Below are 72,089 nucleotides of genomic sequence, written 5' to 3'. Positions count from 1 at the left end.
ATATATAGTCAAGATTTAGTTAATTGTTATACTATTTGTCTTTTTTTAAAATTATTGTTTTAACATTGGGTATCGTTTAATGTCCACTTTGAAATTTTGGCAAAATTAGTAATGATTATTTGTATTAATTTAAAAAAAAAGTAAACTATATTTCATTTGCTCCGTAGACCGTCATGTTTGAAAGGGAATTTAACTTTTTTTTTTACCTCTTTGGCGCTTGTAGAATTGTCTAGGTCTGACTAACACAATACTATCTAAAAAATAGAGGAGCTTACTTATATATATATATGGATTGGCATTATTTACAAAATGCATTCAACTTTTTGTAATCATGATAATCATAACAAAGACATTTTCAAATTGCTATAGCTGCTAGTCTCTTACTTTAAACGTAACAACTAACACATCACCGCTATCCCCATAGTCGTTGAATTGTTAAATGTTATACACTAGTAGACTGTAAGGCATGCTATGAATAATTTAATATTAAAAGGCCAAATTTATTCTCTCCTTTTTGTAAGTTAAAAAAAAATCATATGCAAGGGCAATAACTATACCAAATAAATGAAACAAATACGAATCGAAAAAAAGTGAAACAAAATACACCATAGTTATTAAATTTCTTCTTATTTAAACGTATAGTAATTTGTCTTACTAGCAAACATGATACTAATTTTAAATTTTAAGAAAATACAACTGGCATCTCATTTACACGTAGAAACCTGACACCTTAACTTTACTTTATTAATCATTATTTAAGAATTGTTAAATAATGCATGCCGTACTTTATTTCCTCGGTCCTGGTAATTTTAAAGAATGTTTGCCTCATTGTAATAACATAACTTTTCCGATTGCTGAACATTTGTATCATTTTAATTCTCTGTAACCCAAATTTATTTCAGCTCTACTTAAAAACCTAAATTCCACCCCCCCCCTCAGCCCATCACGCCAAGGAAAAAAAAATCCCTTGAATCATTATTTAATTACACATTTGCATTTTCAGGTAGGTTTATTTATTTTTTTTTTTTTTTATATTTAAACGTGTAAACCATCTTAAATGAATGAAAGTAGGCTACAAGTAAGGAATAAATATTACTATGGCAAATCTGTATCAGTCCTCACAAGCCGATGATGAAAACTGTAGTACTAAAGCGAACACGCTGTAAATTACATGTCTGAGGCGGAAAAAAAAAAGATCCCTTAAAAAGGGATTAAAATAAATTAACTGTGTGTTTCCATAGTCTAGTCCAGGGGTCGGCAACCTGCGGCTCGCTAGCCGCATGCGGCTATTTTGATGTCAAGATGCGGCTATGCAGCTCCATGCACACATATTAATAATTGTTTTAGTTTATATTCAAGACTCATAAAATTATTTTTCTGCAACACTCGGTAATAAACGATAAAATAATAAACATAAACAATAAACACTCGCTATTCTATTAGAAAATTTAGTTACGCCATATTTCAATGTACTTCCTATTAACTTGTCTATCCCAAATTGCAACATTCAACTTCATGGTGGAGATCACAAAGAATCTAAATCTATGGAAAGGAAAACCCAGCCTATGCCTTGCTTGACGAAAATCATTCTTTGGAAAAAAAATACTTCATTTTGTTGAAGACCCGGAAAAAAAATATAATGTAAAAACCAACACTACTATTAACATGAATCACTTCAGCATTACTGTAAATGAAGGATGGGTTTATTGATATATTTTAACAGTTCAAAAGAAATGCAAGTACTCTGACTTTCATAGTAGATTCTTTTAACACAAAAACAAAAGAGATTAACTTTGAGCTATTTGGAATTGATGCTGGTTCGCTTCAAATTAAATTGCTAGATTTGAAAACCAAACATTTGTGGAGCGGTAAGTTCACAGATCACAAGAGCAAGTTAGATGATTTGGAGGTCCAGTAAAAATATGCACGTTTCCCTGTACAACTGGACAGCTTTAAAAGAAATGCCGCGAATTGAGGCCATACTATGTGACGCATGGAATAGTCTTGCAGGATGCTACAGTAAGGAAAAAAAGTTGGCAGTTGGAGTGCTGACGATCTTCGGGTCAACATATTCATGCGAGAAAGCGTTTTCTTGCATGAATATAATAAAATGTTTTAAAACCAACTTACAAATAAAATTCTAGAGGCATGGTTGAGACTGAAAACAAGTTATGAGCCAGGTTTAAACAAACTTCCAAAAGGCATGCAAGGCGAAATTGTTGTAAATAGTATTTAATAATCAAAGTTATATATTTGATTACTGCTTATATTATTCTTGCAGAGCTAGATCTAGATAAAATACTTAAATACTTTTTTTCGCGAAACATGTGTGTTTTTATTTAAATAAATGTTACTTCATATATATATATATATATATATATATATATATATATATATATATATATATATATATATATATATATATATATATATATATATATATATATATATATATATATATATATATATATATAAATTCAAACAATTACAAAAGGTTTCATGTAATATGTTGTATGTGTTGTAAAATAACATTTGGACATGGCTGTCTCAACTTTAGATCCTGCGATTTATTGGGCAGATGAAGAAGAGTTTATGTTTTTTTACTTTGGTATAAGAAGTGAGGGTGTGGTCAGTACGTGTAGATTTAAAATCTTTTTTTGGTTTAACTGTTTCTTTAAAAAGAAATTTGTTATAGGGCTACCATTTTTAATAACGCTTTTTAAAAATACATCTTTTGTTCACTTATTTGATCCATTGTTGTAGTGATGTAAATGTTATACAATACATAAAACCTCGACACTCTCTATATACCAGATGTATGAGATGTTAAAACGGTTAACTAGAAGAAAAGCGCGAGGTTGGTATATTGTCCAGGTTTCTATATTGCCAATTTTATTTTATTATATACAAACATGTTTTGATTTTAAATTAGTAACTTTGTGTTTTGGTGTTGTAGTCTGGGTTGATGTCACAGTGTGCGGATATGACAATAAAGATCTTTCATTAACGTTTTTCTCTTAATAGCATTATGAAAAGTCATTATACGATGGTAATGCCTATACCGGTACACAACGTTTGTAGTAGCTCCTTTTAAATACTTGCTCCATTTATTAGTGATCCGAAATGTATTTTTTTTAATAATTGTGACCTAAATTTTATAGTATGCCCTTCAAATTTGAAGGTTAAGCCCTAATACAAAACAAATGAGTCATTTTTAAATTCATTTTAATTAACTACTGCTTACAAACATTTTTTGTTAAAGTATGGTCTCCTTTCCAACGAAGCTTTAGAGAAAAATGGAATGGTAAAAGCGAGTTACTTCTCGGAAGCGGTGACACAAAGGAATTACCTCCCTTGTAGATTTTATTTTATTTTCTTTGTTTGTTCATATCTGCAGGGGAAGCAATGTAACTAAAATGTCTTTTGTAAATTTTTTATTGTAATTTAAGAAAAAACGTTATCATGTTTCAACTTTTAAAAAAAAATTCTTAATAGATAAATTCATTTCAATACGAAAACAGTAGAATGTTACTTATTGTTTGTAAGTTTTGTTAAATACTTTCATTTTTAGAAATTTTGCACCCCAAAATTGTTTGAATTTAATTTTAGAATAAATATAAATTATTTTATTAAGATTGATTTTGGGTAATTAAATAAATGTATTTTAAATTTTGGATCCCTTCTGATTGGGGACACTTAAAAAATGAATTCGATTACTCTCTTGTTCATCAGTGGATGCAATGTGCGTGCTGTTAATATCTCCTTAACTATTTTTATTAAGAAAACACCTACTTAAGAGACATCTTAGTGAGGATATTCCGTCAGACACTCAAACTTCCAATAACGTCGACTAACTATATTCAACGTTTAACTCGACAAAAATTACTCGAAAACACTTTTCAAGTAATGTATACTATGCACCCGATACACTCAGCTCACGATTACTCATATCTCGATTACTAAAATAAAACGTATGACATCTAAGATATACGATTAACTCGATACTCTCAACTTACGATTACACGACTCTCAACTTACAATTACACTACCCTCTATTATTCAAGACTAGCCAACCTGTTAACACTACAATACCGCCTCACCTCTTCAAGTTCTACTCCCAACGAACAAAGTTTCACCGTAGCAAGTCACTACAAAACTGTAGCCAATCACTCTTCGATACCTTATCACCAAACTTGTTACACCATAACTACGACACCACCTCCGTATTACATCGTTGTTGTGATACCTTATCACCAAACTCGCTACACCATAACTACGACACCACCTCCGTATTACATCGTTGTTTGGATACCTTATCACCAAACTCGTTACACCATAACTACGACACCACCTCCGTATTACATCGTTGCTGTGATACCTTATCACCAACCTCGTTACACCATAACTACGACACCACCTCCGTATTACATCGTTGCTGTGATACCTTGTCACCAAACTCGTTACACCATTACTACGACACCACCTCCGTATTACATCGTTGCTGTGATACCTTATCACCAAACTCGTTACACCATAACTACGACACCACCTCCGTATTACATCGTTGTTGTGGACTGTCTGGTGTAACGCCAGAGAGCCAACAGCGGACTTTAAGAGTGGGCAAATAAATATCTTTATGAGATCATAAGCTACTGATTAGGTTTTAAGTGCACATATTAGTCGCGTGTGGTGTCGTCTTCATTAGTTTTAGATAAAAGATCAGTCAGAAAGTTATTTTTAGAGAAAAGTTTAGTCACTTGAGGTTTAGAGAGACAGTGATATACATATGTATAGTTCAGTATATTTGGGGTAACACAATGGGGTAACACCATGAACCATGGCACCCTGGGGATGGGATAACACCATGAACCATGGCACCCTGGGGATGGGGTAACACCATAAACCACGGCACCCTGGGGATGGGGTAACACCATGAACCATGGCACCCTGGTGATGGGATAACACCATGAACCATGGCACCCTGGGGATGGGGTAACACCATAAACCACGGCACCCTGGGGATAGGGTAACACCATAAACCACGGCACCCTGGGGATGGGGTAACACCATGAACCACGGCACCCTGGGGATGGGGTAACACCATGAACCACGGCACCCTGGGGATGGGGTAACATCATGAGTTAAACGTTGAATATAGTTATTCGACGTTACTGGAAGTTTGAGTGTCTGACGGAATACCCTCACTAAGATAACTCTTAAGTAGGCGTTGTCTTAATAAGGATAGTTAAGGAGGTGTTAATAGCACACACTTTGCATCGACTGATGAACAAGAAAGTAACCGAATTCATTTTTTTAAGTGTCCCCAATCAGTAGGGATCCAAAATTTTTAAAATATTGGCTTTAAATAATGACAAGACATTAAAGAATAATTACATTTTTCCTAAAATTAAACTCAAAACATTTTGGGGTGCATACTTTCTAAAAATGAAAATATTTAACAAAATTTACAAAAAATAAGCAAAATTTAACTATTTTCAGATTTATTTGAAATGATTTATTAATAATTTTTGTTGATATTGAAACTTAATAATGCTTTTTTTTTAAAAATTACAATAAAAAATTACAAAAGATATTTTAGTTATATTATTCCCCCTGCAGCTAAGAACAAACAAAGAAAAAATAAAATGTACATGGGAGGTAATATCGTTTTGTCACCGCCTCCGAGAAGTAACTCGCTTGTATCACCCCATTTTTCTCTAAAGCTTTGTTGGAAAGGAGACCACACTTAAAAAAATGTTTGTAAGCAGCAGTTAATTAAAATGTATTTTAAAATGACACATCTAATATATATATATATATATATATATATATATATATATATATATATATATATATATATATATATATATATATATATATATATATATATATATATATATATATATTTATATTTATATTTATATTTATATATATACATATATATATTTATATATATATATATACATTTATATATTTACATATATATATATATATATATATATATATATATATATATATAAAGATATATATATATATATATATATATATATATATATATATATATATATATATATATATATATATATATAAATATATATATATAGATATAGATATATATATAGATAGATATATATATATAGATATATATAATTATATATTTTATTACACAGAATAAAGAAACAAGAATCATTTACTTTATTTAAATTATAGTTATTCAAGAAAGTAACAACGATACATAACTACATGGCGATTCCTGGATTCATTAATGAAGGTACACAATTCTTAATTAAAGGGAAATAATTTAACAAAATAACTTAAAAAATAAAAAAAAGAATCGAAAAAACTCAGAACAAAATTCACCATATATTTTACTGTTTAACTTATTAAATGTATACATTTAAAAAGTTTTTTTTTTTCAAATGAGTATAATTTTATGATGACAAGTGCCTTAGCACCAAAAAACGTGCAGGCTACCTCCGTAGAGGGGAGAAGGTAGAGTGACCGGACTGTGGCGTCCCTACCCTACAGGTCACATGACTCAGGCTCCGACCACGTGACCGCAGTCTGAGGTCGAAGCCCTGTCAGCCTTACAATACCGCTGGACTCAGGTCCTGGTGTGTACCATTACCTGTGGGGTAGCAAGAAGGGGGGAGAAGTTGAGACACCATGATAGATATTTATAGCAAGAAGGGGGGAGAAGTGGAGACACCATGATAGATATGTATAGCAAGAAGGGGGGAGAAGTGGAGACACCATGATAGATATATATAGCAAGAAGGGGGGAGAAGTGGAGACACCATGATAGATATTTATAGCAAGAAGGGGGGAAAAGTGGAGACACCATGATAGATATGTATAGCAAGAAGTGGAGACACCATGATAGATATTTATAGCAAGAAGGGGGGAGAAGTGGAGACACCATGATAGATATGTATAGCAAGAAGGGGGGAGAAGTGGAGACACCATGATAGATATGTATAGCAAGAAGTGGAGACACCATGATAGATATTTATAGCAAGAAGGGGGGAGAAGTGGAGACACCATGATAGATATTTATAGCAAGAAGGGGGGAGAAGTGGAGACACCATGATAGATATATATAGCAAGAAGGGGGGAGAAGTGGAGACACCATGATAGATATTTATAGCAAGAAGGGGGGAAAAGTGGAGACACCATGATAGATATTTATAGCAAGAAGTGGAGACACCATGATAGATATGTATAGCAAGAAGGGGGGAGAAGTGGAGACACCATGATAGATATTTATAGCAAGAAGGGGGGAGAAGTGGAGACACCATGATAGATATGTATAGCAAGAAGGAGGGAGAAGTGGAGACACCATGATAGATATATATAGCAAGAAGGGGGGAGAAGTGGAGACACCATGATAGATATTTATAGCAAGAAGGGGGGAAAAGTGGAGACACCATGATAGATATTTATAGCAAGAAGTGGAGACACCATGATAGATATTTATAGCAAGAAGGGGGGAGAAGTGGAGACACCATGATAGATATTTATAGCAAGAAGGGGGGAGAAGTGGAGACACCATGATAGATATTTCGGTTCAACTACGTGACGGCTATTGGGGCAGATAATTTAGTTTTTAAACGATTTGAAACTAAGGGGAGATAATACGTTCTGCTTGATATTTTCATTCGTCTATAAACGGCTGCTTTCACTGGGCGGGGTGGGTCGGTATTGGGTGGGGGTGGGGAGGCAAGGGGGTGGGGTAGTGTAGCATTCACAAATAATGAATTGTTGATAAGTATAAAACAACTAGATAGCGGCGTATGCTACGTCGCGGGTTAGCTCGGTAAAGCTACATATTGTTTGATTGCTATAAAGATTACTCTATGTATATTTAAACTAATAAGTCACGTAAAAAGAAATATAATATTATAACTTTTGCATCAGTCCAGATATTAAAATAAATAAAACACACACGAACATTTTAACATGTAAATTGAACCATTTTTGCATTTTTCACAACACCTCGCTAGATCCGCCTCTCTGATGCCCTCTTAAATGTGACCTGTGCTTGTGACAACAATGGACCCAAGCGAGAATAGTTTCATAGGTATTCGAAAGGCCCGTTAAATAATTATAAAATCATGCGCGGTGTAATTAATATTAATATGGCTATAAAATATTGATTGCTTGGATTTTTTTTTTACTATAAAAAGACTGGATGTATTTGACTTTTTTATAAACATTTACTTTATTTAAAAAAAAAAAATTTCTTTAATTAAGAAAAAAAAAGATACATGACAAAACGACAATATATTTTTTTTTAATTTAATTCTGTATCCTTTACAGAAGGGGCACAATTTTTAAATGCAAGGGAAATAACTTTACATAATAACTAAAAATAAAAATAAATCTAACAACTCTTACCAAATACATCATTTCTATTACTCATTTAATAATACCATGTATTTAATTATTCATCAAGATAATAATTGTGTGCTAGTTGTAGATAAAAAGAAAATACAACTTATACCATACTTTCACTTAGAAATTAAGACACATTAGCTTTATTTTAAGAATTGTAATTTAAGAAGTATTAAAATTTGATTAACCGCTGTAACCTTAACAGTACAGTTATCTATTTCTGGATCCCTTAAAAAGGGACAAAAGTACCTGTTTTGATGCCAAGATTTGGCTCTCGAGTTCATATACGCAAATATTAATAACGAGCCGGCCCGCGGCATAACATACGCCGCTATTTAGTTGCTGTTTTTTTCTACTTTTCAGTAATTCATAATTTGTGAATTCGACAGTACCAACGCTGACACTGAACATATTTCTTTAAAACACTATAAGTAGCTCGTTAAGGACCATAACACAGAAGAGAATTATATTTATAGAAAATATTATTTTATTTACTAAACTCATATAAAATATTATTCTGAAACCATATAATAACGAACGATATAATAATAAATATAAACAATAAATACACGCTATTCTTTTAGAACATTTAGTTACTCCTTATTTCAATGTACTTACTATTAAAGTGCCCATCCAAAATTGAAAAAAATCAACATCATGGTGGCTATCATTTGCTGGAAAACGTAGATTGTTTCAAAAAAAAAAATACTTGTTTTTTGTTGAACACACGGACAAAATTTGAAAACTATTATCGTGAAGAAACCAAAGCAGAGTTTTTTCCAGGCATCTCGAACGAAATGAAATTTATATAATTAATATAGAAAATATATACTTTTAACAGTGCCCCCCCCCCCCCGAAGAAAACAGTCTGTAAGAAACACTGAAACAAAGCTACTGTTATAATGAATCACTTCAGCATTAATATCACAAAAAAAGAAGGACTTTTTCACTGAGAGATTTGACCATTTGAAAACAGATGGCGTTCATAGCAAATCCTCTCAACACAAAAAGAGATAAGCATTGAACCATTTGGAATTGATGTTTGTTCGCTTCAAATGCAATCGCTGGATTTGAAAACCAAATATTTTTGATGTATTGTTCTAATGAGAATGTGATCCAGACATATCACTGTGTCCACTTAATTGAAACGTACGTCAGTTATCATGTTTAAACACACATACCTACAGACACACGCACATACATAGGCCTACAGACACACACACACATGGGGCAAGAATGCACAACTGGGCCCTTTTGACTCATTAAAGTCTATCGTCAAACTTAGTTTCTTTTTTATTACCGCAAAAAGGTTGTTGTAAAATTCATAAAGAAGAAAGACACGAACAAATACCGTTTCTATAAGATAATGACAGAAAAAAGCTGAAGTCGACATTAATACCCATTATACACAAGTGTACCCTATGAACCCAATTGTTGTTATCTTAAACAACACTACCTGCCATACTATACATGTAAACAACATTTGTAGATTTTAAAAATATTTGATCATGCTTAATAAAATAACTATTATATAGCTGGTAGCTCTTAACTAATGGCATTCATGTGTTTTCCACATAAAATGGTGATAAAGTGGCTCCCTACAATAAAATGACTACAGATCGCCTCACAACAAACTTAGCGATACCGATTTATTTATTTTTTTTTACCTTTGTTTACAAAAATTTCTGGCTGAAGGCTAATACAAAACGTCTAAAAAGAAATAGAGTTGTCTTGGTGAAGCGTTAGCTGTCAACTTTTAGAGCAGTGGTTCCCAAACTTTTTTGAGTGGCGACCTTCTTTTTAAAAAAAAGTTAAGTGACCCGCGACCCCCCATACAATAAAAAAACATTAATTAGCAAGAACATTAATAAGCACTAAAATAAAACTTTCTAGTAGACTTTCAATATCAATTATTCTTTATAACTGTTTAAAAACGATGAGTAAAAGCGCATGCTATTAACTAAACATTTAATTATTTTTTTAATTATTTTTTTAATTGGAGTAGTGTTGAAAATCTATTCTCACAAAGACAGCCACACAAGGAACTAAAACTCGAAAGACAATTAATGTCACTTTTAGGCGTGAATGGTGCATAGTACACCAAAATTGTGTGCGTAGTTATTCATCTGACGCGGAATCATTCCGCAAATTAAATAACTCATGTTGTAATTCATCGGGAATGTGGGTAACATCGAGGGAAGCAGAGACTGGGTTACTTTTCAATGCAGATTCCTCTTCGTTCAGCTCAGGGAAAAAAATCGCTGCAGTTCGTTTTCAAGAGATGCAAGATGCCCAGAAATCTTCTTTCAATTTTTAAATTATTTCACACTCAGATTCATCTAAAATTTCAATATTTCCAAGATTTATTTTTCTTTAAAAAGAGATAATATTCGTTCATTTTCCCTGAAGCTTCGGGTTAAGCTTATGTTGATGTTCGAATTTATCTGCTAGGTAGGATGCTCTCTCCAACCACTCTTTGTCGTTAAAGTATATCAAAAGGACTTATTTCCTTTGCACTTACAAGAACAACTTGATTTCAGTTTTCAATTCTGACACACGATTCACAACATTTCATTTGAAAGTCAGCATACTGTAGTGTAGAAAAGCAGAACCTCGTCATTTTTATTAATGTCTTTGCGCAGTTCTTTAAGGGCTCCAGATTTAATATAATTTGCAACTATTACTAGCAATGGAGTCTTGATGGCGAGGGCATACCGGTGAGTCATGCAATGGATTCCCCCTTGGTTGGGGAGCTAAATATTTCACGTTTTTATGAAAGCCCGATTTTGACCGAAACATAGATGGCGCGCCATCAGTACAAGGCCCAGAGCCGTTTAAATCCTTTTTAATCATCTGGTTTCAAAAAACGTGTTTATTTTCTTCATGCTATCTTCACATAATATCAACTCTTCGTTGCTCTCATCTGAATGAATTTATTTCACAAAGACAAGCAACTGCGAACACGTACTCATGTCTGTTGATTCATCAACTTGAAAAGCAAACAATGGTGAAAGCTTGATTTCATTCAAAATGTATCCTTTGACATTTACAGACGACATGTCTGCTATGAGCCGCTGAATAGTATTATTAAACAGAGATATTTGTTGCATTTTTACTGCAATGGAAACCCTCAAGAACCCGTGTTTTAGAGTGTCTGCGAAGGTATAAGTTATGCGGTCTTTGTAGGGTCCTGCAACGATTCTGTATTATATTTCATTGTAGCTTTTATGGTTCTGGGGATGGTAGTGCTTTAGGTGCAGCTTGGTTTCTTTTTCTTGGGGGTGTTTTGAAACGCAGAAAACACATTTGAAGGCAATCACGTTTGAATGCTCTTGTGCATTGTGCATCTCTAATTCCGAGGAAATTACTTTAATTAGGTAATTACTGTTATTTTCCCTTGATAGAGGGAGTCAAAATATTACTAATAGACGCAAATTGACAAACATATTTTATATTTATAAATTACTATTAAAAACATTTATCTTAAAATAAAACTTAAGTGTTTTTTTAGATGTTTTATTTAAACTATCAAATATGTTTTTAAAACAAAATAATACTTAAATATACATGATTTAGTTCGCATTTATTTAAAACTTTATTCAATTGATATTTTTGTTTGGCAAATTATACTAATTATTTATTTATGTATTTTTAATTATCAAATGTGATAAGTTGTTTCCCTTGTTTTGAATTTCCAAAATACATAGGGGAAGTAATACATTTTGTCTAGATCAAGCCTAAGGCAAAATTTAACTTTTGTGTTGGCTATTGCAGTTTTCCTTTACTCGTGTCTTTGGAAGAAAAAAACATGAATATCTTTTAAACTGATAAGTAATTTTCTGAAAGATTCTAGATTTTAACAAAAATACTTGACAGACGCCCCACTATCAATTCTGCCAAACAGTGCTTGTAGCTAAGTGTAACAATAAAAGTATATTAAAATGAATTAAATATCTCTTAAGATTCTAAAACGGAAGAACACTTACAATACAAACATACAATATGAATAAAATTAAACCTTGAAAAAAAACATTGAACAGATGTAAAACGTGATCGATCACTCCAGGGTGAATGAGTAAATAATAAACTTTATCAGCCTAACGCCATTGTTTTTTCTCCCTCTGTTGGCGACATAATTATCGCTTAAAAGCGTTGGTAAGGAAGTCGCAAGTGTTGAACATATGAGAATGTTATATGTGAGTGTTGGTTTACCCAACATATGAGACTGTTATATGTAAGTGTTGGTGGACCCAACATATGAGACTGTTATATGTAAGTGTTGGTGTGCAAAACATATAAGTCTGTCAATACCTTTACATCCTTATTTTTATTTATTTTTAATTTATTTTTTTCAAAACAAAATTATATGCTTTGGCATATGTATAAGGGGCAGGGGTGGCCTAGCGATAGAGAGCAAGACTGCTAACCTGAAATTATCGAGATCTAATCCGGGTCCAAGTCAGTAGAACCATGATGTGTACCTAAAACATGTTATGGAAATAAAGAGCAAGAAACATAATATGAACTCTACTTCATCTGTGCAGTATAGTTAGGTGTAAAGATAATTATGTATTTATTTTTTATAAATTATATTTCCAACTTATATATCAGCATGTAAGCGTTTTCTTATATTATGTTTACTTAACTAAGTAGGCTAATTGATAATCTAGTTTACTTTACATTTGTATGAGTCAAATTGCGGTTTATATATTTATTATACAGCAGCATTCTATAACCATAACAGCCTAATTGATAAAAAAACAACATTAACATTTAATAGAAACATACACACAGTATATTGCAACAATTTATACCCTCATCATACCCCAATTTAATATTATACAACTTACAAATATAACGTTAATTGACACCCTGCTCAAAATACTGTGTGGGAGAAAATAATTTCAGCCATTCGCATGATATAGTTGAATCATCCTACCTGCCAAGCCGTATGCCAGCGTCCATGGCCACTTGACATGCCTGACTCGACAAGATGGCCAAAACACATTGGGCCACTGCATGGGTAGCCTACAGCACCGCAGCTCTCAACATATGAGCCACGATGAGGTGGCTCCTGACAAAGGTTTGTGGAGGTTGTTGTAGTTTTGATTGAACTTTACACGGCGGCTCATTCATGTATTTCTTCATCAGTTCATTGTCCCATGTATAGATACGATGCAACATTTTACTGTTGGCGAAACTATTATAGCTATTAGTTGAGTTAAGAGATGAATTATTCTGGCTTGCAAGAGTAGGGGAGGCAAACACTAATTTCTCGAGTTATGTGTTGTTTCCCTTTAACTGTAAGTCTGAAGTAGGTTTTTTTTTAATGAGCAAAGAAAATGTTATTTCAGCTAACACCACGAAGTGGTTGCGTCTTGAAAAAAATAACTTTCCTTAGCCAAAGGCTAATTGTAATAATATTTTTTTTTCTAAATCAAAACACTTGTGTAGCTATATAGAACAGTACGTCCCATTTTAAGCCATAGCAACATAAAGTCAGGGGAAGTGACTGTAGTCATCACTGTTATTCCCCCCTGACCGTGGATTCTATCTGACAAGTTAAAGAGTTAGTTTAACAGACGACAAGATTACAAGAAAACAAAAAGCGATGTTATTATAATAACTACCAAACTAATTACTTTTTACTGGGGATAGTGTGTACAAATCACGAAAACCTACAAATGCAAAACGCTACGAAAAGAAACGCTACAAATACAAAACACTACAAATACAAAACTGCAAAAAATGTTACAATAACAAAACAATAGAAAAACGTAAAAGTTACAAAAAACAAGCGCTACCATTTAAAAATATATATAATTGTTAGCTGTGCCACTGTTGTATATATATATTTTTAAAAAAATATGCCTCTTATGAAGCTGATTATGGATCAGTTAAGTACACCCAAAATTTGTTTTTGTAGCTAAATAGCATTCACATAGCAAAAATAGTTTTCGCTGCAGTAATTATTATTTCAAACAAATCACCTATCAGATAACAACAACCACCATATAGTATCATATACCATAACTCTACACCAGCCATCTGATAAGGGCTCCACAAGTCTGACTAGATAGAGGCTATGAGAGGACGACCCCAACATTATGGCTTTGGAAAAAATTAAGGCTAAAAAGAGGACTCACGACACAGTAGCTCGCAAGTAAAAGTTACATTAAGCAACTTTTTGATAAACCTACACACGACAATAAATACCAAACAATAAAATATATTCTATTGTGTCACTTCGCGAGGGATCCAGAAATATAGAACAATACTTAATAGAAATAATGTATATGATTGATAAACATACATATACATTTCATTTTGACAAATAAAGGTAATTTAATAAAAGTGAAAATAAGATTAAAGTGAATAGGCTATTTGAATAAAATATTCCACCGTATATTGCGGCAAACGGTTTTATTGTTATGTGATATATGAGAAAAGAGTATGCCTGCAAAATGTGGTTTATACTTTTTTTCAATGTTTGTTTTATTTTTCAAATTTATTGAGTTAATTCCCTTGCATGTTTACAACACTGTGTATACAAAAGAAGTAAAGCATTATGTTAGTAAAAAAAAAAGTTCTAACACACTACATGTAATACTTTTTGTTTGGCATCAGTAGTAAATTTATTTTAAAATTTATTGCGCTAGTTTTTACAGCACATATCGTACTTACAAACAAGTCGTTTATTATCGTAGTAATTTTTCTGCGAAAACACGACAGTAGAGTATTGTCGTTTAGGGAATGCTTTAGGTGTACACGAATACAATCATGGTTTCTAGAGACAAGCCATCGGTACCCGTTACACGTCAATTATACGCTTATATATTTTTTTTTTATGTTATACTTGTTTGAGAAAAATATTTTCTTTTTAAAATAGTTATATGTACACATCCATTGTGCTAAATGCTAACTGAAGGACGCTCGACACGTTGGATCCCAACTACATACATAATGTACATAACATACACTAACCAAAATTAAAGTTGCTTTTGTCCCTTTTTAAATTAAAGTTTAATAGATTTCCTTCCACACAGTTCACTCCATTCAAGCCAGGAGCTTGCTGTGTGGATAAGTTGCATGTTAATACATAAAAAAAACATGAAATACTTAGTATTGCATACAGTTTACATTCAAAAGGAACATAATTTTCATTTCTTGACTTTTCTCGTGTAGTTTTTTTTAACAATTCCTATAAAGTTCTTGGGCCGATTCTTGCGTTTAAGCAATCTTCTGTGGATGGTGGTTGATTATTGGTGGTAGTTGTAATTGAGTCGTTCTGAAGTCATAGAGTGATGTCACGAGTTTGAAATGTCGATTTGATCGTTGAGTCTAGGTCTTCGAGATTATCGTAAGTTGAAGGTATATTGTTTGGAGTGTTCGAGAGTTGATTCGTTGCTTGTTGGTATATGGCGTAATCGTGTGTTGGAAATCGCAAGTTGAGTGTAAAATAGTAGCGATGGTAGGATTGTTTATTTGGGTAATGCTTTTAGTTAGTTGGGAGATGAAAAGTCGTGCGTTGTAAACCAAGACCGCTGTGGTGTTGCGTCCACACATCCCTCTAACGCTCTAAACTCTCGAGAAGAGCCACCAAGTACTAGTACTTTGGTGGTTTCAATGTACGAGTGGCTAATCATCTATTTTGATTTTTCAGCTAGACGACGCCTACCTAGGAGTAATCTTAGGTAGGATGTTCCGTCACGACACTATCGAACTACGATAAACTCGACGAACTACACTGAAAGATCAACTCGACTATTCAACTTTTACATAAATTGTATAAAGATTACACTAAATAATAAATAACGCTAGTCTCATTTCAAAATGTATTATACTAAAAATAAATTCACACGTTTAATCGAATGTCAAATTAAACATTGTAATTATGTCTTGCTCTCTAATAAAAAAGAGAAAAAAAAAAAAAAAAAAACTTCCTCTATTCTGTTCGCCGAAACCTTTCAAAACTTTGAAAATAAGAACACGTTAAGCGCGTGTATCTGCCAAGTATAGAGAGTTGCATATCATGTTACATCATGAAAAACATATGGAGGTAGATTTAGCTTTCAGCTTGTCCGCCTTATTTAAATCTATGAAATATATGAAATTATATAACTATTAATATTTGTGCAAGGAGCTGGAGAGCCGCATCTGGACGTCAAAAGAGCTGCATGCGGCTCGCGAGCTGCAGGTTGCCGACCCCTGGGTTAGACGCCTCTGTCGCATCTAGGTGCTGCGAGAAGGGGTACAACGCAACCTATCAAGGTACGTCACACGTCTGTCACATTTGGCGTCGTCGGCAGGATGGAAACGAGAAACACACACAAACAACCAAGAATCACAAATCATCACCCTCGGTTACACATGTAAACACATTGGTATAAGGCAGGCGCCGTGATACAATATTTTACCTCCCTTTAAAAATTTGTTTCTTATTACAGGGGAGACTATCGGCTAATAAATTGCTACATTTAAAAAAAAAACCTGTAAAAAAATAGTAAATTATAAAGTCACTCTTTTTACACAAAAAAATATTTATATCAATTTTGTTTTAATCAATATTATGGTAAATGATTTATTTTGAAATAGTTATTAATTTTATCTTAATTTAGTTTCGATAATAAAAACGTTACTACTATTATTTTTAATTGGTTATATATGTTTCAATAGCATCTGAATCAATGGCTTTAATCGGTAATTTTTTTTTAACTTTATTAAAATAGTTAGGTTTCCACGCATTTTTCATTCAACAATATCATCACGACACTTTTTTTGGAATTACAAGTTTTAATAATAAAAAAAAAAAAAATTCACACAAAAAAAAAAAAAAAAAAATTAAAGGAACAAATCATACTTTATAAAAAGGAAGCTGTGGGAGGACTGCTACAGATACGGATGTTTAAAAAGGAAGAATGTTTGATCTGTTGTGTCTCATTGTACTCCACATAACAAACCAGCTGCTTATAATAATTAAAACATTTATTTCAGCTCTACTTAAAAGCCCTAACCCCTCAACCCACCACGACTATGAAAAAAAAATCCATTGAATCACCTTTTAATTACACATTTGCAATTTCAGGTTTAAAAATAAGATTGTAATTAGACGTTTTGTATTAGATCTATTTATGAGCAAACCATCTTAAATAATTTAAGTAGGCTACGTGTAATAAAGAAATATTACTATTGTAAATACGTATCAGTCCTCACAAAACGATGATGAAAACTCTAATACTAAAGCGAACATGGCAAGGCAAACTGACGCTGTAAAATACAAGTCTGAGGCAAAAAAAAATTTCAAAAGGGACAATCATTCACTATAACTTTCAAATATATTACAATTAATTAAAAGGTAAAGGTTACCTTAATTAACTTAAATTAATGTTGAACAGTGTAGCAATAACTAATCGCTAAAAATTGTCGAGTGACGCCACAACCGCTAGTCTGGTGCGTTGCACCCTTTTCGGCGCCCGGGAACAACCTTTTAATTTTCAATTTGCAGCCCCCCCCCCCCCCCGCTCAAACTTTCAATTTGCACCCCCCTCAAACTTTCAATTTGCACCCCCCTCCCCATATATTTTTTTTATATTTGTAATGCAAAACTGCTGCTAAAATAAGATTTTAATTTGTTTTTTTCAAACTTATTTTGGCGCCCCTTAAGGTCGGCGCCCGGGGACATATGCAAACCCCGCCCCCACCCCCCCCCCCCCCTCGCTACGACTCTGGTCTGGTGCTGCTAACGAAAATAAACCATTACGTCATAATCCCTTTGTTTATCTACTTCTACAAAAAAGTTTTTATAGTGTACCACTCCTCGTGTTATAAGACTGGAAATAAACAATAAGAAAAGTTACCCTTGTACGAGCATTCAGGCTATTCTTAGAAAAAAGAGACACAACACAAACAAAGCCTTGTCTAAAAATAGAAAATTATCCAGTTTCTTACAGGCATCTCTTCGCGAAAACAAGTCTACCCCCCCCCCTCCCCCAAACGAAATAAAATTTACATAGAAAATGTATACTTTTATACTTTTAACAGCGTCCCGTGACTTCCCGTTGGGTCGCCAGGATCAGTGCTGTGTAAAGGGCATAATATAGCACCGATTCTAGCCGGAAAAAGCGCAATGGCAATGTTTTCGATGGAACTGCGCATGCGTGTGTTTTCAAACAAACCGCAGAACCATAACCCTCTCCCTAACCCTAGCCCTAACCCTAACCCTCGCGCAGCTATTAAGGCCATTGCGCATGCGCAGAACTATTTTGTTTCTTGTCTTCAGCCGAAAAAAAAAAATTCCGAGTAGTCACTTCGTATTTATTAATTGTACACACTTCACCATTCAAATCATGTAATACATCATTTGATATTGAGCCTTATACTGTGTTTTTATAATGTACAGTATTTTATGTATGTTCTTTTGTTGAGTAACTGGCGATTGAAAAAGAAAAGATAGTTAATGAAAAAAAACATATAATTATATGCCGATTTAATAGAACCCAATTGACTACCCATACGATATGATGCATGAAACGCATGCTTTTTTTTAATTTAACGCGCAATCTACTAGGTAGTGTTAAATTGTACTTTTCCGAAAATATGACATTAATGAGCAACACCCAAATATCAGATTCGTATGAGAAAAAAAAAGGAAACAGCCCGCAGTAAGGATTGAACTCACGACCCCTGGTTACCAAGACCAGTGCTCTAGCCACTGAGCTATGGAGGCTTAGTTCAATTATTAAATTCCGTTTGTACACTAATACCATATACAAATATTGTTCATTTGATTTTGTTGAAAATGTGCCGAAATAAAATGTAGATTTAAAACCTGAATTTTAACTGCATTCGTTGTTGAATAATAAAGGAAAAATTTAAGGATAATTCTCTATAATGCTTTATTTTGAACTCAGATTTTGTTTTATGTAAATGTTATATGATAAAGTAAAACTAAAACCTTAACACTCCCCACATACGTGTAGTATGAGCTATGTGTTAAGTACACAGAAACAGCCTATTGTCATTGATTATCCGCTAATCTCATTCAAACAATTTTATCGATTTTATACTTGTAACTAGAATATTATTATTTTTTTCAGTACTACTTTGTTTAGTTTTGGATTGCTTTATTTTTTAAAATAGTTTTTTTCACCAAGTTATTTATAGTTATTTAATATCCTTAAAAAATCTGAATATAGTTACGTTTTAATAACTTCGTTTATGATTAGGTTAGTTATTTATATTTAGTGAGTTAAATAAAAAACTATTTAAGCAAAAATAAGACTAAATTTTAATAGTAGCCTACAAGTTACAACACAAATGTATTATATTATTCTTGAATCTGTAACGAAAAGCACATTTACTTTTGTTCTTTATTTCATCAACAAGAAAGTCGTAGAGACTAATGGATAAAAGGTTAAAAGTGCATGCTGTAACAATTTTCAGATAAAAGGGAATTCACCAAAGAAAATATTCAGATTTTGTTTAAAATATGTTATTTCCGCAGTTTATAGAGCTACAGTTTATAGAGCTTCAAATACTTTAAACAGTTTGTGTGGAGTACATATATCTAACATAATGTCCATAATTTATTGATTTTGTTTTTAATTTAATTAAAGAATAGCTAGTAGTATGTTATCCCTTCTTATAATAAACATGTTGAGTTAGAGGGGGGGGGGGGGGGGGGGGAGGGGCGAAGTTGTAAGGAGGTGGGGGTGAGGTGGGGGTGGGGGGAGAGGAAAAGGTATTTCCCTTTCCAAAGCGAAATTTAAAAAAAAATGATATAGAAAATATACATACCAGACATTTTGAAAAGAGCAATTATTGTAAAATGCCAAATTTTACTTAAAATAGAAGATTTTTTTTTACTCATTAAAGTCTATTGTTAAAATTAGTTTCGTGTTCATTACCGCAAAAAAATGTTGTTGTAAAATTCATAAAGAAGAAAGACAAGAGCAAATACCGTTTCTAAAAGAGAATGTCAGAAATATGCTGAAGTCGATATAATACCCAAAACACAAGTGTACTCTATTATTTAAATATGAGCCGACCCGCAGCGTATCATACGCCGCTATTTAGTTGTTTTATTTTCTACTTTTCAGTAATTCATAATTTGTGAATTCGACAGTACCAATGCTGCCACTGAAAATATTTGCTTTAAAACACTACCCCCCCCTTTACCCTAACCCCGACCCTACATCCCCCCCCCCCCCCCCCCGTGAAAGCAGCCTCCTCTAAGTAAGTAAGTTTAAAATCGAACTAAATTATCTGCCCCTAATAGAAACCCGGCTCTACGGCTCTACGATGTGTAAACATTTAGCTTTGTAAATATGACAACAGCTGACCAGACAATGTGGGGGTGGGGTGGGGGTGGTAGTGATAGTGATAGAGAGAAAGAAAGGGGACTGCAAGGAGGCGCTTGCAGCTTGTTTTCTAAACGCTCCCAGAAGAGAATTATATATACGAGCCGGCCCACGGCATAACATACGCCTCTATTTAGTTGTTGTTTTTTCTACTTTTCAGTAATTCATAATTTGTGAATTCGACAGTACCAACGCTGACACTGAAAATATTTCTTTAAAACACTATAAGTAGCTCGTTAAGGACCATACCCCCCCCCCCCCTTCCTCCCCCCCCCCCCCCACGTTTAAAATCGTTTCAAACCAAATTATCTGCCCCTAATAGCCGTCACTAAATCCGACTCCACGAAGGTAAACATAGCGTGAACCACAGCTCACTAAGACCATGTAGGGGTGGGGATGGTAAGGAGCGCGTGTACAGCTTGTTTTCTAGCGTCTCCCAGAAGAGAATTATATATATACGAGCCGGCCCGCGGCATAACATACGCCGCTATTTAGTTGTTTCTAATTTTCAATAATTCATAATTTGTGAATTCGACAGTACCAACGCTGACACTGAAAATATTTCTTTAAAACACTATAAGTAGCTCGTTAAGGACCATAACCCCCCCCCCTTCCTTCCCTCCCCCCTCCTCCTCCCCCCCCCCCCCCCCTACGTTTAAAATCGTTGGCTCTGCTTGTAAACATTTAGAGTGAACACAGCTCACTAAAACCATGTAGGAGTGGGGAGGTAGGGAGAGCGTTTGCAGCTTGTTTTCTAACGGCTCGAAGAAGAGAATTATATATATAGAAGATAGATAGAAGATAGATTTTTGATCAAACTTAATAAAACAAATATAATGTTTAGTGGTATGTTTTCCACACCAAACCTAACGATGCTGTTTATTTTATTTTATTTTAATTTGTCCCTTACGTAAGGGATCCAGAAATAAACATGTAATAACAAATATTATATGTGCTTAACAAATTTTAACACTACTTAAATAATTATTCTTAAAATAAAGCTAATGTTTATTAATTATAAGTGAAAATAAGGTACACTTTGCATTTTCTTCTAACAATAACTATGCACAATTTTTTGCCTACAGAATAATTGCATACATCTTATAAGTAAAACAGTAATAAACATGGTGCATTTTGTTATGAGTTGTTTGATTTGTATTAATTTTGTTTGAGCTATTTTGTTAAGCTATTCCCCTTGTATTTAAAAATGGTGTCCCTTTAGTAAGGGGTACAGAATTAATATTAAATAAGGGATTTTCGTGTAGTTATTTTTTTATTACAGTAAATGTTTATTTTGAGTGAAAACGATATATAAGATAAAGGTTGAAACAATCGATATTACTGCACGAACTTGTGATTTATATTAAACAATGTAAATTAAAATTTTGAAACATAAAAAAAGAACATCGTATTATATTACTACTTTCCCAATGAAATGTGTACTGCGTTTTAATTAGCTTTGAACTTTTTTGAATATATCAATTATTTTTAAACGATTAATTTACTTTTCCCAAATTTTCTTGCAATTTTTTAATTAAATAAAGTTCACAAACAAATATTTTATTTTCAAATTAAATATAACCAGACATTGTAGCGTTACACGCTTGGAGGAGGGGGTGGGTGGGTCGCAGAAAGCAAAAAAAAAAAAAAAAAAAAACATACACACGTAAATTTTAATTGAAGTTCCAAAATGCATTCAACTAAAATTGAAAACTCACAAATTGTTGGGGAGGATGACTTCTAGAAGGATTGAGCTGATATTAGAGAAAACAATGCTACAACCTTCTGTGTTAATCACTGACTAAAGATTAGCACATCGCTATTATTGACGTTCACCATTTTAAAGATAATAGTTTTGTTTACTGGCCACTTGACATGTCTGACTCGACATGATGACCCAAACACATCGGGCCACATCATGAGTGGCCCAAGGCAGTATAGATCTCAACCTATGGGCCACGATGATGTGACCCCCGAAAACGGGTTTGTAGCGGGTTGTTGCATGCCTATAGGATAAACGGTGTCACTGCAATTCACTTTTATTATTTTTATATATAGAGGAAATCGCACCCTCCCGTGGCGCCGCCCTTGCGAAATTAAAAATATTTTTTTTACAAAACCCTTCCTTAGAGTGTTATTATGAACTCCCCAAAGTCTCTTGGCTATCAGATGAACGATGTCAAACCAAAATCGACTATTTATTTTTATATACCGTATATAGAGAAAAACATCTGGAGTGCTGACGATCTTTAGGTCAACATATTCGTGCAAGCAAGAGTTCTCTTACATGAATATAATAAAAAAGCTAACTAACAAATACACATCTAGAGGTGTGCTTGAAACTTAAAACAAGAAGTTATGAACCAGATTTAAACAAACTTTCAAACGGCATGCAAGGTCAATGCTTTCATTGATGTAAGTAATAGAAATATTCAATGATTATAGTTATATTTTACGATTACTAATGTTATTATTCTATTAGAGCTAGCTAAAATACAATAATATGTTTTGTGCGAAACATGTGTATTTAAAAATATTATATGAATAAATATAATTATTCCATATTTAAAGCTATTTAAATTTATAAAATCCTAATCCTAAATATTGGAAAAAAAATGTTAGTGGCTCTTTAAAAACTGGTAAATTTTGTCTCAAAAGGTTGCCGAACTCTGAGCTACCCTAACGACTAATACGGTGGCTGGGCATAGTGCTGACAAAACTATGTATGCCAACTACATTGAAAAACATAAGATGCATGAAAGAAACTCTGCAGGCAGAGACTTATTTAAGATTAGAGAAATTAATTAGGTGGTAATGCTTGTGTCTTTATTATCAAGTATCGATGATGTTATTAGTATTGTGTGTACTTTTCCGTCCTTAGAATATTTCCTATATGTTCCATTTCATGTCACATTTTGTTTTCCGTTTGACGCTGAAAGTTTTTAAATGTGCTCGTGTTTCTCTATACAGATTGGTTGCCTATTGCCTAATGTTGTACAACCTAATCTATACATATGACTTGCCTATTGCCTAATGTTGTACAACCTAATCTATACATATGACTTGCCTATTGTCTAATGTTGTATTACCTAATCTATACATATGAATTGCCTATTGCCTAATGTTTTACTACCTAATCTATACAGATGACTTGATTATTGCCTAATTTTGTTGTACCTAATCTATACAGATGACTTGATTATTGCCTAATGTTGTACTACCTAATCTATACAGATGATTTGTCTATTGTCTAAAGTTGTACCTAATCTATACAGATGACTTGATTAATGCCTAATGTTGTACTACCTAATCTATACATATGACTTGTCTATTACCTAATGTTGTACCAACTTATCAATATAGATTACTTGCCTATTGCCTAATGTTGTACTACCTAATCTATACAGATGACTTGCCTATTGCCAAACGTACAACCTAATCTATACAAATGACGTGCCTATTGCCTAATGTTGTACTACCTAATCTATACAGATGACTTGCCTATCGCCTAAAGTTGTACTACCTAATCTATACAGATGGCTATGTTTTAAACGTGGAACCATTTGATTACGTTACCTGCCCGTACATAATAAAATTTGAACAACGGGGTTATTTATTAGTTTTAATACCAGTGTAATGTAAAGATTGTTACCGGCTGTAAGGACGCCATTGCTGTCCACTAATTGTTACACATTCCTCATCCTTTCTCACATCTTGTTCAGTGGTTCTAACTACGTTTTCATCTAGACCAGCAGTAGCATGTACCGTTTTAACTGAATAAATGCGCTCAATAAAACCCTCAACAAGAGGGGAGACAATCCAACCTATGTATCATCATACAACTTTCTAACGCTAACACAGTGGACATAGACGACACTTGAACAAAAACATATTAGTGGAAATAATATTTTCTGTAGGCCAACCAGAACAGGCCTTCGCCGTTTTGAGGGTTACCAAAGGGGACAACTGGACGTAGGATTTGTGGTCTGTCGTCCACACCAAAATACATTAACTATAGTTTAATTTCCCTTTTTCAAGGGAGCCAGAAATAGCTGTTTAATACAATTAATTGGAACCACTTGTTTAGTGAAGTGCACAAATTATCATAAGTATTTAGAAAAAAAATGATCTAGTGTTTGTAATTTATAATGTAACATTAAGTTATATTACATATTTAAAACGTTTAGAAACTAATAAAAGTTTCATTTAAATTTAAAAGATGTAATGATTTTCTACACTAGTCGTAAATGTTTATTGACCGTTGTATTAATTAGATATGCATATATTTTTTACAAGCCATTGCTAAAAGTTGTCTCCCTCGTTAGGTTTTTTAAATTAAAATATTTAACATAGGGGAAGTAATGCATTTTGTCCAAGCCAAGTTAACTTGTGCTTGCCGCTGCTTTTTAAAAAAAAAAGGGGAAAAAAAGAAAGATAAACATTTTATAAATGGATTAAACATTGTCTTAAATAATCATTATTTCAACTGAGCAAATGATGTTTTGACAGAATGCTTAGACACTTTGTAAGTAAACAATCAGTTTTTCAAACCTATATCAGTTAGGTGGACGAAATATGTGTGTGTAAGTATTAGCTCATATATACATGTTTCTATCAAGTTTTGGGAGATTTTCGGTAACTGGAAGTGGTGTAAGTTACCGGTTAAACGTCCACTGATGTCATGTGATGGGGTCCACCTTGTGAGGCTAAAGATCTGTACTGTATCGTAATACAAAAACTCTAGACGATAGTCACAATATCTATAGAGTCGATGGGCCCGTTGTTTAAACCACTGTACATACGTCTGGCCTTTCGCTCAATAAGTTTTAAAAAACGGTAAACAATAACGGCCTCGTTTTAAACAGCTGCATTCATTGGATATTTATAAAATATCACAATTTTGATGTACTTACAGGTAAAAAGACGTGCGGTTATCTAAAGTGTATGATACCTTTTAAACTGCTTAAGGGTCAATATTACAGTAAAGAAGGTTTCAGTTCTGTCGTGAAAGGGTATGACTGAAGGGACAGAATGAGTTCAAGTCCGTGTTCTTTGAATTGACCCCTAGTCAACCGCCCTTCACTATGTAGTTTATCATACTGCAGGTTAACATGTGCATTCTGCCAGTGTCTTCGCGTGGTACTCGAGTACTTAGTTGATTTAAATATATTCCAGGTATAGAAGTAGCATAAGAACATCCCGCGATTGGAATACAGTATTATTTAATACGGTGCAGATACATATTTTATCTACCGTCGATGCCGGCTTCTATGAGTTAGAAAAACTAAGACAACTATAATTTTTTATCAAGTTATTCATTGAAATAATTATAAGATAGTTATAAACTGTCACAATTATAGCGTCGTTGTAAACGGTCAAAATTATAACGTCGTTATAAACTTCCATTCATGTGTTTTAAAACGACACCTACGAATAACGTTAGGTTTGGGAGTGTGGGTGTATTGCCCGCTTAAGGCTATGGAAATGTATTTGGTTTTCTGTTCAGTTAGTCGAAATTTATTCGACTTCAAATATATCGTCCCCTTTTTTTAACTATACGAGTCTTAGTGTACCCCACTGACAGTGATGTGTGTAGGATTTTTTTTTAATAAGAGTTAACCGGGTATATCTAAATATATTGTGGTCGAGAAACACATAAACTCTACTTTATCTTCACGATGTACTTTCTTGTCTAAAAGGAGAACGTAATTACGAGAATGTTCTTTTTTCTTTATATTATTGGTGGTGACCTAAGAGTAGTGGATTGTCTCCTCTGGTATTAGCCTTGACAATGAGGTAACTTTTTCGTATATATATATATATATATATATATATATATATATATATTCTTACATCGCAGAGGAAATTACTTACTTAAAACTGCAATTTAAACTTCTGAAAAATAATGTAGATAACTTAAACGATATGTTAGTTTTATTCAAAAATAAAAATAAATTTGTTTTTTAAATTTAATAAGGAAAAATACTGCATTGTTTTAAATATATAGAAATAATTTAAAACATGGTTTTATACTGAATATAGACACATGAGTTTTATTTATTTTTTATAAATTGTTTTATTTAAGAGTCTGTTACATCCGTGTCATATCATAGAAAGTTTAGAGCGGGTAATTTTGGCTCCCATGCTAATGGGACAACTACTCAAATTAAATTGTAAATTCAGGAAGACACGGCCATGTACGGTAGATCTGTGACGAAGTTTAATAACGGAGATAGAATGTTCAATGTTATTCAAGATTTCAACTTTTAGTTCTAACCTATAATGTTGTTGAATATGATTAAAAAACATTCTATAATTTATTGTATTACTTGTACTTTCCGCTAAAAAATGATAATAGAATAAAAATAGTTTATCTACATTTTATATATTAGATTATTTAAACGAAGCTGTGACTATTACAGTTCATAACTTGTGTACAACGTTTCTCATTAAACTATCCAGGGATACCCAGACTTTTATTATTTTGTGAACGTATGAAACATTTTTTTAGACAAGAAAAATATTATTTTGTTTTTAAATTTTACAGGTATTTTATATAATAATATTAATATTTATATTTTCCTACATCATGTTTACGTGACTAAATAAATCACAAAATAGTTTACATTTAATTTTTTTTCTCGAGTTCGGTCTCTTACAATCAGTTGTGTTTGTAACACAAATTAACAAGTAGTTATATTGTTATATTTTAGTTATTCTGATTTTCTTCATTAACCCCCTCTTCCCACCCCCCCCCCCCCTTTCCACATTATAACCACTAATAACATCGAGCAGAAAACAGTGGCTACTATAGCGAACTAAACTCTACTAACCTGGAAGTTACTAGACTGAGACCACGTGACCACACCCCTGTTATACCCGTACAATAAACAAGAACAAATAGGAGAGGTCAACGTGACAACAGACATCACAAAACACGAGGGTTGAACATGAACAACACGCACAGGTAACATATAACACGAGGGTTGAACATGAACAATACATACAGTTAACACATAGCACAAGGGTTGGACATGAACAATACAGACAGGTAACATATAGCACGAGGGTTGAACATGAACAATACGGACATGTAACACATAGCCCGAGGGTTGAACATGAACAATACAGACGGGTAACATATAGCACGAGGGTTGAACATGAACAATACAAACAGGTAACACATAACACGAGGGTTGAACATGAACAATACGGACAGGTAACATTTAGATAGAGGGTGGAACATGAACAATACGGACATGTAACATCGTATAATGAACATTTATCCACCCATACTATTCACTACAAGTATACATTGATCCACTGGCGTAGCGAGGTCGGGTGCGGCACTTAATGGTGTCACCCCAGAGGCGTAGCGACTCTTCCCGGGGACAAACTTTCAATTTTCGATTTGCACCCTCCCCCACCCTCGAACTTTCGATTTGCACCCTCAAATTTTTGGCCCCTCCCCCCCCCCCCCCGTCGCTACGCATTGATCAATTAACTCAAAAAACAGTGGCATCTAATTACTCCAGATTATACTATAATACTCCCACCATGTAATATAGACTGACTGCTAGCTTAAGTATTGGAATGCAGTGATAAGTTCATATTTAACGTTATTTATTTCAAATTAAAAAAGAAATATATTTACCTAATGCTTATGAAATACCAAAATATTGGTACATAATATAAGTAGCTCTTTAAAAACTGGGAAATTTTGGAATTTGTAACTTTTGTCTCTTTGTATAAAAATTAGCCGACCGCTATGATAAGATCAGTGCAGATTTGTCCCTTTTATTAGGGATCCAGAAATAAATAATCATAGTAATTTAATTAAGACATGGGAATAAGCATATTTTAAAACTACTTAAATTAAGATTCTTAAAATAAAGCTAATGTGTCTCAATTCTAAGTAAAAATTTGTTCCAATTTGTATTTTATTTTAATATACTAATAGTACACAATTGTTTGCCTTAATTTATACTTGCAGCCATTTTCTAAGTAACACAGTCATAAAATTGACGTATTTTGTATGAGTTATTCGATTCCTATTTGTTTGAGCTATTGTTTAAAGTTATTTCCCTTGCATTGCAAAGTTGTGTCCCTTCTGTAAGGGATATAGAATTAATTTTATATAAAGAAATTTTCGTGAAGTTATGCATCGTTTTTTCTTACTTAAAGAGCATTTAACATTTAAAGAAAAAATAATTAAATGGTTATTCTGAGTGAAAACGATACATAAGACAAAGGTTGAAAAACTTGATATTACTTTAGGACATTGTGATTTATACAATTTTTTTTTGTTTTTACTTTTTTTCATTTTTGTTTTATTTTGAAAGTTTTCTGAATTGATTCGCTTGAATTTTATAAAATTGTGTATACAAAAGATGTAAAGCATTATGTTAGAAAAAAAAGTGCTAACACGCTAGATATAATACAATTTATCGGGCAGCAGTAGTAAATTTATTTTAAAAGTCATTTCGCTAGTTTTTACCGCACATGTCGTACTTTAAAACAAGTCGTTTATTATCGTAGCAATTCTTCTGCGAAAACACGACAGTAGTGTATTGTCGTTTAGGGAAAGCTTTAGGTGTACACGTATACAATCATGGTTTCTAGAGACACAAGCCATCGGTACCCGTTACACGTCAAGTATAGGCTTATATATTTTTGTGTTATACTTGTTTGAGAAAAATAATTTAAAAAATAGTTATATGCACACATTCATTGTGCTAAATGGTAACTGCAGGACGCTCGACTCTTTGCATCCCAACTAAATACATAATGTACATAACATACACTAACCTAAATTAAATTTGCTTTTGTCCCTATTTTAAAAGTTTAATAAATTTCCTTCCACAAAGTTTAATCCATTCGATCCAGGAGCTAGCAGTAAGGATAGGTTGCATGTTAATACATTAAAATGCATGAAATACATAGTATTGCATACAATTTACATTAAAAGAAAAACAATATTTTCATGACTTTTCTCTTGTAGTTTTTCTTACATTTCCTATAAAATTCTTGGGCCGATTCTTGCGATTAAGCAATCTTCAATGGATAGTGATCTTCGTTGGTTGGTAGTTGTAATTGAGACGTTCTCAAGTCTTAAAGTGGTGTTACTTGAGTTATGGATGCCGATTTGAAGTTGGATCGTTTTAGGGTGATCAAGATTTAATTTTGTTGCTGGTTGGTAGATGGAGATTGCGCAATCGTTGGATGGAAGTCGCAAGTTGAAAATGTCAAGTAGAAGCGTTGGCAGAATAGTTTATTTCTGATAAATCGAGAGATGCATACTCGTGCGGTATGAAAATTTGAGTAGTCGAGTTGATCGTTGAGTATAGATCTTCGAGATTATCGTAAGTTGAAAGTATATTGTTTTGAGTGTTCGAGAGTTGAATCGTTGCTTGTTGGTATATGTCCTAATCGTGTGTTGGAAATTGCAAGTTGAGTGTAAAATACATATATAATATAAATAATTATCACATTATAAATCACAAACACTAGATTATTTTTTTTTATTACTAATGATAATGTTTGCACTTAGCTGAACGTTGCGTTAAGTAATTCATATAATACAAGTATTTCTGGCTCTCTTGAAAAAGGGTAATTAAACTAAAGTTAAAGTATCTTAGTGATTACCGAGGCAAATTATTTCAGCATCCTTATTATTTCTTATTACTAACCCTCACAAAAAAAGTATCTTAGTGTGGAAGACAGATCAACTATCACAGGGGTCGGCAACCTGCGGCTCGCGAGCCGCATGCGGCTCCTTTGATGCCAAGGTGCGGCTCTTCAGCTCCATGCACAAATATTAAAAATTATTTTAATTTATTTCTAAAACTCATAAAAAATATTAGTCTGTAATACTCGGTAATTAAAGATTTAGATCTAATAACAATGTAAAGTTTTTAATTTCGAGCAGAGCTTGCCAAACTACTTTAATATGTTTTGTGCGAAAGATGTGTATATTTTTATATAAATAAATATTATTTCATATTTTAAGCTATTTATATATATATATATATATATATATATATATATATATATATATATATATATATATATATATATATATATATGTAACTAGTGTAGTTACTAAAGACGATTGATAAGAACGCAATACAGTCTGTCAACTAAGACATGACCAAGGCCAAACTGAACTGATGCAACGGATGCAGGTGATGTGACAGAAATAGAAACAAAAGTCTAATAATAACTAGTACAAGACGACTGCGTAGTTGGGAGGCGATATAATCGGACTGTACGACAGAAGTGCGGAGTTCATAGTTATGATGCAACGGATAGAACCGATTACGAATACAAGGCGACTGCGTGGTTGGGAGGCGATATAATAGGACTGCACGACAGAAGTGGAGAGAACAGAAGTTGAAGCCTGAACTGTAGATACGTGTTTTAATTTGTGAGAATAAGATCGGAAGCCTGAACCATGGACACGTGTATTCTGATGTGTGAGAACTAGTGAGGACATTGGGGGTCAGTTGGTTCATTGTATTCTTGTGGAACATTGATGCATTGCTATGTGGAACATTTCTATTGATTCAATTAATAAAGAGATAAATGTAAACCTGCACTTCAGAGTATCTGTATTGTGATTAATGTTGTGTGCCGGTCAAAGATAGCACAAGTAAATACACTCTGTATATATATATATATATATATATATATATATATATATATATATATATATATATATATATATATATATATATATATATATATAATATCATAATATCGTAATATTGAAATGAAAATATGTGTGGCTCTTTAAAAACTGTGAAATGTGGTAAATTGTAACTTTTGGCTCTTCCTTCCCAAAAGGTTGCCGACCCCTGAACTATCATATATCCAGTTGTCACATTTGTTAACCTTCAAAACGGCGAAGACCTGCTCTGGTTGTCCTACAATAAAATTATTTCCACTAATATGTTTTGTTCCAGAGTAGTCTGTGTCCACTGTGTTAGCGTTAGACACTTGTATGATGATACATAGGATTGGATTGTTTCCCCTCTTGTTGAGGGTTTTATAGATCGAATTTATTCAGACAATAGGCAAACCAACTTGACGTGACAACAACTTGACTATGTGGTGAAATATGTATTTAGTCTAAAGGTATATGTTCAGACATATTACTCACCCCTATTCATAGAATGATATAAACAGCTTGGTCTGGCGTAGGGTTGTTACGAGTGGGTGGATGGGACGACCCGCTTCAGGCCCCATCCTTAGGAAGCACACCCACAAATAATGACTTAATGAGCAAGGTTTAAAAAAAAGGCAAATTTTGTTAATATAATGCAGAAAGACATTTAGTAGTAGTTCCGCCATTGTTAGAAATTTAAAAAAATGGATTTTTCCAGAGACAGAAAATTTTAAAATAAAAAAAATAGAATAAAAATAAGAACAGAAATAGAAAAACACGCAGATAAAAACATCTATATATATAATTCTCTTCTGGGAGACGCTAGAAAACAAGCTGTAAGCGCGCTCCCTACCACCCCCACCCCCACAAGGTCTGGTGAGCTGTGGTTCACGCTGTTTACAAGCATAGCCGGGTTAAGTGACGACTATTAGGGGCAGATAATTTAGTTTGAAACGATTTTAAACGTAGGGGGGAGGGGGGGGGGGGGTAACTCAGTGGAGTTTACTTTAACGGAGAGGGGGGGGGGTATCGTCCTTAACGATCTACTTATAGTGTTTTAAAGAAATATTTTTAGTTGCAGCGTTGGTAGTGTCGAATTCACAAATTATCAATTACTGAAAAGTAGAAAAAAAAACTAAATAGCGGCGTATGATATGCCGCGGGTCGGCTCATATATTTTAATTTACTTAACACTTTTATTGGACATTTACACAAATAAATTCACGTAAATTCTATTAGTTGAAATAAAAAATTGTTTTATACACACACTCATAAATTTAGAATGTATCTCGCTTTTTATATTTTTAGTGGTTTTACATAGGGGAAGTGATTTATTATGCCGAATACCCCACCCCCTGCCTTACCCTACCCCTTTACTAAATAAAACAAGGTGTGTGTGTTTTTGTTCCCTTTGTTCAAGCAGCTTTTATAGAAAAGAAATCATGAAAATATCATTCACAAATATTGTATTGTCTTAATGATTGTCTGATTCATCTAAACAAAGTATAATTAGTCTGAAGGCTAAGACGGTTTGTCAGTTAAGAAAGGCGTATTTAAGTATTTGAAATTGGTGTAAGTATTTCTGTCGTTAAACACTGGGAATTTATTAAAATACATTGCTTCTATAGCATTCTAGCATAAGTGATGATCCTGTATGTTATAGTTTATATGTCATTAACGCCAAAGTAATTATTCTTCGAAAACAAAATTAGTCTACATCAGGGGTCGGCAACCTGCGGCTCGCGAGCCGCATAGGTTCTCTTGATGTCAAGATGCGGCTCTTCAGCTCCATGCACAAATATTAATAATTATTTTATTTTATTTTAAAACTCATAAAATTATTGGTCTGCAACACTCGGTAATGAACCAGATAATAATAAATTTAAACAATAAACACTCGCTATTCTATTAGAATATTTAGTTTCTCCATTTTTCAATGTACTTCATTATTTTCTAAAACTGAGTTATTACAATTTAAACATAGCCTGTACTTGGATCATATTTATTGGGGCAAGGGTTTACCTTCACTACGGCCTAGCGCGCCATAGGGCGTGTTGTATGAAAGCCATGATGTAAGTTAATCACTCACCGTAATGTCACCAATAATCACTCGCCGTAATATCACCGTTAATCACTCACCGCCTAAGTGTCGGGGACAGAGAGTGGCGCTCTTGTGAACCCGATTACACAATCGCAAGGGCGTTATGTTCAGCTCCTAGATCGGTTTAATCATCGAATGTCGTGTGCCGCATTATCAATATTGTAGGGTGCTCCTTAAAACTAACGTAGTCGTGTAGTGCTCGCGGGATAGCACTGGACTCCAAAATGCACCCTGCAGAGACGCCGGAGGACGCGCATCGAATATAAACCTAGGCGACATGGTGTTCGCGGTAAGCCTAGGGCGCTTGATTCGATAATTGTTGCTCATCGTGCAGGTGAGCCTGGGTCTCTTCTGGTCGCGCTATCGACGAGGTACCGGCGGCTGCGCCTGTTGCAGTTTTGCCGCTGAATATAGTAAAAACCTTTACCCACTAAGTAGGAGGCCCAATTAAAGGATGCCAAGAGCTAACATATCCGCTCTGGAACTATGGGTGCCAAAAAGTGTATTGACGGAAATCGCACCCTCCCAGGCACTGCCCATAAGAATTTGTTTTTTTGCAGAAACCTCTCCTGGAGTGTTCTCATCAACTCCACAAAGTTTCATGACGATCGGATAAAAAGTGTCAATCCGCAATCAACTTTAATTGTCATAAAACGAATCGCTCCCTGCCGGGGATACACACACACACACACACATATTATATAATATATATAATATAATATATATATATATATATATATATATATATATATATATATATATATATATATATATATATATATATATATATATATATATATATATATATATATATATATATATATATATATATATATATATTATACTATATATATATATATATATATATATATATATATATATATATATATATATATATATATATATCTAAAACTGTGAAATGTGGTAAATTGTAACTTTTGGCTCTTCAGCCCCAAAAGGTTGCCGACCCCTGGGCTAGCTCTTTATGCCAAGAGACAAAAGTTTTATTTTAACGAGTAGGCCTACAGGATGCTCAGTTTAAATTAAAAATATCATCCTAGGCCTACACGATGCTCAGTTTAAAAATTCTTAATTAATTTTTTGTGATCGAACGAAAGGATATTTTTGAAAACTTTCTTCGGCAATATTGTTCTAAATTATGGCAGGAATCGATTGGTAAATGTTTCAAGTCGCTAAGTGGTCTGGTTGCCGAGATATGGGCCAAAAACTGCATTTTTTTCGAGGTTTTTTGGCTTTTGCGGGAAATCCAGGAAGGAATTCCGGGAATTTTTTTTGGCCCACAATCATCCTCGGAACTTGCTTAATATATTTGCTTTAGGAACTAGTCCTCGATATTGCTTCGTTGAGGAGGAGATACGACTTAAAGCTGCGGACACGCTGCGGACACACATCCATCCATCCATCCATCCAGAAATGACGAGTCGCAATCCCCTAGTATGGAAATTGCGCTAAAAATTATAAAAATAGGTCTATATAATAGAACCTAATTTATTACCTATACGATATAATGCATGCAACGCATAGCATTTTTTTTTAAATTTGTATTAAACGCGCTATTTACAAGGTATTGTTACATTTATTGTACTTTAGCGAGAGTATGTGATTAATGAGCAACACTTAAATATCAGATTCGTAGGAGAAAATAAAGGAAACAAAATACAGCCCCCAGTGAGGATTGAACTCACGACCCCTGGTTTACAAGACCAGTGCTCTAGCCACTGAGATATGGAGGCTTATATTTAGTCTGTTATCTGTATTCTTAAATTTCGTTTGTACACTAATACCATATATAAAAATTGTTCATTTGATTTAGCTGAAAATTCGCAAAATAAAATGTAGATTTAAAACCTGAACTTTAATCGAATTTTTGTTGAATATTTAAAGTAAAATTTAAGGATAATCCTCTATACTGCTTATTTTAAAAACTCAGATTTTGTTTTATGTAGATGTCGTATGATAAAGTAAAACTAAAACCTTAACACTCCCCACATACGTGTAGTATGAGCTATGTGTTAAGTAAACAGAAACAGCTGGTTGTTATTGATTCATCCGCTAATCTCATTCAAACAATTTTATCGTTTTTAAACTTGTAACTAGAATAGTAATTTTTTTTTTTTTAGTACTAGTTTGGTTTACTTTTAGATTGCTTTATTTTTTTTTTAATATTTTTTTTCACCAAGTTATTTAAAGTTATTTAATATCCTTAAAATAAATTCTGAATATAGTTACGTTTTAATAATTTCGTTTATAATTTGTTTAATTACTTATATTTAGTGAGTTAAATAACAAATGATTTAAGCAAAAATAAGACTAAATTTTACTAGTAGCCTACACGTTACAACACGAATGTAGGATTTTATTCTTGAATCTTTACCGAACAGCTCATTTACTTTTGTTCTTTATTTCATGAACGAGAAAGGCGTAGAGACAAATGGATAAAAGGCTAAACGAGCAAGACAAAACGCTGTAACAATTTTTAAAAAGAAGGGAAATGACCAAAGAAAATATTCAGATTTTGTTTAAAATCTGTTATTTCCGCAGATTCGATAACAGCGCTACAGTTTATAGAGCTTTAATTGCTTAAAACAGTTTGTGTAGTGTACATATATCTAACATAATGTCCATAATTTATTGATTTTGTTTTTAATTCAATTAAAGAACAGCTAGTAGTATGTTATCACCTTCTTATAATAAACATGTTGAGTTAGGGGGGGGGGGGGGGCGAAGTTGTAGCGGGGTGGGGGGGAGAGGAAAAGGTATTTTCCTTCCCAAAGCGAAATTTAAAAAAAAAATGATGTAGAAATTATACGTACCAGACATTTTGAAAAGAGCAATTATTGTAAAATGCCATATTTTACTTAAAATAGAAGATTTTGTTTTGACTCATTAAAGTCTATTGTCAAAATTAGTTTCGTGTTCATTACCGCAAAAAAATATTGTTGTAAAATGCATAAAGAAGAAAGACAAGAGCAAATACCGTTTCTAAAAGATAATGTCAGAAAAAATGCTGAAGTCGACGTAAATACACAAAATATACAAGTGTACTCTTTATTTTAATGTTTTTGATCATGCTTAATAAAACAAATATAAAGTTTAGTGGTATGCTTTCCACACCAAACCTAACGATGCCTTTTATTATATTTTAATTTGTCCCTTACGTAAGGGATCCAGAAATATACAAAAAAGTACAAACTGAAAAGTGATTAAATATTTTTTAACACTAGTTAAATAATAATTCTTAAAATAAAGCTAATGTTTATTAATGTTTTTCAATTATAAATGAAAATATGGTACACGTTGTATTTTATTTTATCCATAACTAGTACACAACTTTTTGCCTACAGAATAATTGAATTCATCATATTAGTAAAACAGTAATAAACACGGTGCATTTTGTTATGAGTTGTTTGATTCGTTTTTGTTTGAGCTATTTTGTTAAGTTATTTCCCTTGTATTTAAAAATTGTGTCCCTTCAGTAAGGGGTACATAATTAATATTAAATAAGGGATTTTCGTGTAATTATTTTTTAATATAGTAAATGTTTTTTTGAGTGAAAACGATATATAAGATAAATGTTGAAACAATCGATATTACTGCACGAAATAGTGATTTATATAAAATTATGTAAATAACATTTTGAAACATAAAAAAACATCGTATTATATTACTACTTTCCCAATGAAATGTGTACTGCGTTCTAATTAGCTTTGAACTTTTTTGAATATATCATTTTTTTTCAAACGATTAATTTACTTTTCTCAAATTTTCTTGCAATTTTTTAATTAAATAAAATTCACAAATATCTTATTGTCAAATTAAATATAACCAGACATTTAGTGTTACACCCTTGGAGGAGGGGGTTGGTGGATCGCATCAAAGCAAAAAAAAAAACATATACACACGTACATTTTAATTGAAGTTCAAAAATGCATTCAACTAAAATTGAAGACTCACGAAATGTTGGGGAGGATGACTTCTAGAAGGATTGTGCTGATATTAGAGAAAACAATGCTAGAACCTTCTGTGTTAATCACTGACTAAAGATTAGCACATCGCTATTATTGACTTTCAACAATTTAAATATTTTAGTTGTGTTCACTGGCCACTTGACATGTCTAACTCGACATGATGGCCCAAACACATTGGGCCACAACACGGGTGGCCAAAGGCAGTATCGATCTCAACCTATGGGTTTTTGTAGTTTGGGTTGAACTTTACCAGGAGGTTCCTAAATTTATTTCTTTATCAAATCATTGTCCCATTTATAGACTTGCAATATTTTACTGTTGGCTTTGTCAACTTCTAGCTCCAATAACATGAGTAAACATAGTAGAATTTCAATATGGATTATTCTTTATCACTGTTTGAATACGAAGAGTAAAAATGCGTGCAATTTACTAAACATCCGAGGTTTAGTTTTTGTTAACGCCAACCTCGTGTCAGTATCATTATTTAATTTATTTCTTTGTTTTGTTTTTAATTGGAGAAGTGTTTAAAATCCACTATGGCAGAAATATGTAAACACAACATTGAACTAAAACTCGAAAAGCAATCAATTTCACCTTTGGGTATGAATCGTGCACACTACAACAACATTGTGTGAGCAGTGTTTCAACTAATGCGGAATCATTACGCAAATTCAAGAATTCATGTTTGTAATTTATCGGGAATGCTGGCAACATCAATGGGAGCAGAGTATGAGTAGATTTGCACCCACCTCAACCTTTCAATTTATTTTTCCAACCCATTTTGGCGCCCCTTAAGGTCGGCGCCCGGGGACATATGTCTCCCCCCCCCCTCGCTACGCTCTTGAGTATGGGTATCCTGGGCAGAACAGATTCTTCTTCTTTCAGCTCAGGTAAAATAACGCCGCAGTTCGTTTCAAGAGATTCAAGATGCCCAAAAATCGCTTCTTTCAAATTGTTATTTATCTCACAATCATATCCATCTACCACGCTGCAGATTTTCTGAAACACAACAATATTTTTAAGATTTAATTTTTTTCGCCAGTTTTGCAGCTTTGATAAAAATGCCCCGAAATTATCATAAAAGAGATTATTCGTTTAGGTTCCCAGAAGCTTCAGGTTAGGCTTATGTTGATGTTCAAATATATCTGCTATGTATGATACTCTCTCCATATACTCTTTGTTGTTAAAGTATATCAAATGGTGTTGTTTCCTTTGACTTCTAAGAACAACTTGATTTCATTGTTCAATTCAAAAACACTATTCGCAATATTTCGTTAGACAGCCAGCCAACTGTAGTGTAGAAAAGCAGAACCTCGTGATCGTTATTCATGTCTTTGCGCTGCTCTTTAAGGGCTCCAGATTTAATATTTACGACTTTTATTAGCAATGATGTCGGAAGAGTCTTGCTGGCGAGAGAATGCCGGTGGATCATGCAGTGGATTCCTCTCGGTTAGGGAGCTAAATCTTTTTCTGTTTTCTAGAAGCCCAATTTTGACCTAAACATAGATGGCGCACCATCTGTACAAACCGCACAGCCGTTTTCGCATTTTACTCATCCAGTTAAAAAAAAAAACGATATCTTCCTAAAATACCAACTCTTCTTTGCTATCATCTGAATGAATATATTTCACAAAGACAAGCAACTACGAAAACAAACTCAAATGATGTTTTAGTTTTGAAGGTTTCATAGACTTATGACTGAGAACAACTTTGACCACAGGTGCTTTGACCATAGGGGGTTTGACCACAGGGGGTTTGACCACAGCGGAGCTTTGGCCATATGGGGTTTGACTATACGGGCTTTGTCCAAAGCGGGGCTTTGTCCAAAGCGGGGCTTTGACCACAGATGGGCTTTGACCATATGGGTTTTGACTACAGCGGGTCTTTGACCACAGCGGAGCTTTGATCTCAGAGGGGGCGGAGGGTGGGGGGGGGGGGCTAACCATAATATATAGATTTTAAAATAAAAATGATTGATTGTTATTTGATTTCAATTTATGATATAATCAATACGATTTCATACATGTTTCCTGAGAGTCCATTAATAGTACTAAAAAAAGTCCTCAACGATATTTTAGTTTTGCAATCTTGTCCGTTTGTCTGTGTGTGTATGTGTGTATGTATGTATGTGTGTGTGTAAACAGGATAACTTGAGTACCGTTACAGCTAGGTTGATGAAATTTCATATATAAGTATTATATCAAAATCGTAGATCCTTATCAACTTTTGAGCGATTTCCGAGTGGAACTTTTTCTACTTTGAATTTTTCAAAAGCATATAACTTGAGTACTATTTCAGATAGATAAATGAAATTTCACATGTAAGTAAAAGATCTAATTCTCTGCCTTCTGTTAAATGTTGAGTAATTTCTGTTGAACGGAAGTAGTAATTTTTGCTATTTCCGATTTCTCAAAAAACAAATGTAAATTTATAAAGGACTAATAATATTCCGCACTATTATCCACATTTTATTTGGCGTTCACTTGGTGTGCAATTCTTTTTTCTACGAGATTCTATTCTATTTTAAAACGTTTAAGTATTTAAAAGGGATTAAAAATCATGTCTATATCCTGAGTTGCCATCCCCTGTTGTTTCATATAAGAATATTCGAGAAAGTTTAGGGGATATCACTCCCGGTTTTTTTTTTTATTTGTTGAAGCGTAAAAAAATAATATTAAAAGTGTCTAATGGGTGAATAATTAAAGCAATTAATACAATAAATATGTGATTAGATGGAAATATCTTATACAATGTACATTCAATATTGCATTGGGAGATGAATTGTTTACATCAGTAAAGGGAGAGAAACAATATTTTTTTGACTTTCGTGGTATATCCACATTTGTTTCCCTTTGACCACAAGACTGAAGAAGTTAATTTGAGGATGGAAGAAAAGTTTGTTAGTTAAAATCACAAGGGGTTGTGTGAGGAAACCAAAGTGGCCTTCTTCAAAGGAAGGCGATCCAATTTACGTATTGGCTCACATTTTTTTTCATATTTTTGCTGAAGATACGAAGAGCGGTAAATCACTTGATTTCGAAAAATATGAAAAAAAATATCTAGAAACCAATGCAACTATTAGCATCAATTGCTTCAGCATTACAACAAATAAAACGAAGGATGGATTCACTGAGAGATTTGAGCAATTCAAAACAAATGCAAGTACTCTGACGTTCATAGTAGACTCTCTCCACACAAAAACAAATGATACTAACTTTGAACTTTTTGGAATTGATGCTGGTTCGTTTCAAATGCAATTGCTGGATTTGAAAACGACTCATTTGTGGAGCGGAAAATTCACAGAACTCAAGAACAAATAAAAATAGTTCGAGGTTCAGTAAAACATGCACGTTACGTTGCACAACTGGACAGCTCTAAAAGAAATGCCGCGAGTTGAGTCACTCATACATGACGCATGGAATAGATTTGCAGGATGGTACAGTAACGTGGGGAAGTTGACATCTGGAGTGCTGACGATCTTTAGGTCAACATATTCGTGCAAGCAAGAGTTCTCTTACATGAATATAATTAAAAAAAAGTTAAGTAAGAAGCTAACTAACAAATATAAATCTCGAGGCGTGCTTGAAACTTAAAACAAGAAGTTATGAACAAGATTTAAACAAACTTTCAAACGGCATGCAAGGTCAATGCTTCCATTGATGAAACTAATAGAAATAGTCAATGATTATAGTTATATTATATGATTACTTATTTTATTATTCTATTAGAGCTAGCTAAAATACAATGATATGTTTTGTGCGAAACGTGTGTATTTAAAAATAATATATGAATAAATATAATTATTCCATATTTAAAGCTATTTAAATTTATAAAAACCTAATCCTAAATATTGGAAAAAAATGTTAGTGGCTCTTTAAAAACTGGTAAATTTTGTCTCAAAAGGTTGCCGAACTCTGAGCTACCCTAACAACTAATACGGTGGCTGGGCATAGTGCTGACAAAATTATCACTTCGTATGCCAACTACATTGAAAAAGAAAAGATGCATGAAAGAAACTCTGCAGGCAGAGACTTATTTAAGATTGGAGAAATTAATTAGGTAGTAATGCAAGTGTCTTTATTATCATGTATCGATGACGTTATTAGTATCGTGTGTACTTTTCCGTCCTTAGAATATTTCCTGTATGTTCCTTTCACGTCACATTTTTTTTTTCCGTTTGACGCTGAAAGTTTTTAAATGTGCTCGTGTTTCTCTATATTGTCCCTGAATAACAGATAGACAGAGTGCCAGTAAGACAGAGAGACATAACAGTGAAACTATTATTGTAGAATAAAACGAATTACTTGTTACTGGTGTGTTGCAAACAGATGGGTTGCCTATTGCCTAATGTTGTACAACCTAATCAATACAGGTGGCTTACCTCTTGCCTAATGTTGTACTACCTAATATATACAAATTACTTGACATTGCCTAATGTTGTCCTACCTAATCTATACATATGACTTGCCTATTCCTATTGCCTAATGGTGTACTACCTAATCTATTAGGATGACTATCGTTTAAACGTGGAACCATTTGATTACGTTACCTGCCCGTACATAATAAAATTAAAAAAAAACACCAGGTAATTTATTAGGTTTAATACCAGTTTAATATAAAGATTGTTACTGGCTGTAACGACGCCATTGCTGTCCACTAATTTTTACACATTCCTCATCCTTTCTCACATCTTGTTCAGTGGTTCTAACTACGTTTTCATCTAGACCAGCAGTAGCATGTACCGTTTTAACTGAATAAATGCGCTCTATAAAAACCATCAACAAGAGGGGAAACAATCCAACCTATGTACCATCATACAACTTTCTAACGCTAACACAGTGGACACAGACGACACTTGAACAAAAACATATTAGTAGAAATAATATTTTCTGTAGGCCAACCAGAACAAGCCTTCGCCGTTTTAAAAGTTAAAAGGCGACAACTGGTCATTGGATTGTTGCCCTGTCGTCCACACAACTTGGTGGTTGACATAGAGGGTGATACACACACCCTCCTCACTCAACTCAATGGTTGACATAGATGGTGATACACACACCCTCCTCAATGGTTGACATAGAGGGCGATACACACACCCTCCTCACCCAGCTCAATGGTTGACATAGAGGGTGATACACACACCCTCCTCACTCAACTCAATGGTTGACATAGAGGGTGATACACACACCCTCCTCACCCAGCTCAATGGTTGACATAGAGGGTGATACACACACCCTCCTCACCCAGCTCAATGGTTGACATAGAGGGTGATACACACACCCTCCTCAATGGTTGACATAGAGGGCGATACACACACCCTCCTCACCCTCCTCAATGGTTGACATAGAGGGTGATACACACACCCTCCTCACTCAACTCAATGGTTGACATAGAGGGTGATACACACACCCTCCTCACCCAGCTCAATGGTTGACATAGAGGGTGATACACACACCCTCCTCAATGGTTGACGTAGATGGCGATACACACACCCTCCTCACCCAGCTCAATGGTTGACATAGAGGGTGATACACACACCCTCCTCACTTAACTCAATGGTTGACATAGAGAGTGATACACACACCCTCCTCACCCAGCTCAATGGTTGACATAGAGGGTGATACACACACCCTCCTCACCCAGCTCAATGGTTGACATAGAGGGTGATACACACACCCTCCTCACCCAGCTCAATGGTTGACATAGAGGGTGATACACACACCCTCCTCACCCAGCTCAATGGTTGACATAGAGGGTGATACACACACCCTCCTCACCCAGCTCAATGGTTGACATAGAGGGTGATACACACACCCTCCTCACCCAGCTCAATGGTTGACATAAAGGGTGATACACACACCCTCCTCACCCAGCTCAATGGTTGGCATAGAGGGTGATACACACACCCTCCTCACCCAGCTCAATGGTTGACGTAGAGGGTGATACACACACCCTCCTCAATGGTTGACATAAAGGGTGATAGACACACCCTCCTCACCCAGCTCAATGGTTGACATAGAGGGTGATACACACACCCTCCTCAATGGTTGACATAGAGGGTGATACACACACCCTCCTCAATGGTTGACATAAAGGGTGATAGACACACCCTCCTCACCCAGCTCAATGGAAGGTGGACAGTTTGTTTTTACATAAGCAAACACGGTCATGTTGCCTGTAGAAATGTGTTCATCTGTGATAGTGACAATATAATTAGAGATTAAGATAGAAACTACATGGAGGTATTACATCAGGAGGTAGATTATGCATTGCGATACATAAGAACAATCCACATAGCTCTTGATACAACAAGACTTTTTTTATTTTCCCTATTTGAAAGGGAGCCATAAATTTTACAGAGTAATAAAGACAATGTTAAATGTGTAGGCAACATGAAATATGTATATAGTATATATTTTTTATTAGAGCTTGTGTTTTGTATTTCAGGCTATAGCAATTATTTTTAACATCTGTGTAAAAAATTAAGTTATTAAACAAAAATGTAATACAAAGTGTTGTTAAGTAAAAAAATTTGATACACATTTTTAAGGTATATTGAGTATTATATTAATTAATTGTGCATGTATTTTTAATAAATTAATGCAAAGAGTTGTTTCCCCTATTTTTTAAAAAATGTATTTTAAAAAAAAATATTCACATAGGGGAAGTAATACGTTTTGAACTGGCCAAGCAAAATTGTACTGGCCGCTGCATTTAAAAAAACGAGAGAGATGGAAGATTATTGTTGATTAAACAAATTAGACATGGTCTTTTCTATTATTGATTTCAACATGATCAAAACGGGATCAAGTTTGAACCCTAGGGCAAATAAAGCTCGACAGCTAGGGGCAGTAATTCTTCTGGGACTGCGTAACGCTTTTTTTTTTGGACGATTTATACCTCCCCCTTCCCCTCCGTCACACATCGTCACAAAAAGCCAGACACCCCTTAAAATGAAGTCATACCTCAGCCTACAACCCCCTCAAAATTGCAGTTGAATTTTTCTTAAAACAGCTATATTTTCTCAAAATCTTGTCGGATTTCAGGCAACATAGAGTGTTTAATCAATTTCCATTACAATTTTTAAATACAGTTTTCTAAAATTCGTTTTTTTAATAATGCAAAAGCATGACATCACACCATCTGAACACCACAACCCCCCCCCCCCCCCCTTAATCACACACCGTTACAAAATTACGGACCCTTCTCCTTACATTCTTTACGTGATTAAAATAATTCACAAAATATTTTACGTCGAATATTTTCCCGAGTTCGGTCTCATACAATCAGTCGTGTTTGCAACACAGAGTAACAAGTAGTTATTTTGTTATAGTTTAGTTATTCTGATTTTCTTCATTACCTCCTCCCACCCCCCCCCCCCCTTTCCACATAATAACCACTAATGACATCGAGCAGAAAACAATGGCTACTATAGCAAACTAAACTCTACTAACCTGGTATTAGGAAGTTACTAGACTGAGACCACGTGACCACACCACTATTATACCCGTACAATAAACAAGAACAAACAGGAGAGGATAACGTGACAACAGACATCACATAACACGAGGGTTGAAAAAGAAACAATACGGACAGGTAACATATAAAACGAGGGTTGAACATGAACAATACGGACAGGTAACACATAACACGAGGGTTGAACATGAACAATACGGACAGTAACAGCGTATAGTGAACATTTATCCATCAATACTATTCGCTACAATAATACATTAATCTACAATCTCAAGAAAACAGTGGCATCTAATCCCTCCAGATTATCCTACTATACTCGCACTATATAATGTGGACTGACTGCGAGCATAAATATTGGAGCGCAGTGATTAGTTCACATTTAACGCTATTTATCTCAAATAAAATATCAAGTGTATTTACCTAATCCTTATGAAATACCACAATATTGGAATATAATATTACTGGCTCTTTAAAAACTGTGAAATTTTGTAAATTGTAACATTTGGCTCTTCATCTCTAAAGGTAGCCGACCGCTGGGCTAAGATCAGTGCAGATTTGTCCCTTTTGTAAGGGATCCAGAAATCTAAAACTAAACACATAAATGCAAATGTGATTGAGATTATGTTAACACAACTTAAATAATGATTCTTAAAATAAAGCTAATGTGTCTCTGTTCTAAGTGAACATTTGGTACAAGTTTTATTTTTTATCTAAAATTAGTACAAAATTGTTTGCATACTGTACAATTGCAAACATTGTATATATAAAACAATAAAATAGAAATGGTGTATTTTGTTATGAGGTGTTCGATTCGCTTTTATTTGAGCTATTTTGTTAAGTTATTTTCCTTGCATTGTAAAATTGTGTCCCTTCTTTAAGGGATATAGAATTAATCTTAAATAAAAGGATTTTAGTGTAGTAATGCATCGTTTTTTTTTTTTTACTTAAAGATCTATAAAAAAAGGAAGTAAAAAATTATTCTGAGTGAAAACGATATTTAAGATAAAGGTTGAAAAATCGATATTACTATAGGACATTGTGATTTATATATAACTAGTGTGCCCTTCCCGCGCGTTAATGCGATCTTCAAAGTTTAAACAAATTAAAGAAACACATTATGAAAGTAATGATGACATTACATTTACATTTTTTATTGAAACTTATCATTCCTTTAAAAAAGGAAGTATTATTACATTTAATTTGCATCTTCAAAAATGTATAAACTAATTTTATACGGAAAACTATTATAACATTCATTGTACATTTTTACTATAACATATTTATCATTGTAATATGGACATATGATAAACATTTACTTTATATATTAATTGATACGTTTATAGCATTTTAATATATTGTTACCATTTCTCAACTGTCATCTTCCCAATTGTTTTGCAAAACGTTAGGCGGATGCATCATATCGAAGTTGAGCACGCATATTGGTTGTCAATGTTAATTTCTTTACATGTTGCCATAGAACAGATGATTTGAGACATGCATAAAGCGCATCGGCCGGTGTTGAACGTGGTATAACTGACAGACTTTGTCTAAAATAAAATGACAATAAAATGATAGATCCGCCAAAGAGCTGCCCAATATCCCTCAAATCTTGAACTGTGCCATCAAACGCTTCCAATGCTTTTTTTTTTGAGCGCCTTCGTGCATTCTTCCCATATGGTCAGCTCACATGTTTGGTGAACTTTTCCCATTCCAGAATTTTTGGTGATATTGCATGTTGGCGTCTCGATGGAATGCAAATTCAACGGTAATTTTAGGGCTGAATGTGCTGTTCGACCACCATCTAAAAGTGTTGCTGCAATTGCAGATGATGCAATTGCCATGGCAATTTTATGTTTCGATCGTATCGTTGCCAAAATGATTGAAAAAAGAAAGCGCCTGAGGCGCCGGGAAGTGCCATATCGGGCACCCGACCACGTTGCTTTATATTTATATATTACATATACTTTTGTATGTATGTATATACGAATGGGTATATGTATTCATATATATTTTTTTCTGGGTGTATTTAATTTTTTTTACCTCCCACCATTCATGGATTAACACATACGTTATTACAATTCTCAACCAAACCATTTATCTCAGGCATATTTAGCAACATTGAGTTAATGTAACACCCCCCCCCCACTCACCCGCTCCCTACCACTGAGGCGATTGCTTTAAACTGTGCTAGGATAATACTAACGATTTTCAACTATAGTCGGTTATAAATATAGCTTGATGTAGCATGTTTTCTCTAACATTAACAGGTTTACGTCATAGTCACCCCCCCCCCCCCCCCGCTCTACCCTTGTCGGTATTTGTCAAATTTGCTCTTAAAAGACTATTTAACTCTAATTAATCACTTAATTAAATGGAATTATCATTTTTCTGTATATATTTTGCTATTTTTTGCTTTGGTGTCACCTCGCCCCCTAAATGGTGTCACCCGGTGTGGTTCGCACCCCTGCCTCCCCCATCGCGATGCCTATGATTGTAATTACAACAATTAGAGAGCTATTGTGATAGTCTTTTACTTAGCTAGTGAGTTGGGGGGGGGCGAAGTTGAAAGGGGGTGGGAGGGAAGAGGAAATGGTAGTCCCTTTCCCAAAGCAAGATATTTTTTTTTTTTTGGCCTCAGACATGTAATTTACAGCGTCAGTTGTGTGTTCGCTTTAGTATTACAGTTTTCATCATCGGCTTGTAAGGACTGATACAGATTTACAATAGTAATATTTCTTTCTTACGAAATAAAAAAAAAATGATATAGAAAATATAAGTACTAGACATTTTTAACAGAGAACTTATAAATCCTAAATTTTACTTTAAATTAAAGGTGTACATGTTTATTATAAGAAGTTGATAACATACTACTAGCTATTCTTTAATTGAACTAAAAACATAATCGATAAATTATGGACATTATGTTAGATATATGTAAACTACACAAACTGTTTAAAGCAATTAAAGCTCTATAAACTGTAGCGCTGTTATCGAATCTGCGGAAATAACAGATTTTAAACAAAATCTGAATATTTTCTTTGGTTATTTCCCGTCTTTTTAAAAATTGTTACAGCGTTTTGTCTTGCTCGTTTAGCCTTTTATCCATTTGTCTCTACGCCTTTCTTGTTGATGAAATAAAGAACAAAAGTAAATGAGTTGTTCGTTAAAGATTCAAGAATAAAATCCTACATTCGTGTTGTAACTAGTAGGCTACTAGTAAAATTTAGTCTTATTTTTCCTTAAATCATTTGTTATTTAACTCACTAAATATAAATAATTAAACAAATCATAAAGGAAATTATTAAAACGTAACTATATTCAGAATTTATTTTAAGGATATTAAATAACTTTAAATAACTTGGTGAAAAAAAGTATAATGAATAAAAAAGCAATTCAAAAGTAAACCAAACTAGTATTAAAAAAAAAAAAATTACTATTCTAGTTACAAGTTTATTCAAACGATAAAATTGTTTGAATGAGATTAGCGGATGAATCAATGACAACCAGCTGTTTCTGTGTACGTAACACATAGCTCATACTACACGTATGTGGGGAGTGTTAAGGTTTTAGTTTTACTTCATCATTTAACATTTACATAAAACAAAATCCGAGTTTTAAAAAAAAGCAATATTGAGGATTATCCTTAAATTTTCCTTTAAATATTCAACAGCGAATTCGATTAAAGTTCAGGTTTTAAATCTACATTTTATTTTGGCAAATTTTCAACTAAATCAAATGAACAATTTTTGTATATGGTGTTAGTGTACAAACGAAATTTAAGAATACAGATAACAGACTGAATATAGGCCTCCATAGCTCAGTAGCTAGAGCACTGGTCTTGTAAACCAGGGGTCGTGAGTTCAATCCTCACTGGGGGCTGTATTTTGATTCGTTTTTTTTTCTCCTACGTATCTGATATTTATGTGTTGCTTATTAATCACATACTCTCGCTAATAGTCGCTAAAGTACAATAAATTTAACAATACCTTGTAAATAGCGCGTCTAAAAAAAATGCTATACGTTGCATGCATTATCGTATAGGTAATAAATGTGGCTTATTATATAGGCTTATTGTTATAATTTTTTCATTAATGGCGAACTTTCTTTTCTTTCGCAATCGCCAGTTAATCAACGAAAGAACATACATAACATGTTGTACATTATTAAAACACCATAAAGGGCTCAATATCAAATGATGTATTACATTTTAATGGTAGGTTGATAGAAAAAAAGGATACATATTGATAAAAGTGGAGTGAATACAATTAATCAATTAATACGAAGTGACTACTCGGAAAACGATTTTTCGGCAGAAGATTCGAAACACAATAGGTCTGCGCATGCGCAGTGGCCTTAATAGCTGCGCGAGGGTTCGGGTTAGGGTTAGAGACAGAGTTAGGGTTCTGCGGTTTGTTTGTAAACACACGCATGCTCAGTACCATCGAAAACATCGCTGTGAAAGAATGCGATGGTTTCTCTCCATTGCGCATGCTTATCTTTTTCCGGCTAGAATCGGCGTTATATTATGCGCTTTACACAGCACTGATCCTGGCGAACCAACCGGATTATTTCATGGCGGCCCAATAGGATTTTCCCCGGTGTTCCAACGGCTCAGATAGTTCCGCCCCTGAATATATTAAGAAAATTTACTACGTTTATAAAATGCAGTGGCGTAGCGAGGTCGGGCGTCACCGGTGCGGCACTTAAAGGTGTAACCCCCCCCCCCCCCAGAGGCGATGCGACCCTTCCCGGGTACAAACTTTAAATTTTCGATTTGCACCCCCCCCCCCCATCAAACTCTAATTTTGCACCCCCCTCTCAAACTTTCGATTTGCACCTCTTAAAACACAATTTAATACTGGAATTAATCATTTAATTAAGTGGAATTATCATTTTTCTCTATATATTTTGCTAATTTTAGGATTATGACGTAATGGTTTATTTTCGTAAGCAGCACCAGACTAGCGGTTGTGGCGTCACTCGAAAACTTTTAGCCATTGGTAATTGCTACAAAGTTCAACATAAGTTAATTAATGTAACCCTATCCTTTTAATTAATTGTAATATATTTGAAAGTTATAGTGCACGATTGTCCCTTTTGAAATTTTTTTTTTTGGCCTCAGACATGTAATGTACAGCGTCAGTTTGCCTTGCCATGTTCGCTTTAGTATTACAGATTTCATCATCGGTTTGTGAGGACTGATACAGATTTACAATAGTAATATTTCTTTATTACACGTAGCCTACTTAAATTCATTTAAGATGGTTTACTTATATATAGATCTAATACAAAAAGTCTAATTACAATCTTATTTTTAAACCTGAAAATGCAAATGTGTAATTAAAAGGTGATTCAATGAATTTTTTTTTCATAGTCGTTTTGGGTTGAGGGGGTTTGAGCTTTTAAGTAGAGCTGAAATAAATGTTTTAATTATTATGAGCAGCTGGTATGTTATGTCGAGTACAATGAGACACAACAGATCAGACATTCTTCCTTTTTAAACATCTGTTTGTATATCTGTATCTGTTGCAGTCCTCCCACACCTTTCTTTTTTTAAATTAAAATTTGCCCCGTCAAGGGATCCAAAATTTTGATAAATAATTTAAAATTCATACCACAAACAAGATGCAATTGTGATATATATAACCAATAAAAATATAATATAAAAGTTTTTATTATTGGAACTAAATTAAGATGAAATTAATAACTATGTGAAAAGAAATAAATTACACATAATATCGATTAAATCAAAATTGATACAAATAATGTTTTGTGTGAAGAGAGCGACAATTGGTATACTTTGTAATTTACTTTTTTTTACAAGTTTATTTTGTAAAAATAGCAAATTGTAAGCTGATAGTCTCCCCTGTAATAACAAACAAAATATTAAAGGGATGTAAAATATTGAATACGAGCCGACCCGCGGCGTATCATACGCCGCTATTTAGTTGTTTTATTTTTCTACTTTTCAGTAATTCATAATTTGTGAATTCGACAGTACCAACGCTGCCACTGAAATAATTTGCTTTAAAACACTATCAGATGGTCGTTAAGGACGATACCCCCATCTTTTCCCCCAACCCCTACCCCACCCCCCCACCCCCCGACCCCCGAAAGCAAACTCCACTTAGTTACCTCCCCTAAGTTTAAAATAGTTTCTAACTACATTATCTGCCCCTAATAGCCGTCACTAAACCCATCTCTTCGATTGTAAACATTTAGCGTGAACCACAGTTAGGGGTGGGGTGGTAGGGAGCGCGCTTACAGCTAGGTGTTTTCTATCGTCTCCAAGAAGAGAATTATTTATATATAGATTGTATCACAGCGCCTGCCTTATGCCAATGTGTTTACATGTGTAACCGAGGGTGTGTTGTTGTGATTGATTTATGATTCTTGGTTGTTTGTGTGTGTTTCTCGTTTCCATCCTGCCGACCACGCCAAATGTGACAGACGTGTGACATACCTTGATAGGTTGCGTTGTACCCCTTCTCGCAGCACCTAGATACGACAGAGTTGTCTTACCACCTGTCGTGTAGGTATTTGTCCACGACTTAGGACTTCTGTCGCTAGGCTGTGGACACCTTATTCGGCATTGACATATCCGATTTGTGTAAAGAATCACACTCTGACTGCAGGTTCGAGATTACAACACTTTATTTCTTGATGAATAATCAGTTCCAAAAATAACATGAAAATCAATAAACCTCCAATGTCACTAGTCCACACACTGTATCCAGAGTTTCTTCCAGACATCTCTTCGAAATGAAATTTATATAATTTATATGGAAAATATATAATTTTTACTTATAAGTAAAACATTATTAGACATGGTGCATTTTGTTATGAGTTGTTCGATTCGTATTTGTTTAAGCTATTTTGTTAAGTTATTTCCCTTGTATTTAAAAATGGTGTCCCTTCTGTAAGGGATACAGAATAAATATTAAACAAAGGGATTTACGTGTAGTTGTGCATCATTTTTTCTTACATAAAGGAGCCTTTTTTTCAACAAAGTAAATGTTTATTCTTAGTGAAAACAGTATAAAAGAAAAAGGTTGAAACAATCTATATTACTGCACGATATTGTGATTTATATACAATTATGTAAATTAAATTTTTTAAACATAAAAAAAATAACGAATCATGCCGAAGCCTTATGTTTTTAAACATATTGGGTTCTGAATTCAAACGTTTTACAAAAAATGTGCATTTCTCGTTTTCATTTACGCCAAATAAGGCTTGTATATAGTTGCTAGTATACGCCGCTATTTAGTTGTTTTATTTTCTACACTTCAGTAATTCATAATTTTAGAATACACCACTACCAACGCTGCGACTGAAAATATTTTCCTTTTAACCAGGGGTCTCAAAACTACGGCCCGCGGGCCGGATGCGGCCCGCGAAGTCCTCTCATCCGGCCCGCGGAGATCTTTTTGTCCCAGGAAAAATCGTTTGTTGATGATGGCTGTGGAACTTTGCCCAGAAAAATCAAAGACATGCCTGGAAGAAACTGGCCCCCGAACTGAAATTTCGTAGTTAATGCGGCCCTCGGGCTGAAAAGTTTGGAGACCCCTGTTTTAAACACTAGAAGTAGCTCGTGAAGGACCATTATTCCCCTCCCCTTCCCTTTCCCTTGGAGGAAGAATTCAACCCACGATCCCTGATTTTAAGGTATTGCTTTTTTAAAATTTAAACTCCATATCCAAGGATTAACGCAGCAATTGATTGTAATTAATTGACAGCCCAGCTTTCTAATGGTAGATTGTAAAGGAGTACGTGAGATTAACGGATGAAATTAAAGAAATTACTATAGGGGGGAAACGATATATATATATATATATATATATATATATATATATATATATATATATATATATATATATATATATATATATATATATATAGACACCTGACAAGACGACACCAGCATATGTACTCCAGGTAAGGCGCTAACTAAATAACCCAGGACTCATTCGTTCACAGAATTATTCCACATGTCTGACTTGATAGAGCTACCTGACAGAACGACATCGACCAATTAGCTTCAGTAAAATAATGGTAACATATTGGCCCTTAACACATTAGTTAAATCCGTACTGCAACCAGTGGCGGAACTAGAAAAAAAGGGCCACCCCGCAAATTTTAGGCTCCCCAATATATATATATATATATATATATATATATATATATATATATATATATATATATATATATATATATATATATATATATATATATATATATATATATATATTTATATATATATATATATATATACTATAGTTTTATTTCCCCTTTATACCTTTTTTTTTTACTGCATTAGTGTGTATTGTAAAAATCAGTTTTATTTTGGTTATTGAATAATAATCATAAATAACATGATATTTCCCCTTTATACAAGGGAGCCAAAAATAGTTTTATGTTAACAAAAAATAAATAACGAATAACTTAGTGCAAAATTAATTATTAGTATTTTTGTTTTTAAAGTATCTAGTGTATGCAATTTATAATGTCACAATTATTTTTTTACATATGTAAAATTTAAAAAGAATGTATTAGAAATTTCATAATAAAATTAAAAGTTTAATAATTTTCTACACTAAATGTAAATTGATATTGACTGATATATTAATTAGATATGCATATATTTCTGTCAAGACATTGCTTTAAATAGTCTCCCTTGTAAGATTTTTAAAATTAAAATATTTAACATATGGGAAGTAATGCATTTTGTCCAAGTCAAGTTTACTTGCACTTGCCGCTGCTTTAAAAAAAAATAAAGAAAGAAAAGAAAGATGAATTGTTTCTAAACAGATTAAACATTGTCTTAAATATTCATTATTTCAACTGAGCAAATGATGTTTAGACTGAGTGTCAAGAACTGTGCGAAGACATGAATAAAGATCACGAGGTTCTACATTACAGAACGATGGCTGTCAATAGGAAATGTGAATCTCGTTTTTGAATTAAAAGATGAAATCAATTTGTTATTGGAAGTGCAAGGGAAACAACACCTTTTGATATACTTTAACGACAAAGAGTGGTTGGAGCGAGTAGCATACCAAGAAGATATATACGAACATCAACATAAGCTTGACCTGAAGCTTCAGGGAAAGTGAACGAATGTTATCTCTTTTTATGATAATCGCTTGGCATCTTTATCAAAGCTGCAACATTGGTGAAGGTTGGATATATTGCCATGTATGAGAAACTCTGAAGTGTGGTAGATGAATCTGATTGTGAGATAAATAAAATTTGAGAGATGATTCTGGGCATCTTGAATCCCTTGAAAATAGAATGCCGCGTTATTTTCCCTGAGCTGAAAGAAGAAGAATCTGCATTGACATGTTACCCTTTCTCTGCTTCCCTTAATGTGGCCAGCGTTCCCGATGAATTACAGAATGAATTCTTAAATTTGCGGAACGATTACTCGTCAAGTATCGTGTTAAATGAAAAACTGCTTACCGTTCATACCCAAAAGTAAAATCGATTGCCTTTTGAGTTTTAGATCTTTTTGTGTCTTCTCCAATTAAAAACAAAACAAAGAAATAAATAAATGGTGAGAATGACATGAGGTTGGCGTTAATAAAAATTCAACCGCGAATGTTGAGGCTAGTGAATAGTATTCAATTCCACCCATCGCAAAAAAAAAAACAGTTAGCAAGAATAAATAATATTGAAAGTCTACTAGAAAATCGTATATTAGTGCTCATTAATTTCCTCACTAGTTTCGACTAGTTAATTCTATGGGTTCGCGTTTCACTTATGTTTTATAAAAGAGATTCGCCACTCAATAAAGTTTGAGAACCAAAATATTTTTTCTCAAGGAAGTATAACCTAAAAAACATATAGGCCTATCAGTGACGTGTAACGGGTACCGATGGCTTGTGTCTCTAGAAACCATGATTGTATACGTGTACACCTAAAGCTTCATTTAAACGACAATACGCTACTGTCGTGTTTCCGCAGAAGAATTACTACGTTAATAAACGACTTGTTTTCAAGTACGATATGTGCTGTAAAAACTAGCGAAATGACTTTTAAAATAAATTTACTACTGCTGCCCGATAGAGTATTATATCTAATGTGTTTTTGACTAACATAATGCTTTACTTCTTTTGTATACACAATTTTATAAAGTTTAAGCGAATTAATATTGAAAAAAATGAAAAAAAAGGTTTGATACGTTCAAAAATAAAAAAAAAATGATTATCCCGGATAATTATAAATGAGAAACACACTACACACATTATGAACTGTAACAGTCACAGCTTAGTTTAAATAATCTAATATATTAATGTAGATAAACAAGTTCTATTCTAATATCATTTTTTAGCGGAAAGTTCAAGTATATATGTATAGACTGTTTTCTAATCATATTCAACAACAATTTAGGTTAGAACTTAAAGTCGAAATCTTGAATAACATTGAACAGATCTACCGTACATGGCCGTGTCTTCCTGAATTTACAATTTAATTTGAGTAGTTGTCCCATTAGAATGGGAGCCAAAATTACACGCTCTAAACTTTCTCTGATATGACACGGATGTAACAGACTCTTAAATAAAACAATTTATAAAAACAATAAAACTCATTTGTCTATATTCAGTATAAAACCATGTTTAAAATTATCTCTATACATTTAAAAAAATATGTATAAAACCATGTTTAAAATTATTTCTATACATTTAAAAAATATGTGTCATTCTTCTTATTAAATTTAAAAAACAAATGTATTTTTATTTTTGAATAAAACTAACATATCTTTTAAGTTATCTACAAATACATTATTTTTCAGAAGTTTAAATAGCAGTTTTAAGAAAGTAATTTCCTCTGCGATGTAAGAATGTATTTATTTTAATACCAGAGGAGGCAATCCACTACTCTTAGGTCACCACCAATAATACAAAGAAAAAGAAAACATACTCGTAATTACGTTCTCCTTTTAGACAAGAAAGTAGGCCTACATCGTGAAGATGAAGTAGAGTTTATGTGTTTCTCGACCACAGAATATTTAGAGATACCCGGTTAACTCTTATTAAAAAAAAATCCTACACACACCACTGTCAGTGGGGTACACTGAGACTCGTATAGTTAAAAAAAAGGGGACGATATATTTGAAGTCGAATAAATTTCGACTAACTGAACAGAAAACCAAATACGTATCTTTAGCCTTAAGCGGGCAGTACACCCACACTCCCAAATGTTATTCGTCTGTGTCGTTTTAAAACATATAAACGGAAGTTTATAACGACGTTATAATTTAACAGTTTATAACGACGTTATAATTTTGACCGTTTACAAGGACGCTATAATTGTAACAGTTTATAACGACTTTATAATTGTTACAATGAATAACTTGATAAAGAAATTATAATTGTCTTAGTTTTTCTCACTCATAGAAGCCGGCATCGACTGTAGATAAAATATGTATCTACACCGTATTAAATAATACTGTATTCTAATCGCGGGATGTTCTTATGCTACTTCTATACCTGGAATATATTTAAATCAACTAAGTACTCGAGTACCACGCGAAGACACGGGCAGAATGCACATGTTAACCTGCAATATGATAAACTACATAGTGAAGGACGGTTGACTAGGGGTCAATTTAAAGAACACGGACTTGAACTCATTCTGTCCCTTCAGCCATACCCTTTCACGACAGTACTGAAACCATCTTTACTGAAATATTAACCCTTAAGCACTTTAAATGGTATCATACACTTTAGATACCGCACATCTGTTTACCTGTAAGTACATCAAAATTGTGATATTTTATAAATATCCAATGAATGCAGCTGTTTAAAACGAGGCCGTTATTGTTTACCGTTTTTTAAAAACATATTGAGCGAAAGGCCAGACGTATGTACAGTGGTTTAAACAACGGGCCCATCGACTCTATAGATATTATGACTATCGTCTAGAGTTTTTGTATTACGATACAGTGCAGATCTTTAGCCTCACAAGGTGGACCCCATCACATGACATCAGTGGACGTTTAACCGGTAACTTACACCACTTCCAGTTACCGAAAATCTCCCAAAACTTGATAGAAACATGTATATGAGCTAATACTTACACGCAAATATTTCGTCCACCTAACTGCCATCGTTTTGAAAAACTGATTGCTTACTTACAAAGCAACTAAGCATTCTGTCGAAACATCATTTGCTCAGTTGAAATAATGATTATTTAAGACAATGTTTAATCTATTTAGAAAGTGTTTATCTTTCTTTTTTTCTTCTTTTTTTTTTAAAGAAGCGGCAAGCACAAGTTAACTTGGCTTGGAAAAAATGCATTACTTCCCCTCAGTTAAATATTTTTATTTTAAAAAACGAACAAGGGGGACAACTTAAAGCAATGGCTTGTAAGAAATATATGCATATCTAATTAATATAGCAATCAATAAACATTTACAATAAGTGTAGAAAATCATTACATATTTTACATTTTTAATGAAACTTTTATTACTTTCTTAACGTTTTACATATGTAATAGAAATAATTGTTACATTATAAATTACAAACACTAGATTAATGTTTTTTAAATTACTAATGATAATTTTGCACTTCGCTCAATTGTACATTCCGTCTACTGTACACAAAATTATATTTCTGGCTCCCTTGAAAAAGGGAAATTAACCTATAGTTAATGTATTTTAGTGTGGACGACAGACCAACAATCCTGTGTCCAGTTGTCCTATGTGTTAACCCTCAAAACGGCGAAGGCTTGTTCTGGTTGGTCTACGGAAAATATTATTTCTACGAATATGTTTTTGTTCAAGTGTCTTCTGTGTCCACTGTGTTAGCGTTAGAAAGTTGTATGATGATACATAGGTTGGATTGTTTCCCCTCTTGTTGAGGGTTTTATGGAGCGCATTTATTCAGTTAAAACGGTACATGCTACTGCTGGTCTAGATGAAAACCTAGTTAGAACCACTGAACAAGATGTGAGAAAGGATGAGGAATGTGTAACAATTAGTGGACAGCAATGGCGTCGTTTCAACCAGTAACAATCTTTATATTGCACTGGTATTAAACCTAATAAATTACCTCATTGTTCAAATTGTATTATTTTCGGGCAGGTAACGTAATCAAATGGTTCCACGTTTAAAACATAGTCATCTGTATAGATAAGGTAGTACAACATTAGGCAATAGTATAATATAAGTATAGTATATTTCTTTATAGTAGTTTAAATAGTAGTGTCTAATATTTAGGGGGGAAACCCATGCTTTTCTTTACATTTATTTAAATAGTATTGTATAATTTATTTTCTACTTTTTAGTGCATTAATACACAAAGGCTTGTTATTAAAACGTTTTTTTAATTAACTTTTTTGTCTGTGTGTTTTTCTAGTTGTGTTATTATTATTATTCTATTTATTATTATTATTATTATTATTATTATTATTATTATTATTATTATTATTTATTCTATCTCCTCACCCAGCTCAATGGTTGACATAGAGGGTGATACACACACCCTCCTCACCCAGCTCAATGGTTGACATAGAGGGTGATACACACACCCTCTTCGCCCAGCTCAATGAAAGGTGGACAGTTTGCTCCCTATGTTATATAAGCAAACACGGTCATGTTGCCTGTTGAAATGTGTTCATCTGTGATAGTGACAATACAATTAGAGATTAAGATAGCAACTACGTGAAGGTCTTAGAGCAGGTACAGTCAGGTTAATTACATAAGAACCATCCAAAAAAAATGTAATTAAACGGAATTTATATTTTTAATTATCCCTTCCAAAAGGGAGCCAGAAATAATCCTGCATAGAAGTTTAAGAATGGTTAAGCAACGAGCAATTTTATAGTTATAGTGTAACTTTTGAAATAAAGCTAGTGCTTCTTACAATATAATGTAACCTTTATTTTTTAATATGTATGCAAAAGCTTAAAGATTAAACATAAATCAATAACAACATTTTAAACGTCAAAATATTATTTTTTAAAGAAATATATGTGTATAGAGTATTTAATTAATTACTTATTTAGTAGTTATGGTAAACAACTACCATAAGTTTTCTCCCTTACTGGTTTTTCTTCATATTTACATGAGGCGGAGTAACACTTTTTCTAGAGATCAAAATTTTCAAACAAATGAAACATTGTTTTAAATATTATCGATCTCAAATCAACAAAGTTTGTTTAGATTGAATGCATAGGCGTCTTGAAATTTAAAAAAAAAAAAATTTTAACTGAACAAATATTGTTTAGTCTGAATGCTTAGAAGTTTTGTAAGTAAACAATCAGTTTTTCAATAAGTTGGCAGTTAGGTGGACGAATTATTTTTGTTGATATTTATTAGCTTATATACGTGTTTCAACCAAGTTATGGGACCTGACTGTCTATATGGGTAATGTAGTAGAGCTCATCTGTCTCTTTGATCTCAGCTGTTGAAGGGATAATTTAACCAGCTCTGTGATGATCCGTCTTTACGTTGACGTTGTCTAGCATAATTCAGGTACCCAACAGACAGAGCTGAGTAGACTCCGACCTACCGAGTCATACACGGAATCCGAACTCGAGATTTTTTCTCTTATCAGTTACAATCTAGAATTTAGAAAAGAAATTATAAATACATTATTTCCCCTGCAAATGAAAACAAGAAACAAAATTGACATGGGAGGTAATTTCGTTTTGTCACCGCCTCCGAGAAGTAACTCGTTTGTATCACCCCATTTTTCTCTAAAGCTTTGTTGGAAAGGAGACCACACTTAAAAAAATGTTTGTAAGCAGTAGTTAATTAAAATGTATTTTAAAATGACACATCCGTTTTGTATTAGGGCTTAACCTTCAAATTTGAATGGCATACTATAAAATTTAGGTCACAATCATTTAAAAAAATACATTTCGGATCACTAATAAATGGATAAAGTATTTAAATGGAGCTACTACAAAATTATCATCGTATAATGACTGTTCATAATGCTATAAGTAGAAAAACGTTAATGAAAGATCCTTATTGTCATATACGCACACTGTGACATCAACCCTGACAACAACACAAAATTACTAATTTAAAAAAAAAACATGTTTGATCACAGGTGGTTTGTCAACGGTTGTTTTATCATAAGCGGTGTGTGCGGCTTTGATCACAGGTGTTTTGTCCATATAGGGTCTTTGATCACAGGTGTTTTGTCTATATAGGGTCTTTGATCACAGGTGTTTTGTCCATATAGGGTCTTTGATCACAGGTGTTTTGTCCATATAGGGTCTTTGGTCACAGGTGGTTTGTCCAATGCTGGCGTTTGATAACAAGCGCTTTGTCCTTAAATGGTAAGGATTAATTTCAAAAGTTGTGTAATTATATTTTAAATTGCGGCAGGATGTAATAGTATGTTAATTCATCTGTCATTTAGTAAACCATACAAATATTACTTCTTTGACTATTCTGTTGGAATGTTTTTTTATCATTTTTATCCTTTATATATGCTTTGTACTTTCAAGTACATCTACATTATTTATTTGTTAAACTTGTTATATGTCGCATTATTTGTGTTCCGTTTATATTTAAAATAAATCTATGAGGTCTAGCACCAGCCTTTATGTGGAGACTAAAATATTGTTCTTGACTATTTTAGTACATGTTAATTTCTATTAATGAACTTTCAGGAAACATGTAAAAATTGGGTATTAATTGTATCATAAATTAAAATTAAACTAGCAGTTTATTATTTCTATTTTAAAATGCTCCAACCTACTTTAACTAGATTTCTGGTCTGATGGTTACTAACATTGTACTTATAATATCAACCAAACATATTTCAACAAATTGTATTCAACTGACAAATTATTAATTATGCATTACTGAAATCCTTTTTACAAAGAGGAAAATAAACCCCGTCGGCAAGATGGAAACGAGAAACACACACAAACAACCACGAATCATAAATCAATTACAGCAGGGGTCTCCAAACTACGGCCCGCGGGCCGGATGCGGCCCGCGAGGTCCTCTCATCCGGCCCGCGGAGATATTTTTGTCCACGGAAAAAACGCTTGTTGGTGATAGCTGAGGAACTTTACCCAGAAAAATCAAAGACATGCCAGGAAGAAACTGGCCCCCGAACTGAACTTTAATAGTCAATGCGGCCCTCGGGCTGAAAAGTTTGGAGACCCCTGAATTACAGCAACACACCCTCGGTTACACATGTAAACACATTGGTACAATGCGGACGCCGTGATAAAGTAATCAATATTTTACCTCCCTTTAATATTTTGTTTGTTATTATAGGGGAGACTATCAGCTTACAATTTGCTACTTTTACAAAATAAACTTGTAAAAATAAGTAAATTAAAAATATACCATTAGTCGCTCTTTTCACATAACACGTTATTTATATCAATTTTGTTTTAATCGATATTATGGTATCTGATTTATTTTCATATAGTTATTAATTTTATTTTAATTTAGTTTTGAAAATAAAAACTTTTATATTATTTTTAATTGGTCATATATATTATAATAGCATCTTAATTGAGGTAGGTGTATATGACGTAAATTTATATATTAAAATTTTGGATCCCTTAACGCCTTAACGGGACAAATTTTAATTTAAAAAAAGAGAGGTGAGGGAGGACTGTAACAGATTCAGATATACCAGGGGTCGGCAACCTGCGGCTCGCGAGTCGCATGCGGCTCCATTGATGTCAAGGTGCGGCTCTCGAGTTCCATGCACAATGATTAATAATTGTATTATTTCATTTTCAAAACTCGTAAAAATTGTATACTGTAAAGAAAAACAACTTTAAATAGGATTAAAAAAAACTCATCAGAGAACAGTAGGAATAGGTGAGGTAGAAAGTAAGTGGACAGCTGAAAACCGCTTTGGCACCAGGCCCAACCCCACAGCCGTGCTGTAGCCAACCCCGTGTCAACTATTCCATTCTTGCCAGTGCTGAAGTGCCGACTTTTTCGAATTTCGTTAAATGGGGAATGTTATTTTATTCATAATGCATCCCTCTACCGAAGTATTTTAGTTATTAGTATCTTACGGTGGAGCCAGTAGGGTGGATAAGCACTGTGAGAACCGAAGGACAGAAGCGACCGATTCAGTTATCAAACCTATATCTAAGCCAGTTAGTCAGAGTTGAGGGCTGCTTGGCTATGGGAGACACCTCCTGAGCCAGTGGTGTCCGTAAAGAAAGAAAAAAACAAAGTTATTGGTTTCTTAAGTGGATTGGGATTGTCCTATAGTTATATTATTTGATAACTAACTTAATCATAGCAGAGCTGACTAAAACACTTTTTTTTTTCGAAACATGTTTTTCTATGAATCAATATTAGTTCATATTTAACGGTATTTATTTCAAATAACAATTAAATTTATTTACTCAATTATAATCAAATACCAGAATATTGGAAAAGTAATGTTAGTGGCTCTTTAAAAACTTGGAAATTTTGTAAATTGTAACTTTTGGCTCTTTCGTCTCAAAAGGTTGCCGACCCCTGAGATATACATACAGATGTTTAAAAAGGAAGAATGTTTGATCTGTTGTGTCTCATTGTACTCGACATAACATACCAGCTGCTTATAATAATTAAAACATTTATTTCAGCTCTACTTAAAAGCTCAAATCCCCTCAACCCAAAACGACTATGAAAAAAAAATCCATTGAATCACCTTTGAATTACACATTTGCATTTTCAGGTTTAAAAATAAGATTGTAATTAGACGTTTTGTATGAGTTCTTTTTATAAGCAAACCATCTTAAATGAATTTAAGTAGGCTACATGTAAGAAAGAAGCATTACTATAGTTAATCTGTATCAATCCTCACAAAACGATTATGAAAACTGTAATACTAAAGCGAACATGGCAAGGCAAACTGACGCTGTACATTACATGTCTGAGGCAAAAAAAAATTCAAAAGGGACAATCATTCACCATAACTTTCAAATATATTACAATTACCCCACCCCGCCGTACGAAATGAAATGTTTATAGAAAATATATACTTTTAACAGTGTCCGCCCCCCCCCCCCCCGACCCCCCCCAGAGAAAAAAGTCTGGAAGAAACACTGCCAGAAACTGAATAAGTCTGTTGGCACAATATAAATTTTGTGTGCACAACAATGTATTCAATTTTTACTTTCTCGTATATACGAAGTATAGAGAAAGTATTGTAATCGTGCAAAAAAAAAATCGAGATTTTTACAAATCTCGTCGTTTTACACCTCACTGATACGGAAAAACATAATTTTGCAATCTTGTCCGTATGTCTGTCTGTGTGTGTGTGTGTGTCTGTGTGTCTGTCTGTCCGTGTGTAGTTACTGCTAGGTTGATGAAATTTCATATATAAATATTTAATCAAAATCGTAGATACGTATCAACTTTTGAGCGATTTCCGATAACCGGAAGTGGTACTTTTTCTACTTTGAATTTTTCAAAAGCCTATAACTTGAGTAATATTTCAGATAGATAAATGAAATTTCACATGTAAGTAAAAAATCTAATTCTCTACCTTCTGTGAAATTTTGAGTAATTTCCGTTGACTGGAAGTAGTAATTTACGCTACTTCCGATTTCTCAAAAAAACTAATGTAAATTTTAAAAGTACTAATAATATTGCGCACTATTATGCGCTTTTTTATTTCGCGTTCACTTGGTGTGCAATTAATTTGTCTACGAGATTTTATTCTATTTTTAAAACTTTAAGTATTTAAAATGGATTTAAAATCATGTCTATAGCCCGAGTTCCCATCCCCTGTTATTTTATATAAGAATATTCGAGAAAGTTTAGGGGAGATCACTCCCGGTTTATTTATATAGCTCCACAATTATTTGTTTTTTTCTTTCTGCCAGGGAAAGTCATTCATTAATTTATTTATTAACTATGATATTTGTATCCAGATTTATTTTTGTTAAGTAAAAAAAAAAAAAACTATTCCAAATCATTTAATCAGAGGCGTAGCGAAGGGGGTTGCGGACCGCACCGGGTGACACCATTTAGTGGGTGACACCAAAGCAAAAAATAGCAAAATATATAGAGAAAAATGATAATTCCCCTTGATTAAGTGATTAATTCGAGTGTTAAAATTTAAGAGGTGAAATCGAAAGTTTGAGAGGGGGGGGGGGGGGGGGGGGGGGCTGTGCATATCGAAAGTTTGAGGGGGGGTGGCTGCAAATCGAATGTTTGAGGGGGGTAGCAAATTGAGAGTTTTGAGGGGGGTAGCAAATCGAAAATTGAAAGTTTGTCCCCGGGTGACACCCTTCAAGTGCCGCACCGGTGACACCCGACCTCGCTACACCACTGTATTTTATAAACGTAGTAAAATTTCTTAATAGATTCAGGGGCGGAACTATCTGAGCCGTTGGAACACCGGGGGAAATCCTATTGGGCCGCCATGAAATAATCCCGTTGGGTCGCCAGGATCAGTGCTGTGTAAAGCGCATAATATAACGCCGATTCTAGCCGGAAAAAAAGATATGCATGCGCAATGGAGAGAAACCACTGCCTTCTTTCACGGCGATGTTTTCGATGGTACTGCGCATGCGTGTGTTTACAAACAAACAGCAGAACCCTTACCCTTTCCCTATTCCTAACCCGAACCCTCGCGCAGCTATTAAGGCCACTGCGCATGCGCAGAACTATTGTGTTTCGTTTCTTCTGCCGAAAAATCTTTTTCCGAGTAGTCACTTCGTATTAATTAATTAATTGTATTCACTCCACTTTTATCAATATTTTTTTTCTATTAGTCTAATATTAAAATGTAATAGATCATTTGATATTGAGCCCTTTATTGTGTTTTAATAATGTACAATATTTTATGTATGTTCTTTCGTTGATTAACTGGCGATTGCGTAACAAAACGAAAGTTCGCCATTAATGAAAAAAAAATTATAAAAATAGGCCTATATAATAGAACCTAATTAAACATATACAATATAATGCATCCAACGCATAGCATTTTTTTTTATTTGTATTAAACGCGGTATTTACCAGGTATAGTTAAATTTATTGTACTTTAGCGAGAGTATGTGATTAATGAGCAACACTTAAATATCAGATGAGGATTGAACTCACGACCCCTGCTTTACAAGACCAGTGCTCTAGCCACTGAGCTATGGAGGCCTATATTCAGTTTGATATATGTATTCTTGAATTTCGTTTGCACACTAATACAATATACAAAAATTGATCATTTGATTTTGTTTAAATTTTCCGAAAAAAACTGTAATTTAAAACCTTAATTTAAAACTTTAATCGAATTCGTTGTTGAATATTTAAAGTACAATTTAAGGATAATCCTCAATATTGCTTTTTTTTAAAACTCAGATTTTGTTTTATGTAGATGTTAAATGATGAAGTAAAACTAAAACCTTAACACTCCCCCCATACGTGTAGTATGAGCTATGTGTTAAGTACACAGAAACAGCTGGTTGTTATCGATTCATCCGCTAATCTCATTTAAACAATTTTATCGTTTGAATAAACTTGTAACTAGAATAGAACTTTTTTTCAATACTAGTTTGGTTTACTTTTGGATTGCTTTTTTATTTATTATACTTTTTTCACCAAGTTATTTAAAGTTATTTAATATCCTTAAAATAAATTCTGAATATAGTTACGTTTTAATAACTTCGTTTATGATTTGTTTAATTATTTATGACTTAAATAACAGATGATTTAAGCAAAAATAAGACTAAATTTTACTAGTAGCCTACTAGTTACAACACGAATGTAGGATTTTATTCTTGAATCTTTACCGAACAGCTCATTTACTTTTGTTCTTTATTTCATGAACGAGAAAGGCGTAGAGACAAATGGATAAAAGGCTAAATGAGCAAGACAAAACGGACAAAACGCTGTAACAATTTTTAAAAAGAAGGGAAAATATTCAGATTTTGTTTAAAATCTGTTATTTCCGCAGATTCGATAACAGCGCTACAGTTTATAGAGCTTTAATTGCTTTAAACAGTTTGTGTAGTGTACATATATCTAACATAATGTCCATAATTTATCGATTATGTTTTTAATTCAATTAAAGAATAGCTAGTTGTATGTTATCAACTTCTTATAATAAACATGTACACCTTCTATTTAAAGTAAAATTTAGGATTTTCAAGTGTTTTGTTAAAAATGTCTGGTACTTATATTTTCTATATCAATATTTTTTATTACGTAAGAAAGAAATATTACTATTGTAAATCTGTATTAGTCCTTACATTATAAGCCGATGATGAAAACTGTAATACTAAAGCGAACACATAACTGACGCTGTAAATTACATTTCTGAGGCCAAAAAAAAAAAAAAAATATCTCGCTTTGGGAAAGGGACTACCTTTTCCTCTTCCCCCCCCCCCCCACCCCCTTTCAACTTGCCCCCCCCCCCCCCTCCATCTCACTAGCTAAGTAAAAGACTATCACAATAGCTCTCTAATTGTTGTAATTACAATCATATGCATCGCGATGGGGGAGGCAGGGGTGCGAACCACACCGGGTGACACCATTTAGGGGGCGAGGTGACACCAAAGCAAAAAATAGCAAAATATATACAGAAAAAATGATAATTCCATTTAATTAAGTGATTAATTAGAGTTAATAGTCTGTTAAGAGCAAATTTGACAAATACCGTCAAGGGTAGAGCGGGGGGGGGGGGGGGGTTGACTATGACGTAAACCTGCTAATGGTAGAGAAAATATGCTACATCAAGCTATATTTATAACCGACTATAGATAAAAATCGTTAGTATTATCTTAGCGCAGTTTAAAGCAGGGGTCTCCAAACTACGGCCCGCGGGCCGGATGCGGCCCGCGAGGTCCTCTCATCCGGCCCGCGGAGAACTTTTTGTCCACGGAAAAACCGTTTGTGGGTGATAGCCGAGGAACTTTGCCCAGAAAAATCAAAGACATGCCTGGAAGAAACTGGCCCCCGAACTGAACTTTGATAGTCAATGCGGCCCTCGGGCTGAAAATTTTGGAGACCCCTGGTTTAAAGCAATCGCCTCAGTGGTGGGGAGCGGGTGAGTGGGGGGGGGGATGTTACATTAACACAATGTTGCTAAATATGCCTGAGGTAAATGGTTTGGTTGAGAATTGTAATAACGTATGTGTTAATTCATGTATGGTGGGAGGTAAAAAAAATTAAATACACCCAGAAAAAAATATATGAGAATACATATAAACATGCGTATATACATACATACAAAAGTATATGTAATATATAAATATAAAGCAAAGTGGTCGGGTGCCCGATATGGCACTTCCCGGCGCCTCAGGCGCTTTCTTATTTCAATAATTTTGGCAACGATACGATCAAAAAATAAAATTGCCTTGGCAATTGCATCATCTGGAATTGCAGCAACACTTTTAGATGGTGGTCGAACAGCACATTCAGCCCTAAAATTACCGTTGAATTTGCATTCCATCGAGACGCCAACATGCAATATCACCTAAAATTCTGGAATGGGAAAAGTTCTCCAAACATGTGAGCTGACCATATGGGAAGAATGCACTAAGGCGTTAAAAAAAAAGCATTTGAAGCGATTGATGGCACAGTTCAAGATTTGAGGGATATTGGGCAGCTCTTTGGCGGATCTATCATTTTATTGTCATTTTATTTTAGACAAACTCTGCCAGTTATACCATGTTCAACACCGGCCGATGCGCTTTATGCATGTCTCAAATCATCTGTTCTATGGCGACATGTAAAGAAATTAACCTAGACAACCAATATGAGTGTCCAACTTCAATATGATGCATCCGCCGAACGTTTTGCAAAACAATTGGGAAGATGACAGTTGAGAAATGGTAACAATATATTAAAATGCTATACACGTATCAATTAATATTTAAAGTGAATGTTAATCATATTTCCATATTACAATGATAAATATGTTATAGTAAAAATGTACAACGAATGTTATAATATTTTTCCGTATAAAATTAGTTTATATATTTTTGAAGATGCAAATTAAATGTAATATTACTTCCTTTTTTAAAGGAATGATAAGTTTCAATAAAAAATGTAAATGTAATGTCATCATTACTTTCATAATGTGTTTCTTTAATTTGTTTAAACTTTTAAGATCGCATTAACGCGCGGGAAGGGCACACTAGTTATATATAAATCACAATGTCCTATAGTAATATCGATTTTTCAACCTTTATCTTAAATATCGTTTTCACTCAAAATAATGTTTTACTTCTTTTTTTTTTTTTTTAAAGATCTTTAAGTAAAAAAAACGATGCATTACTACACTAAAATCCTTTTATTTAAGATTAATTCTATATCCCTTAAAGAAGGGACACAATTTTACAATGCAAGGGAAATAACTTAACAAAATAGCTCAAATAAAAACGAATCGAACACCTCATAACAAACAGTGTTTCTTCCAGACTTTTTTCTCCGGGGGGGCACTTGAAATTTTCGGGGGGGAGGGGCGGTAGACTTTCTTCGGGGGGGGGGGGGGGCGGACACTGTTAAAAGTATATATTTTCTATATAAATTATATACATTTCATTTCGTTCGGGGGGGGGGGGCGGTAAAAGAGATGCCTGGAAGAAGTTCTGATAACAAAATACACCATATCTATTTATTGTTTTACATATAAATGTATGCAATTGTACAGTATGCAAACAATTTTGTACTAAATTTAGATAAAAAATAAAATTTAACTTGTACCAAATTTTCACTAAGAACAGAGACACATTAGCTTTATTTAAGAATCTATTATTTAAGTTGTGGTAAAATATTCTCAATCATATTATGATTGATGTGTTTCATTTTAAATGTCTGGATCCCTTACAAAAGGGACAAATCTTCACTGATCTTAGCCCAGCGGTCGGCTAGCTTTAGAGATGAAGAGACAAATGTTACAATTTACAAAATTTCACAGTTTTTAAAGAGCCAGTAATATTATATTCCAATATTGTGGTATTTCATAAGGATTAGGTAAATACATTTGATATTTTATTTGAAATAAATAGCGTTAAATATGAACTAATCACTGCGCTCCAATATTTATGCTAGCAGTCAGTCCACATTATATAGTGCGAGTATTGTAGGATAATCTGGAGTGATTAGATGCCACTGTTTTCTTGAGTTTGTAGATTAATGTATTATTGTAGCGAATAGTATTGATGGATAAATGTTCACTATACGCTGTTACTGTCCGTATTGTTCATGTTCAACCCTCGTGTTATGTGTTACCTGTCCGTATTGTTCATGTTCAACCCTCGTGTTATATGTTACCTGTCCGTATTGTTAATGTCCAACCCTCGTGTTATATGTTACCTGTCCGTATTGTTCATGTCCAACCCTCGTGTTATGTGATATCTGTTGTCACGTTGACCTCTCCTGTTTGTTCTTGTTTATTGTACGGGTATAATAGGGGTGTGGTCACGTGGTCTCAGTCTAGTAACTTCCTAATACCAGGTTAGTAGAGTTTAGTTTGCTATAGTAGCCACTGTTTCCTGCTAGATGTCATTAGTGCTTATTATGTTATTATATTATTATTATAACTACTTGTTACTGTGTGTTACAAACACGAGTGATTGTATGAGATCGATCTAAGGATTAAAAATTCAACGTGAAATATTTTGTGAATTATTTTAATTACGTAAACGGGATGTAGGAAAATACATTAACGTTAGTAAAGAAACTAACTGCAGGAATTCTTAAAAATATGTTCATTTTCAAAAAAAAATGTAAAAAAAATAATAAAGAAAAAAAAAAGGTTTAATACGTTCACAAAATAACGTTGTACAAAAGTTATGAACTGAAATAGTCACAGTTTTCTCTATACTTCGTATATACGAGAAAGTAAAAAAGGGGACGATATATTTGAAGTCGAATAAATGTTGACTAACTGAACAGAAAACCAAATACGTCTCCATAGCCTTAAGCGGGCAGTACACCCACACTCCCAAACCTAACGTTATTCGTCTGTGTCGTTTTAAAATACATGAATGGAAGTTTATATCGACGTTATAATTTAACAGTTTTCAACGACGCTATAATTGTGACAGTTTATAACGATCTTATAATTGTTACAATGTATAACTTGATAAAGAAATTATAGTTGTCTTAGTTTTTCTCACTCGTAGAAGCCGGCATCGGCGGTTGATAAAATATGTATCTACACCGTATTAAATAATACTGTATTCCAATCGCGGGATGTTCTTATGCTACTTCTATACCTGGAATATATTTAAATCAACTAAGTACTCGAGTACCACGCGAAGACACAGGCAGAATGCACATGTTAACCTGCAATATGATAAACTACATAGTGAAGGGCGGTTGACTAGGGGTCAATTCAAAGAACACGGACTTGAACTTATTCTGTCCCTTCAGCCATACCCTTTCACGACAGTACTGAAACCTTCTTTACTGATCCTTAAGCAGTTTAAAATGTATCATACACTTTAGATAACCGCACGTCTTTTTACCTGTAAGTACATCAAAATTGTGATATTTTATAAATATCCAATGAATGCAGCTGTTTAAAAGGTATCATACACTTTAGATAACCGCACGTCTTTTTACCTGTAAGTACATCAAAATTGTGATATTTTATAAATATCCAATGAATGCAGCTGTTTAAAAGGTATCATACACTTTAGATAACCGCACGTCTTTTGACCTGTAAGTACATCAAACTTGTGATATTTTATAAATATCCAATGAATGCAGCTGTTTAAAACGAGGCCGTTATTGTTTACCGTTTTTTAAAACTTATTTAGCGAAAGGCCAGACGTATGTACAGTGGTTTAAACAACGGGCCCATCGACTCTATAGATATTATGACTATCGTCTAGAGTTTTTGTATTACGATACAGTACAGATCTTTAGCCTCACAAGGTGGACCCCATCACGTGACATCAGTTGACGTTTAACCGGTAACTTACACCACTTCCAGTTACCGAAAATCCCCCAAAACTTGATAGAAACATGTATATGAGCTAATACTTACGCGCAAATATTTCGTCCACCTAACTGCCATCGGTTTGAAAAACTGATTGTTTACTTACAAAGCGTCTAAGCATTCTGTCTAAACATCATTTGCTCAGTTGAAATAATGAATATTTAAGACAATGTTTAATTTGTTTAGAAAATATTCATCTTTCTTTTCTTTCTGTTTTTTCAAAAGCAGCGGCAAGTACAAGTTAACTTGGCTTGGACAAAATGCATTACTTCCCCTATGTTAATATTTTAATTTTAAAAATCTCTTAAGGGAGACAACTTTTAAATGGCTTATCAAAAATATATGCATAACTCATAACTATAACAGTCAATATATATTTACAGTTAGTATAGAAAATCTTTATATCTTTTAAAATGTTTAAGAAATATCAGTTACTTACTTAATGTTTTACATATTTGATAAAATAATTGTTACATTATAAATTACAAACACTAGATCATTTATTTTTGTTTTTTAAATACTAGTAATATTTGCACTTTGCTCAACCTTACACTGATTGATTCCTGTGGAAAAGTATTTATGGCTTCCTTCAAAAAAGGGAAAATAAAACTATAGTTAATGTATTTTAGTGTGGACGACAGACCACCAATCCTACGTCCAGTTGTCCCGTTAACCCTCAAAACGGCGAAGGCTTGTTCTGATTGGCCTACAGAAAATATTATTTCCACAAATATGTTTTTGTTCAAGTGTCGTCTGTGTCCACTGTGTTAGCGTTAGAAAGTTGTATGATGATACATAGGTTGGATTGCTTCCCCTTTTGTTGAGGGTTTTATAGAGCGCATTTAATCAGTTAAAACGGTACATGCTACTGCTGGTCTAGATGAAAACGTAGTTAGAACCACTGAACAAGATGTGAGAAAGGCTGAGGAATGTGTAACAATTGATGGACAGCAATGGCGTCGTTACAGTCAGTAACAATCTTTATATTACAATGGTATTAAAACTAATAAATTACCTCGTTGTTCAAATTTTATTATGTACGGGCAGGTAACGTAATCAAATGGGTCCACGTTTAAAACATAGTCATCTGTATAGATTAGGTAGTACAACATTAGGCAATAGTAAAGTCATCTGTATAGATTAGGTAGTACAACATTAGACAATAGGCAAGTTATATGTATAGCTTAGGTAGTACAACATTAGGCAATAGTAAAGTCATCT

General features: G+C 33.6%; 3 non-coding genes across 3 annotated transcripts; 1 reads left to right on the top strand and 2 right to left on the bottom strand.

The window, feature by feature from the left end:
- Positions 1-19,047: 19,047 nt before the first annotated feature.
- Trnap-ugg (transfer RNA proline (anticodon UGG)) lies at positions 19,048-19,120 on the bottom strand. The gene has a single exon. It is a non-coding gene; the product is annotated as a tRNA-Pro (tRNA).
- A 16,081-nt stretch (positions 19,121-35,201) lies between these two features.
- Positions 35,202-35,274, bottom strand: Trnat-ugu (transfer RNA threonine (anticodon UGU)). Its single transcript has one exon. It is a non-coding gene; the product is annotated as a tRNA-Thr (tRNA).
- A 13,514-nt stretch (positions 35,275-48,788) lies between these two features.
- On the top strand, positions 48,789-48,861 carry Trnat-ugu (transfer RNA threonine (anticodon UGU)). The gene has a single exon. It is a non-coding gene; the product is annotated as a tRNA-Thr (tRNA).
- The last annotated feature ends 23,228 nt before the right edge of the window (positions 48,862-72,089 follow it).

This window comes from Physella acuta, unplaced genomic scaffold, assembly GCF_028476545.2.
Source record: "Physella acuta isolate Inbredline_101_S28 unplaced genomic scaffold, ASM2847654v3 ptg000521l, whole genome shotgun sequence".
Lineage (NCBI taxonomy): Eukaryota > Metazoa > Mollusca > Gastropoda > Physidae > Physella > Physella acuta.
The sequence above is the reverse complement of the archived record's forward strand: the minus strand, read 5'-3'. Positions and strand labels throughout refer to the sequence as shown.